Genomic DNA, 72,089 nt, shown 5'->3' on the forward strand with positions numbered 1-72,089 from the left:
AGGCTGGAAATAGAACTCAGCGTGCAATATTCTGACCCAACATTAAAAATCATACCATAATTTTAAGGGTTTCAAGGGATTTTAAGGGTTTCAAGCAATCACAATAGAAGGAGCACCAAACAGGAATGTGCTTATAAGAGAAACACTGACACAGAGAGACAGGGAGAGGTGTGAGCTGCTACACAGAGCGCTGAAATGAAGACAGAGAGGAGGTAATGCAGATGGACGGATAGAAAAATGGAAAGTTCTTGGTCTAAAACGGAGCTTTCCTTATATTGTTGTGTGCTGACTAGTACCTGGACTAGTTAATGTTGTGGAGCAGCCCAAGTTTCTGCCACCTCCGACCGGTAGTCCAGATGTGAAGTTGACATGTAGGTTTGATGACCAACTCCAGGGATTTCATGCCACTGATGCCGAGTAACCAAAATATGTGAATCAAGCAGTTCTCATCAAGACGAAACTGTTAGTCAACCATTCTTCTGTCTTATGTCTGTATAGGCTGGAAGTCCAGTTTTGGTTGCAACATAGAGAGAACGTATCCTCCGCAGTCTCCTGTTAGACTTGTTGCTGTGATTTAGCAACTTCAGAGTCATCTGTGTTGAAAGTGGAGATATCGCCACAGTGTCAAGACGATATCTGTAGTTGTTTAACTGCTCTTCAGTATTTTTTCAGAGGATGGCTTTCTGTTGGTCTCAGGGTCTGAAAGAGACACAGTTATTGGGCTTAAAGATTAAATCCAACAGTTGAAATGTTGACCACTTACTGCAGCCCAAGCCACACCCAATAGGTGCTTCCATGCTACATTCATTTACATTTGGCACAAAAATCAAAGGAATTCCAGTTTAATCAGTTATTTCCTCCATTTAATAATGAATGATAAATAATTGTATTATTCATTTTTGGAAAGCCCAATTAGTCACCTTTACCATAAGACATAACTTGTAAGGGTGGTATGAAGAAGGAGTGAGCAACACAGCTAAACGAGTGGGGAATGTCTCCAAAAATATGCTAAAATTGCCTGCAATATTCTCCTGCTGGTTTTCACTCTTGATTTGAGTTGCTTCATGGATTAGATTGAAGGGGGGGGTTAAAGGCCACGATCTTCAACATTTCCCTGATTCAACACACCTGACTCAAATTAAGTCATAGTGCAGAACTTCATGGCTGCTGGGTGAATTCGAGTCAGATGTATCAAAGCAGGGATATATTGAAAACCTGGAGGACTGCAACCCTCGAGGACAGACTTTGGTCACCTCTGGATTAGGTGATTGAACTCTACCACAATATAAGAAAAAGTACAACCCATGTTGGCCATTTTTGCACTTTTTTCCTGTTACACTAGGGGCCTCAAGAGTCTGGGAAAGAGCCATACACAGCCATAAAAACGTGTTACCTCCTCCTGCTGGTCACCAACCTGGTTACATTTGGCTGTTGGATGTTGCTCACTCTAACAGCTACAGCAAGCCTAAGCTGATCATCATCCCATTCCTTTCTGCTCCCATATTTTGGAAGTACTCTGTAACTATCATGACTCTGCAAGGGAAAGCATTGTCGTCCTGAAGGATGGAGTTTGCTCCCAGATTCTGGAAATACGGGATGGACATTTGCTCCAGAATCTCATTCCAGACGCAAGTCACACATCTGAGACTGACACACATAGGGGGACCTGAAGCTTATAATTACAGTGAATACCAACAGAAGAATAATATATGGGATTTTGGGACATATTTGTGGGCATAACCCACACACATAACTGTGTTTCTTGTTTCACTAAACATGATCATCAGAATACTCCGGTGTATCGCCAGCAGCACACATGGTTACATTTTTTACACTTTTTATTAATGCAATATGTTGCACAGTAAAACAGCCACCTTTCTTTTTCACTCGCTGCCACCTGCTGACCCACAGCCTTACTGACACCCCCCTCCCTTTCCCCCTCCCAAGCAAAATCATCAACAAGACACAAATTTCCCTTCTTTTAATTCTAAAGCTATATTCCAACATAATATACAGTGACTAGTTCAATGCTGAAGCTTCAAGCATCTGCGCAGGATGATTTACCACAAAGACATGAGAAGACTGTTAGCTTTGTCTTGCTAGCTTAAAACTGCCAAAAATAACAGTTACATAGCATGCTATTTGGCTTAAATAACATTAAAATTTTTACTGTAGCATGCTGGGTTTTCTGTTATTTGTTGCAGAATCCAAAAATGCTACAGATGCATTGCAATGATACATACAAGTAAAAATATAATATAAAATGGCAATTATTCAAGTTTTAAGTAACATTTCTTTTAATGGTTCCACAAAAACATAATTAAAGCTAACATTTTTAAGGTATGCTAGCAGAGTTAACAGCACACCCAATTTCTTTTTACACCTTTTACGGTGTACCTCCTTTGGTATGCATTCTCTTGTTTGTGTAAGATCAGCACATATATCATAGTGCTGTACAGGTGTTTGGTTGCCTAGCAACTCTTATAGCCTTTTTCCATTAGTGTCAGCTTGTCTCAACTTAACTCGCCTTGTAAGGTTTTCCACCAGGCTTTTGTACCTGTCTACCGGTACTTTTTTGTAACTCCTCAGCCCAGGTTCTAAACGAGCTGAGCTGGGTTGTGTGTGACGTCGCCAGACAGCATGCCATTATTGGTCAGAGGCGTGGCCAATCAGAGGTCAGGGTCAGGGAGTGTCATCGCTGGAAAAGCGACTCCAACTCGCAAGTTGTTTACATTACGTGACAAGCAATGCCGCAACAAAAGTCTGTTCCGCGGTCCAACACCGAGGTGGAGACATTTCTTCGCTTGGTTGCTGAGGAAAGGATACAGAGGGGACTAGATGGAGTGACACGAAATGAAAAAAATATATCAAGAGCTTTCCGACTCAATGGCTGTGTGTACCAAAGGAGTTTTCAGCAATGTCGACAGAAGCTGAAAAAACTCAAAAGTGACAGATTGGCAGGTCATAGACCACAATGAGTGGATTAAACAGACGAGACTGGAAGTGGTTCCAACAAATGGATACAATTTAGGGTCAGCGACCGGCGAGCCATGGACCAAGTAACAGATTGCTTCTAGGTCCTGTGTTGTTATAGAGCTTGTTGTGCACAACACTGACATCACAGCCATGTCATACAAACCCCGCCCATTTTAGACCTGGTACTAAATTGTAATGGAAAAGAAACAAGACCAAACTGAGACGAGTTGAGGTGAGTTAAGTAGAGACAAGCTGATTCTAATAGAAAAGAGGCATTAGATATTCTTTTTTGCAATGCAGCCACTATATAATGATAGTAAAACCTTAATGCCAAAAGTCAGTTAAGATAGTAACAAGATGATATTAAAACATTTGTCATGTAAACTGTTCAGTGCCTTATAATTTAATACTTATTTTCAGCTATGGCTGGATAGTCACTGTACAAGGCAGGGCTTCAGGAAATGGTCAGCAAATTTGTGAGTCAGATAGGTTTATGAAACAAAAGGCATAACCCCCCCTCCTCCCTCCCACCCTCCCAAATGGAGTGAGGTAAGGTGTAATTCCTCACCCGTCCTGAGGTCTTAGGTTGGTTATTGCAGAAGGCGATGCAAGATTGGTCTTAGACATTACTGCGCAGTAACCCCCCTTGTGGGTGCTCGGGGGTACTGCACTCCGAGGAGTTCTTGGCTTTGTCCTTGTTGTTGTTGGGCTCATTATCTTTGATGATGTCATACTGACGACAAAACAAGGCGATCACCCCTAAGATAGGAAAAAATTAAAAAAACATCAAAACAATCCAACCTTAAATCAGAATAAGTTGTTCTGATATCTGACTTTCACTTCAGGGAATATGGAGCAGAAAGGTTTCATAGTTTGTTAAGACAGCTTCATTTAATGTGCTAATATATATTCTCTTCTGCATTCATGACCTGTAGCATCCGCAGAAAAAAGAAGTTAAGATGGTAAAGATTTTACCACGTGGTGTTGCAACTCATAACATTTAAAGTATGCTCTGGTACTCGAGATGAAGATTTTCAAAAGTTACTTTGTTGGATTTATGTAGAAAATCATCATTTTGATCATAAAAAAGTCATTATTGGGGGCTGCTAGAAACTGCAGGGAGGCCTATTTATATGCATAATATAAATATTATGCAGAATGTAGTATTGGATTATTTTGATAAAGACTGCATGGAAGCTCCTTGAAAAGATGACGTCTTAAAATCTGAGCGAATTGTTCTAAAACCACTGTGAACTTTTCTACCTTAATGCTGACATCACAGAAATGGAGATTAGCTTTGCCAAGAGCGGTCATACAACCGAACATCTTCATAAAACCTGGCTTTTGGAATTACTGATTAGAACAGGCTGAATGCTGTTTTAGTTTAAGGTTCTGACCACACAGTCTCCGAATCTTCCCATAAAGATTGTATCATTGATCACTGACTATAAAACAATCCATGACCTTACTGGTTGCTGGTCCTACCAGTTTCGTCTGAGGCCAGAGAAGTCAATGCTGCCTCTCATCATTAGTATAACACTTTTTATTTGAGTTTGTAGCTCTAAATTGTTGTGTTTGACAAAGCTTTTGCATGGCAGCTCGTGCCAGTGTGATTATCATCATCTAATGACGGAAAAGCAGTTCTCCATGAAGAGCTGTTTGAAGGATCGGACACAATTAGTGTCCAGCTTTGGCTTCAGATTATAAAATGTTTAATGACATCAGTCAAATCCATTCCAACTTTTCTTTATGGAACAATGTTCTGAAGCAATTTATTATCTTACTCTGGCATTTATTAGCTGACAGGAATCCTCTTCTCACTTTCCTAATACTATTGTTCCAAATAATGATGACAATCACCTGTTGCTGCCGCCTTTTTGACATTAGAACAGCTTTAGTTTTCCTAAATGATTCATAGACCAACTTTTTCTGCAAGACTGAAAAGTAAAAATGGATGTATATTTGCAAATTAATTTAAGTTTAAGATGGGAAGACAAGAAATAGCTTGAGGTTACGTATGGACAAAATATATTGTGGTTTTTTTTTAATGCTACCAATATCAATCCATGTAGAGCTGCTTGTTTCTCCTCATCACATGTGCATCTTCAGTTTTATTGTCAGCATTAACATTGCATCCATCTACTGATAAGGTTTCTATGCATTCATCAGCAAACAATCTAGTGGATAATGATAGTTTGACCATGTGTGCTTCAGACTTGAGGAGTGCAGGATGAGCAAATGTAACTCACATTACACCAGCAAAACTCTTGAAGTATGTGGTTTCAAAGCATAAACTGTTCCCTTGATTGTGTTTAATTGACACAGAAAAACAATTTGTTGCAATGCCAGATGGGGGTGGCGGGGGGGCAGATATCTTACAGCTAAACGTGTCAATAAAACCTATAGAACTAAAGTGGGACAAAAACATGAACGATGTAATACGAGTGGATGGAGGCGCGGATTGGAATTTTAGGTTGCGACAGCTGCACGAAGCCCGCCTTGAGCCAAAGAGATTAAAAACACAACAAAAGAGTCATAGATGTGAGTGCAGATAAGAGAGCAAGCTTAGAGAAATGAGAAAGGGAATAATTCATGACTGTGGAGGAGCATGCTACAGGTTGAATCCAAGCCTAAAAAAAGAAGGGCTTCAGCATTTCTGCTTCTATCAGCCCTTGCTCATCAGATCATTGCAATACCAAAGGGTGAGATAGAATATCTCCCTGTGATATCCCCCAGCATGCCCCACAGGCCCAATTAAAAGCTGAAAAACACAATTCACCTCTTTCTCTTAAAGCTTCTTCCCCCCCACCTCCTTGTTCTGCTTGTTTCTTTTTCCTCTTTCACGCACTGCTCTGTCTTTAACTCTCGTTGAATCTCCCTCTGTTCCTCAGCCTCTTGGTCCTCTAACTGGTAATTGGCAGGGGAGAACCACTGTAATCTCTCTGTACTGTATATACCATATACAGTATTTGAGCCATATCTGTATCTCATTATGCTTTGTAAAGTAGGTTAGGAAGGAATATTTATAACTGCATGAATCTCTAAAACAGTGCTGAGATGGACTGAAGCTTCCAGCTTACATAATACAGAGACATATTGTGTAAGGACCCAAAAAACAGCGTTTCTAGTCTGATGATGGGAAAGCAGCCTTGAAATGGGCCAATCACTGCTTATGAGAGGTATTAATGGATCTCCTTTTAATCTCCTTTTTTTGGGGAAAACAAATCAAAGAAAAAAGGGTTCCCATCCCCTCTATGGAAACGTCAATCAACAAGCTGAAGAGTAAGACAACGTGACTGAGGGTATGTTTTGTTCTTATGTGATATGCATCAGAATTACTGCAATGAACATCATTTTACCATCAACCTTATTGATCCACAATGTTTTCGATTATTCCCCCTCTATAAGTAAAAGATTCCATTTATTCCGGTAAATGTCGCTGCACCACATCTGTAGAGATATGTATGTTTCTAAACCAATGTAACATAAAGATTTTAGTACCTTAGCGTTGTGATCTTTGAGTCATTGATTCAGATATTGAATTAAGTGTTGATTCAGGAAACTTTGCTATTCTTATGTTCCGAGTGATGGTTGATACTTTTTTAGTTGTAGGTCACTTGCTTGAGGTGTTTCTTAAGGCTCCATTTTGGAGCCCATTCTTCTTCAGTGCTTATTTTCAACCTTGTCTAACAGAAAAATGTCAAACAGTCATAAAAATGGTGGATGATGCTGAGACAGTAAAACACAAAGGTTTAGTTGAGTTTTAGCCAGTTGTTTTCAGTACCTCGAGGGATAAAAACACGAAGGGTTGAGAGCAGGCTCCAGAGTGGATTCTTTATAGGTAAGACATATATTGTATAAAAATGTGAATTAAAATCTTTTGGGGATGATGACAGCTGTCATGTTATCTTGCACTTGAGAAAGAACATGATAACAATGATGGTGGGTCTCATGCTCTGTGCTGCTGAATATTTGTAAGGTTTTTTGGTCTTTTAATACTTATACGTAATATTCTCAATTCCACTGTTTACAGTGGGGATGGGGAGCTGCTGATCTTGACTTGGGACATTGTGGGTTGATGGAGGGAATACTTTGAAGACCTCCTTAATCCAATCAACACGTCTTCTGATGAGGAGGCAGAGGTGGGGGACTCAGGGTTTGTTTGCCTGTCTCTGGGGCTGAAGTGGTTAAAATGCTCCTTGATGGCAAGGCCCAAGGGGTGGATGAGATCCACCCAGAGCTTCTAAGGACTGTGGATGCTGTGGGGCTGTCCTGATGGACATGCTTCAGAATTGAGTGGAAATCAGGGACAGTGCCCCTGGACTGGAAGATTGTGGTCCCCTCCATTGAAGAAGGGGGTATGGAGGGTGTGCTCAAACTACATAGTCCTCCGGGATTATGGAGTGCCAGATCCACTTATATGGGCTTTCTGGCCCATATAAGCTCCATTGTCAGAGCTTTGTCAGCATTGCCAGCAGTACATGGGATTCGTTTCCAGTGAGAGCTATACTGAAAGGCTGCCCTCTATCATGATTCCGTTTGTAATTTTTATGGGCAGAATTCTTAGGTGCAGCCGAGGTTTTGAGGGGATCCGGTTTAGCCGCCTCAGAATTGGGTTCTTTGCAGAAGGTGGTTCTGTTGGCTTCATCTCGTTGTGATCTCCAGCTCTCACTCGAACAATTTGCAGCCAAGTGGGAAGAGGCTGGGATGAGGTTCAGCACTTCCAAATTCGACACCATGGTCCACAGCCGGAAAAGGGTGGATTGTCCTCTCCAGGCTGGGAATGAGGTCCTGTCCCAAGTGGAGTAGTTCAAGTATCTCAGGGTCTTGTTCACCAGTGAGGGAAGGATCGAGTGTGAGATTGACAGGCAGATCTTGGCTTCTCTGCTTAGGCTGCTGCCCACATGACCCAACCCCAGACAAGTGGCAGTGGCAGCATAGATGGATGAATGGATGGATGGATGGATGGATGGATGGATGGATGGATGGATGGTTTCTTAATCTAAAACTTGATTTTATTGCAACATTTATGCACTTTATAAATGCACACAAAACTCAAACACATGGTTTCCATCTTCTGTAGTTGTGTTGTGCATCCCAGTCTGATGAGAAAGTAGCTCAGGTGTGTAGTTAAGAAGTTTCCCCTACACTACACAGATCTGATGTGCACACTACACCATTTATAGTCCATTTTTGGTTTTTCCATCTGCACAGATATAGTTTTAATTCAGCTCATGTGTAAATGCACTTCTTTTAAATGCAAAATTTTGGGTTTTACATGGAAACATTTTTGCGTGAACTGGGTCTTTTTTGCACCAAAGAGGTCTGGGGAATTCTGACTTGCTTTTATTTTTTTTATTTTTTTTTTACAAAGATCACCTTAGATTTCTGACTACTGGAAGATTGAAGCTTTAGAATTAGATATCAGAAATGTTGGAGCTGTGTGTCTGACAACATGAGAAACTAAAACAAATCTATAGTATTTACAGACACTATGAACTTCATTGGGCTAATTATCTTCTTATATCATTGTCATACACTCATTTTTTAAAATGATTTTTACAGACATTAGTTGCAATAGATATTTTAAACAACAGAGTAAGGATCTCTTGGTATTAGAACATACTTTAGTATCTGAATGACTGTGATTCTCATGTAAGAAGTTGTTATATGAAGATATTTTGGCCAGTTCCATTCCGTCATGGTCCTGGATGTCATCTCCACAAATGTACATTGATTATCCTTACATCCTGATCACAAAACTGCATAAAACAAAGAGCAATGAATCCACATCCAGGGCCTTGTCTCCTAATAGAAAGTCAGTCAAAGAGCTCATTTGCCCCAGAGACAGTTGCTTCCTATGAGACCTGCTGTGATAAATGTGCAATGCTAAAAAGGATTATTACCTGCCCACATGACGAGCACCACAACAATGATGATGAGTTCTCCAGCCCTCAGCTGGGCAGCTTGACCAACTTCCTCCATCGTCACCTCGTCTGGAAAGACAATACACACAAACACACATGTAGAGTCAACAAAGTGCTGTCGAGGACACTGCAACTCATTGGCCTGGGGAGCGAATGTGAAATTGCTGTTTCTCTGAAACTCTGCAGGGAAAGATAAAAGAATCAAACAGGGTGACATGAGGGCAGAGAGGCAGGCTGGTGTAAATTCTCCTCTCTGGTCAGTGTAATTAAAGCTAAGTGAGAGCACAGGTCTGCAGAGACTGTGTGGAGCTGGATCCATACCCAATCGCTCACTGGGCTTCTCTCGCTGACAGCTGCAGCGTAACACCAATCACAGGCTTAAAGATTCCAACACAATCTGGACTGCAGCCCCTCGCCCTCTGCTGCCATCAGGGGCATTGTGCTACCTCCCCTCGGTGCAAGCCTCACGGGTATCTAGCTGGTTTCTGCATGGCTTTGCATATTGTAAAGCTAAAACAGAATGAAGGCATCACTGTCACTGCTTTGTCTGCGTTTGGATATAACAGTGAACGTGCCCAGAGAAAAGTTCACTCACTGTTGGAAATGAGTTGGTCTGGAAACAACCTTTTCTTAATTGGGGGTTCCAAGATAAACTGAGGGGTTGCTAGATCATAAAAAAAATATGTATAGCCAACATTTATCAAATAAATTTGAGATTCTTATCAGGGCCAAGCCAACACAGCTGACTGGTCAGAGAGAGGCATAACTTCTCTGCAGAAGTGGCTGTTCTTAAAAGATATGATCAGTTTTGGGGGGTATTTTAGAAGGGGTGGCTTATTAAAAGGTCAGTCATCCTGCATGCACAAAGAATCTGGAAGTCTAAAAGTCAAGAAAGCAAGCATAAGATGGACATCTGTGATCTACAATCCTTTTGGTGACACTGTGATTATACCATCATCAATTCAGTTCAATTTTCAATTCAACTTTATTTATATAGTGTCAAATCATGGCAATGCCATCTCAACAAGCTTTACAGACAGAAAAAAAAACATCATGAAAGCCGATTCATAATAGCCTATATAAGGAAACCAACAGATTGAGTAGAAAGCTCCAACTCAATCTCCGATCCTGAGCAAAGACACTGGCGACAGTGGAAAGGAAAAAACTCTGTTTTAACAGGAAGGAAACCTCTGGCAGAACCCGGGTTAAGGACAGGCAGCCATCTGCCTCTGCTGTGCGGGGGGAAGAGGACAGAAAGACAACAGACAACAGGAACTGCTACTCCCGGCCAGGGAGACCTGCTGAGACATCATCAAAAGCTGTCATTCATCAACAGCTGATATAACCAACTATTTGTCTCAGGTACTTCAGTATTCACAAATTCCACAGTGAAGAGAAGATAGAAGTCTTTTGTTAACCTTGTATAAAGTAGTTGAGATCTCCAAGCATGGAGGCAACTGGACTCAGACAGTGGAACTGTGGGCTGTTGTCAGATTCGTTAGTATTTTCCAGGGAACTGGCATCACTTCAAGTTTGTATAGGCCAACCTGTGAAGAGTTGTTTCTTTAACAACTCATCAATACGCAACATTAGACTGACCAAAAGCATCCTCATGTCCTTTCTGTTGATTATCAATTCTTATCACAAGGAAAACCCTTCATGATGCCCTTCTGTGGAAGGGATAAATATAAACACTCATTTATTTCACTCTCCATTGCACCGCATCACCAGCAGCAATATGCTATTTTTATTTGCAAGCTCTGGATGGACTAAATGAGTGTGGACTTTTAAATGTGCTCATATGGATGTAAATGCTGATTTTTTAAATGGTTGAAGTGTCTTTTTTAATGACTGTTGATATGGCAGTGCAGTCAAGTGTTATCTTGTTTTCTCATCTGAACCAAGCATCTTGGGCTCTGGAGCAAACATGAAAGAAAAAATAGGCCATCCAACTTTTTTTTTTTTTAATCTATTAAATCAAAACCAGACTCTGATGGTGTAGGGTTACATCAGTGCTCTTTGCAAAGCTCATTTACACTTCTGTGACAGCAGCATTAATGCAGAAAAGTCCTTGAGACCTTTCAGCAACATATGCTGCCTTCAGGACCACATCTTTTCCGGTGGCATTCATGTACCTTCAGCAGGACAAAGCAAAACCACAGTCTGCACACATTACAAAGGCCATATCTCGGAAAAGATATTATTCCCTCACCAGAGTTTATGGAAATGTGAAACCAATGCAACTGCTCATTTTGCTTTAAAAGAAAGTGAAACTGCAGCTGTACTTGGAAGAACAACAAGGTGTGTAGAATCCTTTATACTGCATGTAAATGAGTGCAACTGTTTCATTGAAGCAGTCTGCTGCTGCACAGAGGCTCAGCAGACTGTCAGAGACCAATTAAATGTTTAACCAGCTCCAACGTTAAGGAGGCTTGTAAAAATGTATTGCTGCAACTGACTGATTTACAAAACATCCAATTTTTCAGTTGTTATACCCAACATAAAGACCTCAGCGGATGTTTTTAGCACTCTATGAAAACTTCAATGCTTCAGGACCCCTGCAACGTTGTTTTTGTTTTGTTTTTTTTAAATGCCGTGAGCGGGACTGTATTGCAGATACGAATACAGAGTCGTGTCAGGCTGATTAATACCCGCTTAGAGGGGGGAGGAGAGCAGTAATGGCCTGAGATTTAATCAGGAAAGCTAATGAATGCTTCCACCAACACACAGAAAAATCATCCATCTAAGTCGGAGCCCCTCAACATCAAGACAAATCGCCTTTTTAAACGTCTGTGTCACATGACCAAGCAAACACAACAACACGCAGGAGCAGCATTGGAAACTTGACACTAATGAAGGTTTTTTTCTTCAAAAATGTAAAAAGCAATCAACCAAATGCAATCGACTACTAGCTAAAGCCAATATCATGACTGCCATTTTTCCAATCTCAGTGGCCTCAGCAACTTTGCAAAGCCTTGGATTTTTGTGTTTGAAGTGATGTGAATGATGAATTTCCCTTTGGGGATTAATAAGATATTTTTCATTTCATTTATTCATTTATTTCATTTCATTCATTCATTTCATGTGCAACTCTTTTTGGATGTTTTTTGGTAAAAATGCTGATGATATGCAAGTTACACGGTTTTCTTTTGGAAAGGAGACTGCTGAAATTGTGTAATAGTCAAGTCAGGCGGCTAGTATTTACTTCATTAACTACAAAACTATATGTTACAAGTATGGCACTAATTTTTTTAAATCTGGGGTTAGGGAATCTGCTGATACAAGGTACCAATCCGATACCTGTGTTATTCTATTAAGAGTTGTAATATAAGTATCATTGTATTTATTTAAAACTTTAATGTATCATATTGTTCTTACTGTCATTCAATGGCCTAGCGTAGGTTAAAGTCATTCATTCATTATCCTAACTGCTTAATCCAATTCAGGGTCGCAGGGAAGCTGGAGCCTATCCGAGCAGTCTTTGGGCAAAAGGCAAGGTACACCCTGGACAGCTTGCCAGTCCACCACAGGGCCACACAATGCACGCTCACACTTCCACTCACTCCTAGAGTAACCAATTAACCTAACCTGTCTTTGGACAGTAGGAAGAAGCTGGATTAACTGGGGAGAACATGTTAACTCCACACAGAAAGGCCACTGACCAGCCAAGGATTGAACCAGCAACCTTCTTGCTGTGAGGCCACAGTGCTAACCACTGGAGTGCTAACCATCTACTTTTGTAAATTAGTATTTAAGAGGACATTTTGGTTTAATGTTTCTCACTACAGTGAAAAACAGCCATTTTATAGGTTATACCTTTTGGTTAAAGTTAAAAATGTTTACAGATGTTAAGAAATGTTATAGTTTAAGTCAAAAAAGTAAAACTCCAAATCTATTTAATTAATGTATTGGTCTTTTAACGCTACGTGTGCTGCATGGAACCCGAAGCGTAGAAGAATAAAGAACTGTGTGGCAAGACCATGTTCCAATACCCACACTGCCCCCTAGGGCACTCTAGGAGTACGCACCTGGTAGAAGTGCACATAAGGACTTTAGTATGCAGGTTACAAACGTGGGAAAACAGCATAATTGAGGCAGTGATGGTTACAACATCAAATGTCATTTCTGTGACATTTGTGCTTTGTGTTCTTACGCTATTTCACAGCTTAAAATGATGATTAAACTGCATCTAGGCCCCTAAAGGTGCCAGAGCTTCTCTTACTTTTAGTTTTTTTTTTTTTTATGTTTTCAGTCAAAGTAAAACATGAACATATGTTACCTTAAAATATGGACCAAACAGAAACAATGGAAATGACTGTCACTTTGTCAGTTTATATCCCACAATTTACATCTGTAAGCTAGTGTGGGATCAGTGGCGGATTTGCACATGCGCGATTCATTTTGACTGTGTACATGGAGTTGTGCAAGTGTCCTCTCTGCTCCTCTGACTGACTGCACCTGCAGCCGGAGCCGCCGATGGTGAGCAGTTTAGGATGGGGAGGGGCTCCCGCTACTCGTTTGTGACAGTAATTGCAGAACAATGCATGCTTTCAAGTCACTTTTCAAAACACCAGAAAAGTCTCTAATAACTCCAGTAAAAGTCGCTTGATTTGTTGCTAGTCGCTTTTAACAAAAAAAGTCGCCAAGGGGGTTTGGAAAGTCGCCAGATTTAGCAAGAAAGTCGCCAAGTTGGCAACAGTGAGGATCAGCGAGTATTTTTATGCTAATATCAGTATCTAACATGTTCTTACTAACAAAATAAGCAATTTCCGGCCAGATCTGATCTTAATTTGTCAGATATAATCATGAACTAGTTCCATCCAGAAATTTTTTGTACTAATATTATATCTTCATGGTTGGGAATAGCTAACAAGCTACCATCAGATGAAAGAGTTAATCTTTAATAAAACTATGCTTTTATTGATCCTTAAAATTTGCACTGACACCAAGGTATCAGTTTGGGATCATCTAAATTCTATCTCCATTAGTTCATGTCAGTAATGCCTTAAATTAAAGAAACTATAAAAAGCAACAGATTTTCCCTTAATACAACCTGATCTGACACTTACTTTAAATATTTGGCTGAAAATAATTATTTCAATCTACTAACTCAGGCTTAAACTTAGTCATGACAAAACTTAAAGCTGTAGTTGTCTTCCTATTTATATCAGAAATAGGACATTTCTTCTTCTTACTTGTCTCATTGGGAGTTAATAATTGGAAGTTCATTTCAATTAGTAAGGCAAAGGTAAAAGATGTGTAGCAACATTGCAGAACACACCCAAAGAAGAAGTATTTACTTGCTGACATTTAATTATGTCCATTGGTTCAACTGTTTGTTAACACAAACAGATAATCAGCCAATGAGATGGCAGCATTTCAACATATTTACACATGGTGAAGGTGACTTGCCAAAGTTCAAACTAAGCATAGGAATGAGGAAGAATGGGGATCTAGGTGACTGAACATGGCATAATTGTTGGTTTCAGACAGCAGAGTCTGAGCATTTCAGAAACTGCTCATCTACTGGTGGAGTGACCTAGAGGTGGGCCGGACCCATGTTTAAGTCTCTAAACTGCCAATTGTTGGCCTTAATTCTCCTGACTCTTCCTGGGGTGCTGGAAAAGACTGCGCCTTATGTAACTAGTGATGGTTAAATGCAAAGGACTAATTTAGTTGTGTTTTGTGAACACTCTAGGATCTACATCTCTAGGATTTACAGAGAATGGTCAGTAAAGTTAAGCTATCCAGTGAGTGGCATTTGTCTGGAATAAAATGCTGTGTTCAGACTGAGCTTAGAGGTGGAAAACGACTGTAACTGGACATAACATGATCAACCTTGAAGCACATGGGCAACACCAGCAGAAGAGCATGAGGCACTTAGAGCCTTTTAGGACTAGTTGAGCATGGTTTAAACAGACACACCGCCGTCCCACCCCTTTATGGCCCCCATGTAGCATCTTCTGACGGCTACTTCCAGCAATGCACCATGTCAGAAAGCTCAAACCATCTCCAATTGTTTTGCACATGAGAATGACTTCACTGTACTCTGTACGTGGTGGAGATTCTCGTGCAGCTGTGTGATGCTGTCATGTCGGTATGAACCATAGACTGTATATAAAGAGATGGACAGAGTCTCCGTGACGTCACCCATTGGTTTTTGAAGAGCTGAAATGAAGCTCGGTGGGCGGTTCCTACCGTCGCCATGTTGGCAGCATCATGCGCGTCGTTTCACCCAGAAAATACAAATATGGGCAAAGAGATGGAGCTGAGAGGGGGGCCGTGAGCGTCATGGTGGATGATTGACATCGAGCGAACTCCGAGCTTTCTGTAGCTAAAAGCTAATCCCGAGATAACGGGAGCTAACCAGCTAACGGAGGTAAGCGGGCTAAAGCTAAGTCACGTTGTTAAGCGGCTAAAAACCGCGGTTGTTCTATGTTCTTCTTACTTGAAGCCGGATATCGGTACGAGTCAATCAAAAGAACCCGCCCCTAAATATGCCAAACTTTGAGATTAAATTACTTTTAAGCGAGTCAGAAAAAAATTCACTCCCCCCACAGTTGTCATGAAGATAAACCTGACCTATTAAACCGAAAATGGATTTTTGAACCATGTGTGTAAACATGTTTATTTCGTCCGTGAAGTTGGCCTTTTTAACATGGGAGTCTACGGGGATTTGCTCTGTTTTGCAGCCCCTAGTGGATGAAGGGGAAACTGCAGTTTTATGCACTTCCGCATAAGCCTCACTTTTTACCGCCGGAGGTTGCCACTTGGTATGAACCAAAACCTCTGATGTTTCCAACACCTTGTTGAATCTATAAGACAGGAGGAATTAGGCTAGTTCTGAAGGAAAAAGGGGTCCAACCCTGTCCTGGTGGGTAAGTTTGCTGACACGGCCAATGTTCCAAACAGCTGCATCACAGCCCAGACACTGCAGAGGAGACATTTTTTCAGTGTATGTACAATATCCCTCATCGTTATGGTGATATTTCCAGGGAATTCACTGATCCATTAAATCCCTTGTTTCCGCTCTTATCGCCCTCCTTCTGATGAGCATTTCGCAGTGTCCCTTTGAAGTGGCTACTTTTGGCCACATAACTGGGTCGGACATGATAAAATTCGGAAGTACAGCATGCTGCTCCACATAACAGCAGCCTCATTGTGTGTAAAAGAGAATAATACACTGTATGAGAGGAGAAAAGGGTTCTCATGAAGATTTCTGTGTTTTGTATGCATTTTGTTCATGCTGGTGATGTATAACAGAATATTATAGCTCAGCTGGGTTATTGACTGTGTATAAAAACTCATCTTAAAATGTCTGTGTGGCCTTATCTGTGTGTGTGTGTATTTCTGCATATACATTTGTGTGTCTCAGCAGGAGACAAACAGAGAAGCAGTATGTTTGTTTACTTCATCTGTTTCCCCACATTGATGTATGATTGCTTCTATTTCTGGGTGATTTTATTCTTAGGTTTGTGTGCTCTTGCATGCGTTGAATTTTAATTCTTCTTACATGTGTGTTTATGGTATATGCTGTTCAAACATAAATAAAACAGCTCATACATATATGTATGACTCTGCATGTCTAAGGAATACACAAAACAAGCTTTATGTGCACAACAGATTTGTACAAAGACCCACAAGAAACACTGATCACAGTAAAGCAACAAACTGTTTTCTTTCAGTATGTAAAAATAAATAAATAAATAAAATACATATATACATTTTGTGGTCATTTTGTGTTAAAATCAAACTAAGTGCTTAAAACATTCCCAAATTCATGATTTAAAACTCACCAGGACTCTTGGATGCCATCTTCTCAGACTCCTTCGGCGTTCTGAAGAGCACCGGCTGACTGGGGGGGCTGCTTCCTCCCAGGCTAATGCTCTGAACGTGGATGATGTACTCAGTGTCCTCATCCAGATCCCACAGTGCACAGGAGCGCGTGGTGGTGTTCACTTCCTGGATGAACCTCAGCATGTGCACATCCTTCTTCTACAGCAGCAGAAAGAACAAAGAAGCAGCAGAAGAAGATGCTCTCACACATCACCTTAATATCATGAACTTGCAGCCCCTGGACAATACTTTTTTCCTCCTTGTTAGCAAAAGATTTCCTGGATAAAATGTGCAATTTCCCTTTTTAGGGCTCAGTTAGTGTTAATGCATACACTTTCTGTCTTGGTTAATGGTTGGGAAAAGGCTTAAATAAAGCATCCTGGGATTATTTCTGAAATGCAATTAGGCTAAAAATAAAAAGGAGAGCGGTTCTCTGGCCATGTATGCTAGACTAGAAATGTGCATCATTACCCTGCTTGCTCAGGCCTGTTTGCTACTTTAATGTTCCTTTGGGTCACTTTTATTTACGTTGTAATTAAAGTAATTTCTCAAACTACTAAAACTTCACGTGGACAAACTGTACAGTTAAAAAGAAACAAATACTAAATTTTGCAACTAATCTTGATATGAAATGCCACGATTGACCAATCAAAAAGAGACCTCTATGTGGTCACTCTCCATGAAGTTACGTGTCTGAACCAAATCAAATCAATCAATCAGATACTCTTTAAGTATTTTAGCTAGCAACAAAATAGTGTCAACAAAAAAGAACAACAACGTGTGTTCAGTGACAGGCTTCTTCAGGTCTGCTGTAAGACTGAAAGATACAGAACATCATTCCTGCCAGCAGTCATCAGCCTCCAGAACAGGACCTCCTCAAATTAATTATTATCTATAGTGCAATATTGAATTTACCTTTGGGAATTAATAATGTATTTTTCATTTAATTTCACTTCATTTCATTTTTCATTCAAGAAGCAACACAAAGTGATTTATATAATAAAAACAATTCATACATATTTAAAAATAAGACAAGCTGCCTTCCACACACCAAAAGTATATGATGTAACAATTGAAGTGTCTCTTTCACACAGTCACACTCGTTCAAAGCTCCCCGTCCCTCCCTATTCTACGCAAGCATGAACACTAAAGCCCAGTTTCGGCCATTTAACTGAATGAAGGTATAACTATATGAATAGAAATAAACATCTGATGCTGCAGTGAGGAAACAATATCTTTGGGATCTGGCCAAACCGGAATTCTCCCCACCCATGACCAGAGAGAGTGCCCACCCAGACCAGACCAGGTTAGGGTCCACATCACAGCCGTAAGGCCGCAGTGCAGGACCCCGAATGTGATCACAGCAGCAACAACCTTGTAGACTGAGCAGGCAAAGCTTCTGGTGTTGAAGATTTTAATGACTCAAACGTGGAAGTTAAAAATGTTTTTAAAAAGTCCCAAAAACCCAAAAATTAGAGCAGATAAGTGAGACAATATCAGATAAGTGTGACGATATTTAAAATACACAGAAAGGAGTTCATAACAACAATGTTCTAAAAATAAAACAAAAAATTAAATGATGAGAGAGACACGAACAAATAAATATGAAATAAAAGACAAAAAACAAAATAAATCTTAAGAAATCTGTTCAAAGCAAAGCTAAAAATATATTTTAGCAAACATCAACATGTTAAATGCCAGCAATTCTTCTAAAGGTTAACTAGAGATCAAAAGCTAACTCGCTGTGTCTCTTCCTTATGTTTCAAAATTCACTGTTCCGGTTCAAAAAATTGTTCAAAATCATTTTAAATATGTCATTTGCAGAAAGAAACAACCCAGGACCAGGTAGAGGTCCTGCAGCCGACTCCATCTGTTTTCTCTGAGAGAAATCCAGAGTTATATGAAGCATTTATTTATTGTTTACAGAGAAGAAGTGATTTAGTTGGAATGAGATTATCTTTACTTTGGTGCTGTATTATTTATGTTGTCATCAAAACATAGACATAAAAAACAATTCTAAATTTTATTATTCAGGAAAATGAACAAGAATTAATAACTTATAATTGTAATATTATGATTATTTGTCTGACAATAATTAGACCAAAGAACTCTAAAATGGTGACTTTTCACATGCAGCTTGCTCAAACCTGTTGGGTGATGGCAAATCCGATGACAGGCTCTCCCTCCAAGATTTCCCAGGTCACCACAGCGGAGTTGACCTCAAGCTCTCTAATGGTCACATTGAGCGGAGCTGACAGCAGAGTGTCTGACGCACACACACATGTACAGCCAAAGGAAACAAATTAAAAAAGATCATTAATATTCTAGTCTTACAACTTGTAGTAGATACAACAGATGTACAATGGAGGGCTGAACACATTTCCTCCTTCAACATCACTCTCTCTCTCTTTCTCTTTGAGCTCTGTGTTCTCATGTTCTCACAACCCGACTTGCCTGAAATTGTCTCTTCAACCTCCCACAAATTAATTCTCCTTTCATTAATACCAGGGCTAATTAACCACACACAAGTCTCTTTGAGTTTCCCCCTGAGAACGTCATCTTTTGTTTGTTTCCCTCTTATTTTTCATCTTCACCACCTTCTCTCTTTTCCCGCACATAACTCATTAAAGTGTGACTCTGGAGGTTACATTTCTGCTGCTGCCAGCTGATCTTAACATTTGTGCTGTAAATAAACAAATACAGAAAAAGTCACATCAAAGAACGTAACACAATGTGGATCTAGACATTAACGATGAAGGATCAAATCACTGTCTTGCTTAGCATATTTCATTTCTTGTCCGCAAAGTGCAGAGCTGAGTGTGTGCGCTTTTGTGTTTGTGTGTGAGACATGCAGAGAGTAAAGCTTGTGTGTGAGCTGAGACCAACTCAAGGTCTTCTACGATCAGTCGGAGTTGTATTTCCCATGAGTCTGACTTGACAAAGTAATGTCAGAGTCAGACCTTGACATTGTGCTTGAACACACACAAACACACAAGACCATCAGTAAAATACCCATTTATATGTGCTATAAATACTCTAGACGGACAAGCTAATCCATCTAGAGTTCATCAAGTTTACTTTCACTTTCTGAAGTCACCCTTAATGCACCTAGATCTCCATAGAAATTAACATAATTAACAAGAAATTGCTAAATGAAGGGCTAAGCTAGCATCTAAATGTCAGTTAGCACCTAGCTAATTAGCAAAAAGCAGGTATGATTAACCTAGATGTTGTAAAAATAAAACTAAAGTAACAAAAGAATAAAAATGAGTCTTAATGCTATTATTTATTTACCTGGTGGCTAAAAATACCCAGAAAATATCTAGATTGTTCTTCAATTTCTTTTGAATGCTCATATAGGAAACTAGTAGCTAGCAAGATGGCCACTTTGAATAATGAGGTAAATGGCTTTACTGGTGTGTTAAGAGCTTGCCCCCGTGTTTCTTAAACTAGCTACAGGTATTTTGTCCTTCCTGAAAAAAGTCTCTATCTGAATTTAAGTCAGCAAATACTTAAGAGCTTCCCATTAGATAATTACTTCTTGGATTATTACATTTCAGCTGGCAACAACTTCATTCATTCATTCATTATCCTAAATGCTTAGTCCGATTAAGGGTCGTGGGGGAGCTGGAGACTATCCCAGCAGTCTTTGAGTGAAAGGCAGGGTTGGAAACAACTTATTTAAAGGTGTCCTATTTTGATATTTCAAGTTTTCTGAGCTTTCTACAGTGTTACAGTGTTGAATCCTCATCAGACAAGTGAACGGCACTGTTTTTTTATCACCTAAACGCATGTTTGAGTTTGAGTTTGAGTTCAAGCACTCTCTCCGTTTGGTTTCCATGGCGATGAAAAACTCGTCATTTTAGAGAGTTTTTTTCTACTTCAAAATCCTTGTGACGTCCCGGGGGATAAGGTTTGGTGATTGGTTACCTTCTACTGGTTAACAAGGGCATGTACAAATACATCAGGCGGGTGGAAAACGTCGGATAAAGTTATTTCCAACGATGGCTGGTGAGTTTACCAAAGAGAGACATCCTGCTGCATTCGTTGCTGTGGGTTGCTGTTTTCCACTTCATTTTCAGGGTCTGATTCAGGTTCCAACATGTAGGGATGTATCCTATGTGTTGACATTGTATATATATATATTTTTTTATTGAGTTCATATTAGCCTAATCCTTCTGTTTATGAGATGTTACAATGATGGCGAAAGCAGTTGCGGTGCGCGCTCCCGATGTAGTGCAGTGGCAGGAGGCGGGGCTTAATGTGGAAGAGTCTCAATCCACTCGTTTTGCCCACAGGCTGATCTGACAGCCTACGGAGAGGGTCGGTCTGAAGTAAATAAAGCGATTTGTGACAATAACTCGATCAATCCCAGCCCTTCTGGTCTCAGAAATAAAAATAAATTAGCCTGAAATGCACATAATAGTTCCACTTTAACCCAAACTGATTCAATGACTAGCATCTCATTTCTAAAGATGGGTACACAAATAAGGATTATTGGACTACTTTTGTGCCAATTTTCTTCCTTCCAGACCAAGGATTGCAAACACCAGATTACCTTATGAGTCTTAAATATCCAGTAAAATTATTAAGCAGTCTGAGGTGTGTTAAGAGTGAATTTGTCCTGACAGTCTGCTCCGAAACGTGTCGAGATCAACAATCACAAGTATTAAACTTGTTAGAACCAAAACCCTTCACATGTGTGGCGAAAGCTGACGACTCCCGACATGTGGCTTTGTGGATTGTGACATGGAATGCAATACAGCCAATAAAGAGAGCGAACTGATTGGGAAAGAAGGACACTGATGAAAACAAAAACAAGCTTAAAGTCCAAGTTCCTGTTGTTGCCATGTACTTTCCCAAAGTCTTTTCTTTTGTTTTAGTTTGTTATCAATAGTCCCAAGACAGCCACCATTCCCTCATCTTGTATGTATCTTCCAATCTGGGAGTCATGTTTTCTGGTTGTTGCTATGTTTCTTCTTCACTATTATTTCACATTTGATCATGTGAGATTTCTGACTCGGAGGACTAGAGTTTACATCGGTTGTGGGGTTTTTATCTGTGGTGTGCTGTTCTGAGAATATTGGACCTCATACAATACGATCAGAACTCTACAATTCCTATTTTATTATCTACATGTGTGGGGTCTCAAACAGATTCTTTTTCAGATTTAAAAAAATCCTCGTATGTTTTTAAACAACCATGAAGGAAGACACATTCTGTGGAAAAGGGTTTGGGTTTTTATTACTGATGGTTTAGACCAATGCTGTCATCAGGTGTGGTGGAAGCAGAACACAAACAGAGGACAGGGACACAGGAAGCAGGTGAATGAAGGGAACATATTTAATCCAGGCAACAACTTCAGCAAAAAATGTTAGCAAAAACTAGAAGAACAGACAGTACGAGGAAACAACAATCTGGCAAAGATGAACAGAAACCAAAGGATATTTCTACTGAGGACAACTAACAAGGAGCAGGTGAAACAAATCAAACCAGGTGTGCTAATGAACAGGAAGTCAAACATAATGTCGTGAACTACAAATAAAAACAGGGAAATGAGACCCAGAAACAACAGAGAAGAGAAACTACAGAACAGCACGGCGAATGAACAAGGGGATAAACTCAAACCAGCACCTTCGCAAAAGAAAAGCCTACAAAACCCAGACCAACAGATCATGACAAGTGTATGATTAAAAACTGGAAGGACACTGGGGGACAAACTTCTTTAGGAAGAAATGTGGTTGGAATAAAGTCTGGAATGATTCTAATCTTTAATCCCTTAAAAAATTTAGTTAAATTTAATTGTTTACAGTATAACTATGTCTATGTTTAATAGTGAAAAGAAGAACATTTCCACATGCACAGCAATGAGATGGGACCTCAAACAGCTGTGTAGCCATAAGAAAACCATTAATCAATCAGTATGATTGGGGGGGAAAAGGCTTTACTTTGATAGGTAGCATAAACATTGGACTCTGGAGCAATGGAAAAAGGACATGTGGTCTGATGAGTCCAGATTTACCCTGTTTCAGAGCGCATGGAGCATCAGGGTAGGAGAAGAGGCCAATGAAGTGATGCAGACATCATGTCTAGTGTCTACTGTACAAGCATGTGGGTGCAGTCTATGATCTGGGGTTACTGCAGGTTAGTCAGGTTGGTTCAGCAACATTATCTCTCCAAAGAATGAGGTCAGCTGACAGGTGAATATACTGAATAAGCAGGTTATTCCATTTTCTCTGATGGCATGAGCATACTCCAAGATGTCTGTGCCAGGATTTATTGGGCGTAAACTGTGACATAGTGCTGGGCTAACAAAAGAAACATTAAAATTGTTAAAACTAATTATTTAAAATAGCAGAAAAAATGAATAATCCCTTAATCATAGCAGGATTTGGTTTTATGCTGGTAATAATCTCCAAGAAGAACAAGAGTCTGCATTTGGTGACTGAACTACAACGTTGAAATGATTCCTATAGTGCACTATTTAGTGTTTTATTAGATCCATAAAATGCGTCAGCATTCAAACACTAATGAATGCATGGCACCGGAAGTCATGGCCCCTGATGTCCATCGTGGATAAACTACTTTAAATCCCCTGGAAGTAATTTCTTTGGAAATGTGTGCATGCGTTTGCTATCTGGTGACACTGCTGACTTTCTGTGTGAACCTGCAGCTTACCAGCAGAAACTACTGTCTGTCACTTTTTGGGGAAATTAGATTGTCTGCCCTGCAAATATTGAACTCACAGACTTGTTCAGAGAGTCAAATAATGATATTACAAGAAAAATGCACTTTCTTTTCCTGTCTGTTCAATGCTAACAGAGTCACTGTAATACAGAACAAAAAAAACAACCAGTGTTTTCCTTTCTTTGGGTGAAAATACCAGCAAGCAGTTTAGTCCTGACTACTTTATATATCACACAAGCAGTGGAATATATCCATTAAGGACCAGTGAAAGCTGTATATCATGCTAAAAATCATGCTAGCGGTATTAAGTTTTGTTTTAATACTAAACAATTTAAGACCTTTGTTTCTACATTTTCTAACAGTAAATGCAATTTAAAAAAAACTGAACAAAACAAGCAAACATTTTATTTGCTGTGAGTTGAAAGCTGATAAAAAGGATGTTTTTCACAAAGATTTCAACACATTTAATGCTCCAGATGAAAACTTTGCAGGGTTCTGGGACATTAAAGGAGGAGCAGTACATCAATAATATTGTAAACCATTTAGCAGGAGTGAGCAATTACAGCTTCAGTGTTAGACAGAAAGACAGGCAGATAAAGAGACAGACAGACAGACAATCATGCGGGGGTGTTTCTCCAGTCCATGAAGCTGCAGTATCCCGCCGAATAATGAAATGTGCTCAACATCTGGATGCCATTTCAGTGCATTCAGTGATCAGACTTAATGTTTACGAAGCATCTCGCCTGTACTGCTCCACATTTCAACCATCAAAGGCAAGTTTGTGGGGAAAAAAAAAAATCTTTATTTTAAACTTTTTTTTTTTTTTTTAAATAAAAAAAATGAACAAAATTTGTATTTATTTGACATATGGCTGAATAATCACCTTTTCAAATACTAAGAAGTTGCTAAAAGAATTTGTAGATACTTAGAGAGTTAACCAATTTTCAACCCCAAAATCAACCAAATTAGATATCTTATTAGATTTAAGCATGATTTACAGATAACATTTTGCATATCAGAATAATATTCTGTGTAACAGAAAATAAGAATTGAGCTGCTTAACATATGTTTCTTTTTTCTTTATTTTGATGCTGAATAAACCATTATTGACTTGTAAAGGCTCCATTTGCTCAACTACAGTCTGATCCATTGCTTTGACTCTCTGTTTTGAGTGGCTCTTTCTTCATTGTTTATCTTCCAGCACTCTCTCTCACACACAGAAACAGTATCGGAGTCTTTTGCTTCCAAACGAGCCAAATTACAGCTGCAGAATTATAGAATTCCATCTTAAAACCACCTTCATCTCCAGCCTGAAAAAAGCCAAACAAAACAATTTCTGCTGGCTGAGAGAGTCCATATGATCTTATCAACAAGAGTTGGGCTTTTCAAAGCACTATCGCTCGTCTCTCAGCTTATCATCGGGGAGCAATGTAACAGAGATCTTATGAATGAACCAAAGCTCTTTTAAATATCACCCATTAAGGCTTTAAGCTGGAATCACTCTTTTTTTTTATTTTTAAAGAACATTTTAGGACACTTCTGGACACCTCATTGTTAAAAGTAAAGACTTAGCCTTGTTAGTGACAATATTGTTGTCTAAAAATGCTATAAATAGTAAAATAAATAATTTTTTAGCTTGATGAAGTGATAGTTGTTGGGCTAAATGTAAAATAAGTGACACGTACATATATAAGAGGCTGTAACATGCAGATCCTCACAGACAGGTGAGTACATCAAGCTTCAGCTCATCCAGAGTATAGTGGAGTTTAATTTTCAGAAATTTAGTATGCATTGTGTGTATTCCTCCACACTGCAAAAGTAATTACTTGCCTGTGCATGTGGCATTGCATGTGTCAAAATGTCATCAAATGTAAATAATTGCTCCCACAGCTGAAGTCCAGTCCTGATGCAGTATCAGATTATTGTGTGTCAGCCATTTTTTTTGCCATTAAAAAGCTTATTTACCAGCAAGTGATGCAGATAAAAGCACAAATGCACAACACATCCATGTGTCACGTCTTTTTTTCTTCCCCTCCAAAACTGAAATGCACTGCATACATGACATCACATCAGACAGAGCTCAACACAGGTAAACACAAGCACAGCAGCATGTGTCAGATCAGCCTCCTCTTCACCTCCTCTCTCCGCTGTTTACCTGCCAGCATCCCTCATCAACCTGTGGTACAACTCACCGGCACAAACGGAGGACAGGAAGCCCAGCAGGAGCAGCAGAACCGCCGCAGACGAGCCTGGTTTAGCCATCCTCCTGCTTCTTCTGGCGAGGCTTTACATCCTCTGCGGCCCATTTATGTCATCGCATCTAAGGCGAGGAGACGAGCATCCTGGTCGGGATGCTGGGGGGAGTGGACTTGTTGTGCCGGAGACGAAGCTCTCTCTAACTTAAAGACTGCAGCGCAACAACAGCCAAAGGAGGAGAAGGAGGAGAGATGGTGGTGGTGGGGGGGGGGCGTTGAGATGAGCGCGGAGGGGGAGCGGGAAGGGAGAGGTGGAGGGTTGAGCTGTTGCTGGGTGATGGCTGAGCCGGAGCAAAGGTCTTCCGACCACCTAGAGCTTTGTGAGTGCGGCTGCTGGTGGCAGAGCCACGGCGTGGAGAGGATCTTACTACGTGGAGCGCGGAGCGCAGCGTAACAGGAGTGCGCAAGTGCTGCAGAGTGCAACGTGCCGCCACTGTTTCTGACTGACTCTCTGTCTTTCTCTCTCTCTCTCTCTCTGAAACACACATACACACTGAGAAAACACCTGCAGCAGTGTATCTATACCAAGCTGTTTATTGGAAAAAGGAAAGAAAAGAAACTGGAGACGTCTGTCAACTATCTGATCCCAGCAACCCCTCACTCATCTTTGCAAGCATTTGATGAATGCAGGATAATCCCAAACACCTCCTAACTCCAATTCTGATATTCTAAGTTTAGTTCATTTTTTTTTACAAATTTACATGAAGTCCATCTGGTGACATTAGGAGAAAACATAGTTTATTGTGGCCACTAATTCATGTTAAAGATGATGTTACCACCATGTGTCATGTTGTGTTTTTGATTGAATCAAAACACTAAAATATCAAAGAACACCTCATAAGACTGTGAAAGGGATTAAAAAGTTTCTTTATTGTTCTGAGCAAACAATAATGTCCTAAAGTGATCCTGAGGAGGTCTCTGGTGAACATTAGTGTCTGCACTGAAAAGGTGCAACACTGGTCACTGTAACCCGCTACGGTGACGCTCATTTAAAGACTGGTTTCTCGTATATTCATAAGAGACAATGGTATATTTGCATTTTTGCCACTTGAGTGGACATTGACAAGACATTTTATACGTTTTTATGTGATGCTTTTTGAATAATTTGTAGTGTGTTAGGCTCAGTTCATAGGGTGTCGACAAATGATAATAATTTGTGCATTATGGTTTATTTTATTTGAGTAACTGACGCAAGAGAAGTGTGATCTAATATCTATCATCAATTTTTTGCCCTTGTTTTAAAAAACAGAAATAAGTTCCCCAGAAACACAGGAAAAGTGACATGTAGACTACTTGTAACGAAGCAGTTGCCCGTTACCCTAAGTGTTTTAAGTAATAAAAGAAAAATAATAAAAATATAAAGTAAGGGCTGCTGGTGGAGGCGAGGGCTGCTGGTGACCATTGGTGATGCCCCTGATCATAATACTTACCTCTCCAAACAAATAAAGACGTTTGAATTGGAGTCTTTTGAGTGGATATCACTGATTCCAGCCGCTCAGAGGCAAGCAGTCTTCACAAGTGGTATCAGAAATGGGATCCATGCCACAGTGACCAGTATGATGACCAGAGTGGGAAAGAAGTCAGGCCAAGAGGATGAGTTTGATACAATGGAAGAGACAACTGACCAGGGAGTCATGGCTGCATCCACCCCAGAAGAGAGATTGGAAGAATTGACAGACCTGGTAAAATCTCTGCTGAAGACACAGGCAGCGAGAGATCAGAAACTGGACAAGGAGTTGTCTCGCCAGGAGTAAAGATGGAAAGGCATGCAACATCAGTTCCAGCAAATTCAGAAGCAAGTCAGCACCATACAGGAGGATATACCAGCTCCGTCAGGGGTCCGGTTCCACAGGGGGACAACAGATGATTATGATGATGAGTTGGATGGCAGAACCAGCCAGGTAGGCCGTGGTTTCAGGCCACAGAATGAGCCCAGACTGCTCCCCTTAACTGTCGAGGATGACATTGAACATTTTCTCACCACCTTTGAGAGAATGGCCCAAGTTTGTCGGTGGTCCAGAGACGAATGGGCTATTCGTCTGATACCATTGCTGACAGGTAAAGCCACACTGCTTATGTTTTAATGGATGTTGCGGACACTGAAGATTATGAGAAAATGAAAGAGGCAATTCTAGCTAAATATGAAATAACTGCTGATACCTACCGTCGCCGCTTCCGGTCATTGAGAATTTAACAAGGAGAGACACCACGTGAGCTTTATGTAAGATTGAAAGAGTTGTTTATTAGATGGATCCAGCCTGAAAAAATGACTGTTAAAGAAATATCTGAGCAGATAATCCTGGAGCAGTTCTTGAGGATGGTCCATCCAGAGTTGGAGATTTGGATTCGTGAACATGATCCAAAGACAGCAGAAGAAGCGGCTCACCTTGCAGAAGTCTTCACATCAGCCAGGAGGGGGAATAAGAGTGCCCACTTTGGCCGGGAGTCCCATTATGCCCAACCAAGTAAGTCCATTGGGGGTGATCAGGGTGCTGGTCCTTCACGGGGTAGAAATTTTTCTAGCAGTAGGCAGCTCACTTCCCATCCCTCTTCATGTGTTAAAGGGTCTTCTAAGTCATCAATGCAGGATGTGAGATGTTATCACTGTAATGGCTTCGACCACACCAAGCAGTTTTGCCCAGTTCTTAAATCCAAGCCCTCACTTTTGTGTTCAGTCCCCAGGCCCATCACGGTAGAAACTGTGGAAAAGAGAGGTTGTACTGTACCAGTTCTAGTGAATGGTCAGCGGGGGGAAGCTTTGCTTGATTCAGGATGTTTTCAGACTTTAGTGAATGCTAGTCTGATTTCTGGGGAAAAGCTGAGTCAGGGAAAAACCAGAACAAGCTGTGTCCATGGACATGAACACAATTACCCCACTGCTGAAGTGTATGTAACTGTGGGGGGTCACAATTATCTCTTATCTGTGGCTATGGTGCCAACTTTACCATATCCAGTAATATTGGGTCATGACATTCCCACTCTTTTTGACCTTATCCATGAATGTGAGCGTGTTCAGTCTGACATATGTGAAGCAGAACCTGTACATCCTTGTTGCGTGGCTACAAGAGCTCAGAGTGCAAAGGACATGTTAAATGAACTGCCTTTCTTTGGGGAAGACTTTGAAGTACAGCCAAGGAAGGCTTGTAAGTCTAAGGCAGAGAGAAGGCGGGATAAATTTAAAGGCCCTGGGAACAAGGGGGTGGCTGAGATCCCAAAACCAACTAACCTGTTTGAGTTTGACATTCCAGCAGATGTAGGGGCATTGCAGCGAGATGACCCCAATCTGAAGCCATGGTTTGATAAGGTAACTGAGAATGAAGGAGTTCAACAAGGCCAGGTAAGCTGCCTTGAAGACAGTGTTTATGCCATTAAAGGAGACATTTTGTATCAGAGAAAGGGCAGAGATGAAGCCCTAGTTCTTCCCCTAAAGTTTAGGCATAAAGTCATGGAGCTAGGTCATTCAGTTCCATGGGCAGGACACCTGGCTTTTCACAAGACTTTAAGCAGGATTAGTAAACGATTTGTGTGGCCAGGGATGTATACTGACATTTCTAAATTCTGTAGTTCCTGTGAAAAATGTCAGTTGATGTCAGGAAAGGGGGTAGCACGTACTCGGTTGGAACCAATGCCAATCATTGAGACTCCATTTGAAAGGATAGGGATGGATGTCGTGGGTCCCTTAGAAAAGAGTTCATCAGGGAACCGTTTCATTTTGGTTATATGTGATTATGGTACCCGATACCCTGAAGCCTTTCCACTAAGGTCAGTTAAGGCCAAGAACATTGCTAACTGTCTCCTGCAGCTGTTCTCTCAAGTAGGAATAGCCAGAGAAATCCTTACAGACTGTGGGACAAATTTTTTGTCTAAGTTGTTGCAGCAAGTTTACAAGTTGTTGGGGATTAAGGGGATTAAGACCACACCTTATCACCCCCAAACGGACGGACTGGTGGAGAGATACAATCAGACTCTGAAGAATATGCTGCGCAAGTTTGTCTCCAGCACAGGTGCAGACTGGGACCAGTGGTTGCCCTACCTCTTATTTGCCTACCGGGAGGTTCCACAGGCATCTACTGGCTTTTCTCCCTTTGAACTGCTTTATGGGCGCCAGGTCCAGGGCCCTCTGGATCTTCTTAAGGACTACTGGGAGGATCCCAAGCCCGAAGGGGAGAATGTGGTGGCATATGTAGTTCAGATGAGGGAGAGGCTGGAGGAGATGACTGCGTTTGCACAGGACAACATGAGAGCAGCCCAACAACATCAAAAGTCCTGGTATGACCAGAAGGCAAGAGAGCAAGTGTTCACACCGGGCCAGAAGGTGGTGTTGTTGCTTCCCACCAGTAATAACAAGCTGCTGACGAAATTGCAGGGGCCCTACGAAATCACCAGACAAGTGAGTAAAGTCACATATGAACTGTATATGCCTGACAAACTTAAGAAGCATCAACAGTTTCATGTGAACTTATTGAATGAGCTTCAGAGTCGCGATGAGCCTGTTCACCAGCAGATGTTTGTTCGAGCAGTTCAGGATGAGGAAGTACCCGAGAAATTCTTCCCAATCTGCACAGCAGGTCCTGTGCCAGTTGACCTCTCACATTTGTCCCCCATGAAACAGGAAGCCATTAAACCCCTCTTGGAACCAGAACTCTTCCAGGAGAGCCCAGGGTTCACATCTCTTGTGCAACACAAAATACGGATCAAGGAAGACGCTCCAGTTCGACAGAGGAGCTACCGGATACCAGAGCGGTTGGTACCAGTGCTCCAGAAAGAAATTCAACTGATGTTGGAAATGGGGATTATTGAAGTGTCACGCAGCAAGTGGTGTAGCCCAATTGTTCTGGTGCCAAAGAAGGACGGCTCCCTAAGGTTTTGTATAGACTTCAGATATTTGAATGCCATTTCCAACTTTGACCCCTATCCAATGCCCAGGGTGGATGACCTGTTGGAGAAAGTGGGCAGAGCCAACTACATCACCACATTGGACCTGAGCAAAGGATACTGGCAGGTGGCCTTAGCACCAGAGGCAAAAGAACTGACAGCCTGGTACATACCATTTGGTATGTACCAGTTTAAAGTCATGCCTTTTGGCCTCCAGGGGGCACCAGCGACGTTTCAACGATTGATGGATTTTGTTCTGAGAGATGTGTCAGACTTCTCTGCAGCCTATCTGGATGATGTGGTGGTGTATAGCCAGTCCTGGGAAGAGCATGTGGTTCATCTCCAGGAAGTTCTGCAGCACATCAAGGCAGCAGGGCTAACCATCAATCTGTACAAGTGTGCTGTGGCTCAGAAGGAAGTGGAGTATTTGGGCTTTGTCATTGGCTTTGGAAAGATCAAGCCTCAGGTGGGAAAAATGGAGGCAATCCAGTCTTTTCCTGTTCCCACTACTAAAAAGAAGATGAGAGGCTTCATTGGACTGGTGGGTTGGTACAGGAAGTTCATCCCACAGTTTTCAGACAGAGCAGCGGTGTTGAATGACCTCACGAAAGGCTCAGCCCCGAACAGGGTCATCTGGTCAGAGGAGTGTGACAGAGCATTTAAAGACCTCAAGGAAGCAGTTTGCTCGCAACCAGTTCTTCACAGCCCTGATTTCAACGCACCATTCATTCTGCAGACGGATGCTTCTGGAGTGGGTCTGGGAGCAGTCCTCCTCCAAGAGCTGGATGGGGAGAGGAGACCTGTGGTGTTCCTGAGAAGGAAACTATTGGACCGAGAGAAGAGGTACTCAACAATTGAAAAGGAGTGCTTGGCTTTGAAGTGGGCCATTGAATGTCTTCGATACTATCTACTGGGACGGCACTTTTTCCTGGAAATGGACCATCGGGCTCTTCAGTGGTTGGAGCGCATGAGAGACGCCAACACGTGCATCGCTGGATGGTACCTCTCCTTGCAGCCATATGACTTCACGGTCCAGTACAGACCAGAGAAGTCAAATGTGGTGGCAGACTGTTTGTCACGAATGTCAGAGGACTGAGGTACTGTGCTCTTTGGGAGAGGGGGAAGGAAATGTAACGAAGCAGTTGCCAGTTACCTTCAGTGTTTTAAGTAATAAAAGAAAAATAATAAAAATATAAAGTAAGGGCTGCTGGTGGAGGCGAGGGCTGCTGGTGACCATTGGTGATGCCCCTGGTCATAATACTTACCTCTCCAAACAAATAAAGACGTTTGAATTGGAGTCTTTTGAGTGGATATCACTGATTCCAGCTGCTCGGAGGCAAGCATTCTTCACACTACTATATTTAGTTTACCTCAAATATTCATCAGTATATTTGCTCATTGTCACATGATTTCCACTCTTTGGTTCCAGAGAGGAAGATTTATGAAATGACTAAACACAGACTAGTGAAAGACAGGCTCATAGACATATATACAGATAACTTGATTATGTACATGTTCAGGCTAATGTTAACACAGCTGATGGCTATTTGCACCAGTGTAGCATGGGTAACTTTAGCTGAGCTGCTGGGCGATGTAGCTACATATGCAGGGATGTTTGTAAAAGCAGCATCACAGGGGATGTTGATACTCGGTATACCCACATTTACCCTGAACTACACCCCTGATATATTGTATCTTAATTGTAAATTCAAGGGCACTTCTGAAATATGGGATGATGTTGGTTGGTTGTGGTTGGTCGGGTGTGGGGGGAGCTGATTGGTGGTTCGCCCAGGGCACAAAACTAGCCAGGACCGCCTCTGGGGCCACTCACTGAAGAATAAACACATATAGTGTAAATTTTGACATGTGCACTTGAATGTAATTACCAAGTTAACCCTCAGTGATAAACAGGACAAGAAAATAATACTAGTCAATATGTATAGAATATTTGTATTTTATAAATATGACCATATTATTTGATAAAGATTTAGATAAAATAAATAAAGTAAATAAAAAGTCAAATAATATTCAAGACAAAGCAAAGAGTCTCTGTCTGTGGGAGTACAATTTAGCATGTTACAAAAAGTGTGGCATCGATTTCGTCATTTATGTTGCGTCAGAGGGTTAAATACTGAATGGTGATCACAAAATGCAGGTATACAGACCCCCCAGGCCTCTGCTCTACCGCTGCAGGTAGGCAGAAGAAGCAAACGCATGCAGCTGAACTGAAAGAAAAAAAAACCTTGACACTGTATCTTCCATGAGAAATACAAGGAAACATGACAATTAACTAGTGGTCAGGATTTACTAATAGCTCAATTGTCCACATGTTGTGGAAATGCACTGCATGTCTGTGTCTGCTGTGCACATAAACACAACGAATGAGCTGGAAATCCGACTGCTAATATCTGCATTAAACACCAAAGTGTGGAAGAAGTTCTACTGAGTGGATTTCTTTGCTCTGAAACTCTGGTTTGTTTTAGAAGACGTGATGCAGTTCAAAGAATTCAACTCTGGTCTATATACTCTGGTATATATACTGGACACCTTGGTCAGGAGTGTCCAGCTCTGGTCCTCAAAGGCCACAATCCTGCAGGTTTTTCATGTATCCCTGCTCCATCACACCTGACTCAAATGAATCAGTCATTGTGCAGAACTTCATTGGCTTTTGGATCCATATAATAACAGCCAGGTGTGTTGGAGAAGGAATACATTGAAAACCTGCAGGACATCGGCCCTCGAGGGCCAAATTTGGTCACCCCTGCTTCTAGTGAACCACATCCAGGAAGCAACTACAATGCAAAGGGGCATTGTGGGCTCAACGCATGGCTTTCAGGTAAACGCAACAGAAGTACTGTCTGACATGGAGGAACAGAAGTTGTGCTATTTCAACTGACAGATGAACACATTTTTTTTTCTTTTTTTGTTACTACAAATAAGAGAAACCATGTTATCCTTTTGCACATGGAAAGTAGTTTTAAGTAGTCACACATGCAAAAAAGATGCATTCATTTTGAAGCTCAACCTGACTCATGATCAAATTCTGTTGTTATGGACCTAAAGAGTTCCACCGCTACTAAACATATCGTTTCATACCTGCCATTCTGTTATTTTTGCTATTTTTGAAGATGCAACAAAAGAAAATGAAGTAAATAATGTTTAATATGCAGTCCTTTGCTGAGATCTCTGTTACATGTTGACACAGCATGGTTCATCCCTAGAGTTAGTTTCATGTTTAAATGTCTCATCAATCAGTATTTAATTACTTAAAGGTGGAGTATGTAAGATTTTCAATATTTTCAAAATAAATTAACTAAAAAATAACTACAAACATAATTAGAAAGTTTTTGAACATGTAGGTTCCAGTCTGTCCTTATTTGATGCGTTATTAAATTACAAGTTTAATTAATGACAAATGACAAAAAGCACTTGTTTTTTACTGGTAGGCAAACATTTAAGAAAGGTCTTTGTCATTAATTAGGGTCCTCGCCATACGAAGTATGGCAGGGCAAGATTGTTGTTGAAATGTTTATTTTTATTCTCCTCCTCAGCACAACTCATTCAATTTTGACCCCCTTAGCCCCCGTGAAAAGTTACGAAACTTGGCACACACCTCAAGCCCGGCGAAAACAGCGATATTCTAGGGTTTGCATGCACGCCAATGCAAAAATGCCTCGACAGCGCCCCCTAGAAACGCCAAAAATGGCCTCTAGAATGGGGTCAAAAAAGTTTAGTGTGACGTAGGACGACGAAATTTGGTACACATGTCTACCACCTCAAGACGAGTAGAAAAGTCAATGAAACACCTGTTGTCATGGTAACAGGGTGTCCGCCATCTTGGCGTTTACGACCGTATTTTTGCCCGTTTTTGTCAATTTGGGCGCATCGTATTTGAACAAACTAGTCTGAGGCGATTCATGCTATTGGCTCCACATTCGCCATGGAGCTTCGTGACAAGATGGGGACAAAAGGTTATTCAAATCTTTCTGGTAGGAGAAAGTGTGTTACCGTGGCAACCCATGGAAAAAAGCGTTCTCGCCATGAAACACGGTTCACTCATATCTTCGCAGAAATACATCCGATTGGAACCAAAATTAAAATCATTCATATTTGGTAGGTCCTTAATGCATTGTAATATGTATTGTGGGGGGGGGGGGGGGGGGGGGGCCCTAGGGGCCCAATCTTCTACTTTGACCTAGGGCTACGAAATTCAGCACATATGTGTATCAACCCTAGACAAGCAAAAAACTCAATTAAGCACCTGTTACCATGGCAACGGGGTGTCTGCCATCTTGGCGTTTACGCCCATTTAGCACTGTATGTGCATTGTTTTTAAACTAACTAGTGTGGGATTTCTACCATTGATTTCACATCCAATCGGAAGCTTTGTGACAAGTTCGGGTGGAGGGTTAGGCATGAGGCGAGGACCCGATGGATGTCACTTGCGGCTTTAATTAAACTTGTAATTTAATAACACATCAAATATGGACAGACTGGAACCTACATTTTTTTTTTTTTTTAAAACTATCTAATTAATTATTAATTATCATAACTAATTATGATTGCAGTTATTTTTTAGTTAATTTGTTTTGAAAATATTGAAAATCTTACATACTCCACCTTTAAAGACAAAAGACAGATACCTCTGAAAATGATCATGATGACAAAATTGTGAAAAATGACTAAAATGTAAAAAAAAGAAAAAAAAAACTTCAGACTTTCAGAAAGCTTGTAGAACTAAGCACAACTTTACAAGAAACTGACTTTTTGGAAGCAAAATATTGACCCTTTTTTCACGGTGGTGTGAAGGGGATGAATTCAGCCGTCTCACAGCCTGAGGAAAGAAAGTGCTTCTAAGTTCGCACAGCAGCTGATGCTTCCATATCTCTTCCCCGACAGCAGCAGGATGAACAGGCTGTATCCTCATTGCTGATGTTTAGTACATTGAAGATCTGGGCAGTTTAAATCACTGGCGGCTGAGCCGTCCTACCTTTCCCAGTTTGTGATATTTCCTGATAAGAAGTTCTCTATTAACCCAAAGTACCCACGGTTTCTTTTCGAGCCGTCTAAGCCCACCATATAATCTGGAAAAGAGCAAGTACTTTAAAAAGTATACAGCAGGTGAAAGGATGAAGCATCTGTTTATCACAAACTTAGATAAACAAGGCAGAACCACACATTACAAGCCAACAGTGGTGTGCAATGCTACAAGATTTGGTATTGATCCGATACAGAGTAAAGTGCTGGGTCATCTATATTCTATCATCTAAGCGTATAACTGCCTTGTCACAGTGGTGAACTGAAACCATCAAACATCACATTTACAGCAGGGCTGCTACGAGGAACACAGTCCTGCATGTTTTCAATGTGTCCCTGCTCCAGCACACCTGACTCATATTAAATGGACCCATCAGCCAATGAAGTTCTGCACAATGACTCATTAATCTGAGTCAGGTGTTGGAGCAGGGAGACACTGAAAACCTGCAGGACTGTGTAGGACCAAACTGAGTGGTAGGGCTGGTTGATACTGCAAATTTTGGCAACAATAAAATACCAAGTAAAACCAGGTCTTGCAGATATCAATACTTTTTGCTAGAAATTTTTACAATCATCTAATGATTTTTCTTTAATTATTGACCATGATTATGATAAAGATAAAACAATCACAAAGATTTTTGTCAATTGAAACATTTTTTTAAACAAACTGAATGGCAGAGCTCAGCCATTTAAATTCAAGCTTTTTTTTTTTTTGCTTGTAAATTATATAAGATAAAATAAAAAATATAACAAAAAAAAAAAGAAAAGACTTCCTTTTATCACACGCAAATGTCTGTGAATGAAGTCAGGAGAGCAAACCAGCTAAACTAAAGCCTAACTTCCTGGTTGCCCCTTGTTTTACATTCTTTAGCTTTTTTTTCCCACAACCATCTGCTAGGAAAATATTGATCTCATCTGTTACGTGCATCACTTGCACTTGTGAAAACACTTGTCATCCCTGTTATCACCCCAGGTGTTTCCAAGTAGCCAAAGTGGAGATCTGCCTACCCTTGGTTTTATTGGCTGCTTCCAATTCAGGTGCTCCAATCAGCACTAGAGCTCATCCTTTAAAAGAGGAGCACATGGAGGCCGTCACTCCCTTCTGTTTTCCTTCTTTGTTTGTCCATGGCATGGTGGAACAGGTATGTGAGAAGGCATAAGGATCAGGGTGCCCTTTACAAGGTTGTTGCTACCCCTTGTATATGTTTTGGTTAAGCTCTGTTTATTAGATAAGTTAGGTAGGAGTTTATTTGGTTTGGTTTATGTAGTCTGAGTTAGGCCTTGTTTTGTTTTTTCTTTTTTGGCAGAGCCTAATGTCACATCCTCCCCCACAGGTTCCATAATCCTGCCTCATCCAAATCTTGTCAAAATAAATGTTACAATCCTCTATATGTGTCTTGTCTCCATCTGAGTTGTCAGATTGCACCCCCTCCCAGGGGACGTAACATCACTTGGGTATCAAATGATACCAATGCTAGCCTTGCAGTATCTGTACGATACTACTGGTATACTATTGACATTTGGAGCTACCCGCCCAGCCCTGCTGAGTAGCCTTGATGTAGTGGATGGCTGCAGGATGAACAATTTGATTAATCACTTGGTCATCGCCTCAAACATTCTGGTCTGTACTCCTGGAGGTGCGTGAGCTGCTGGCTGGTGCCTGTTGGCATGCTCGGTTACCTGACATTGCAGGATGGTACAACATCAAAACAAAAGGGTGGGAGGAGGATCAAAATGAAACTCCTTGGCTGTGTGATGGATGCAGCAGTATGTTTCCTACAGAGGAGAAGAACTGAAACTTAAGTATTGATGTTATTACACTAAGATTGGTTAGTATTAATACCAACATCAGTACTGATATTGATATTGTCCACTATCAGCCTATGGGTAACCAGTATTTATTCATTCACTATCCTAACCACTTAATCCGATGAAGGGTAGCACGGAAGCTGGAGCCTATCCCAGCAGTCTTTGGGCGAAAGGCAGGGTACACCCTGGACAGCTCGCCAGTCCATAACCAGTATTGTTGTAACCTGTAACCAGTATTGTTGTTGATCATTTTCAAACCTAAAACCCAGCTGGATCTACGAGTATGAGAGCTTGAGTGGTCCAAACATTTTTGTTTTGGTCACAAGGGTACGCTGAAGTCGACCAAAATAGAGGCTTCAGTGATCCTGAATTTGCAAATCACATGAATCCATCACCTTTGCAGGTTTTCATTTCCTTCTTTACCGAAATTAAAGTGGCCCTGTTAGGCACATTTCAATCTAATTTATTTTAATATACAAGTCCAGAAGGGCAAGAAATAATCAAGCATTTTTCACAAACCCCTTTGTTTATTTTGTACTGATACTCTTAGATCAGTCTCTGCCAGAAACAAGCGAACAGAGAAAGCTCCGCCCTATGTCCTCCTGCGTCTGATTGGTCAACTGCTAGAAGTAGTTATACTGAGCAGTGAGGGTGGGTGTGGCTTTATTCTCGTGAACGTGCATAACCTAGAGACGATCACTGAGCCCCTCCCCCGGGACGTCACTAAAATTTTGAAGTAGAAAAAAACTTTCTAAAACCAATAGTTTCTGTTGCCATGGAAACCAAACGTAGCGAGTGCTTTAAAACTCAAACATGCGTTTAGGTGACATAAAAACACATGTTCTTTTGTCTATTCAACATTATAACACTGTAGAATACTCAGAAAATGAGAAATAGCATAAGAAAGCCCCTTTAAGAAGAACTCGAATGAGAGAACGAACTAAAGCTTCCTTAGCTAATACAGAAATCTCTAAAGGAGTAAATATTCTCATTCACCTGCATCATGTTTCTTATGGGAGTGCTGAACTTTCTCCATTACATGCACTGACTCAGCACAGAAATACTCAATACGTTAAAGAGGATTTCCTCTTAAACTGTCACAGTTCAGATAATTTATTTCTCATAATATCACACTCCACATCGAAAACTTTTACCACAGAATGTCATTCTCAATAACGTACCAGCAGTGCTTGCGAATACCCACTGATCTCATCAGGGTTATTTTCTCTGTTTGGTGTAAATTGTTATCATTAGCGTTACATCACAGGATGGGTTTCCATCTTGCCAACATTCACTGTTAAATGTGACACAAAATGACAAAAAATGAATACTATTTAAGATGATTTGTTGTGCATTCAACATCCTTTTTCATGAGAACAGGCTGCACAACTCGCTCCAGAGTTTTTCTGCAGCTTCTGTTCTCACGAAGGTCTGTAAGATATGTCAGACTTTGCTAATGATGCAACATCAAACACTGTAACACATTCAGCACAATGTATGGAAGCTACAAAGGGAATTTTTGAGCATTGTTTCCATTTAAACCCAAATCTTTTGGTGTATAGTTCAAACAAAAGGATGAATCTTATAAATCCTGAATGATGATTTCCAATTAAAGAGAGTTAAATATGAATTAAAGCAACTGCAAAACCTGCACCCAGTTCATGAAATGAAATATATGCATCATAGTTTGTCCAACTAAGAAAAGTGGACGTTATATTGTCTATATATTGAGTAAGACTTAAGTGAAACATAAAGCAACAAGTTAATAAAGAGAATATAGGTGTTGCAGAGCACATGTGAACCACTGTTTGTCCTCCTTTGTTGCAGAAGGATTTTTGTTGCTCACATGTGTCCAGGGATTCAGGGACACGAGTTATCTGTAGATTACACAGATCAATACATGATTAACATTCCTAACAGAAGCCTCTGAATGTCTCTTTCATTCCAATGAGAGAAGACCAAGGTGTGACTTTCTTCCCCTCCTCCACTTTGCTGTCTTTGAAGGTTACAAGAACGATTTTAGACGACAATAATCATACCTCTTTGCTCCGCCGCTGACACTTTTATCACTCGCCTTGGGTTCACATGAACAAAGTCTCCCTCAGGGGCTGCAGGTCTCTGCATTAAAAAAAAGGAGACCTTGACATTTCATCTGTTGTTACTCTCATGACTTATTTCCATGGGACATGTTGCAGAAACATTGATATCTCTTAGAGGTGAACATAACTTGTATTAACATGTATGCTGATTAGAGGAGCTGAGCTTTGGTAAGATAAGGAAGATTCATAATCTATGTGAACCGCTGCTAATCATCAGTCATTCCTGGTGGCCCAGCGTGACAGGTACACTGAATTCTGCCTGCTTATTTGTGCATCCTTTACATTGGCATGGTTGCTGGGCAATAAATCCACTAGAGGGCAGCGCAAAGTTCATCTCTGAGTTCCAGCATCTGTTTTAGATAACAGCAAGCAGGTTGACAAAAATCTGCAGAAAAGCCTTTGGATTCCTTGTTGAGTTTGATGCCCTCTATAGAAACTGTCATAGCACAGTTGTGTGCGCATATCCGGTCAAAGTTGTTGTTTTTATTTGTTTTGATCTATGTTGCAGGATCTGATATAAATAAAAGAAGTATATTCTGTAACAGTTTCAGTTGTGCATCCATGTATTGCTAGTTATTAGTTACTGCATCTTTATCCAAATGTTTGAACTCATTTCCATTAAATAAGTTAAAATAAGGTGTTTCCATCAAATGTAAATAACAGAACAAAACACACGAGTGTCATAGCTTGGTTATTCAAGGACTTTATTACTAGCAGATTGTGATAAAGACCTGGATTTACTGAAGGTTTGCATGTACTAAAACATATGTAAACTCACTGCACATGGCCAAATAAATGTTCAAACTGATTTACTAACAGTGCACACTGACATATGCATCTTTCAAAGGCACAAATTAGCATGTTTCCATGCAGTTAGCATGCCTGCCACAATGAATATGCAATATAAGGTGTTCACTTGCTATTTTGCATGTGTTCGGAGGAGAAAATGTATATATATTAATTTAGCAATGTGATCTATCAAACCTGAGAGCAGTTTTGTTAATGGAAACTAAGCCTATGTCTAATATATTTCAAAAGTCCCTGCAAACAGTCTGTGTGTGTAATTGTGCATGCGGCTGCAGTTATTTTTAAAAGGGAACATCGAAACAAAGGAAAGCGACACAGAAAATGCGTTTTTCACCCTTGTGTGAATGTTTATGGCATGAACCAGGAAAAAATCATCAAAATATATGGTTTGTCCAGCATTTTGGAGACGTTAGAGGAACTCAGGGTGGATTTGAAGAGTAAAAATCACAGATAATGCGTGTCACAGCTGGGATCCCCCAGATGTGCTGTCCTTAACACCGTGTGTCACTATACGGTCATGGTTATCATGTTGCCATGTGTGGTGAGGAAGGCTTCACCTTCCCACACCAATCTGCATCCACCAGGTGTAAGCCATTAGGGCTGATCACCTGTTGGGCAGGTGTGCCTACTCCTCAGTCTGTCTGCTGGATCCATCCTGCTGCATCTCAGCAGCAAGTGTGGTCAGTTCTATCGACAATCTGTAAGTACGATCCATTTGTGAGCGATTGGCATTTTGGTCTGTTGGTTACTCACGCTCTTCCCCTGCAGCGTGGGAGTCTGCTAGCTGTGGCTGCCTTTGGGCTGCTGGGTGAGCTGAGCCATCTAATCCTCACAGCATCTGTTTGGCTGCAAATCTTTGTTTCTGTGGCGTAGGCTGCACCTCGCTCCCAGGTAGGATATTTATTGCCATAGTTGGTTGGTTTATTGCACCCAATTAATTGACATGTTCTTTATAAGGCATACTGAGATTCAGCGGCTGCGGTTCCTGTCTGACATCTAACTATTCCTGTTCTTCCTTGATCTTGGGTGTGGCTGGGACTTTGGTTACAGAGAGGCAACCTGCCTTTTTAAACATTTTGTATGGCTTGTTTTGATGTATCATATATTTAATTTAATTTACTTTGATTTGCCATTTGTATGTTTAGCTTTTTTTTGAGTTGGCAGGTTGCTGTCACTTAATCTCCAGGCCCACCCCTGTGCTCATCTCCAGGCTGTGAAATGGTTGGCTTTTATAGGCGTTTTTAACTTTTAGAGATTTTTTTTCTTTGCATTTTATTGTGAAACCCACAATTGCTTTCCAGGGCTGTATTGAACTTGTGGCTTTGTTGCCAAATTATTAGGGTGAAATTCCCTAGTTGGTGTTGGACTGAGTCCTCCCCTCTACACTTGCTACACGTGCACTCTGCAGTTATTAACTGAGGCTAAACAGCAGTTCGCTTTTTCTCTTTTTATTTCTCTCCAGTTGCTGTTTCTTAGAATAATAGGAGCAAATGATTGCGCCCTTAAACGCAATCTCTGATCAGTGCGTCATCCTTTTACTTTTCAAAAATAGTCTATTTTCCAAGTTGTGAGCAGGTGAGGTTTTAGATGTCTGGCTTGTAAGTGGGTCAGTTTAGTCCTTCATAACAAAATATTAGACCTGTATTAGAAACAAGAGACTCAGTCATACTCATGTTTTTTCTTTCTTTTTTTAAGGTGACGGTGCATACACCTTATGCCTCCATGTGCCTTTTTTTTTTTTTTTTTGTTCGCCTTTTAATGTCTTCACTGTCTTTTTACTTTATCCCCTATCTGCATCGTTTTATTGACAGCATTAACTTTTTTTTCATAAACTTGCTTCCATGTAGTGTTTGTTTGTGTGAAAGTCCGATCTCTTTACTTTAGGGTATGCTTTCTCACACCATTCTGCAAATGCACAAAACACTCATTTAAATAGGGAGTCTCAAACACGTTTGCACCTGCCACCCATCTAGGCAATCACTGAAGGAACTCGCCTGCAAGCCGTGATTCAGCCCTACACGCAAAATACTAGTTGGCGCACGCAAGTTGCTTCCAGTACTTGCAAATTGAAATCTTAGTAAATCTGTCCGAAAGTGAATTGGCTCGCCAGTGATCTGTTGATAATGAAAAGGGTAAATACAGGAGCAGTAAAACCAAAGTATAAAAAAAACTGCCTGCTACTGAACTGGAAAAGACTTGGCAATAAATGTACATTTTCTAGGTATTAATCACAATGTTCTAGAAATTGAGTGTTTCATCCATCCTCTGCCACTTATCCAAGGATGGACTGAGGGAGCAGCAGCTTGAGCTGAAAAGCACAGACTTCCCTCTTCCTGGCCATCCCAAGGTGTTCCCAGACCAACTAAAACAGTCCCTCCTTCATCCTGGGTCTCCCGTTCTCCTCATGGCGCGACAAACCTGGAACAACTCACTAAGGAGGCATCCAGGATGCATCCCAACATAATGCCGGAGCTTCTCTGGCTCCTATCAATGTGAAGAAGTGGCTCTACTCCAAACCCATCTTGGACGACCAAACTTCTCAACATATCTCTAATGGACACCCAGTGGGGGAAAGTTGGGATTCCTTCACAATGCATGTCTTAATGTTCAAAGATGATTTTCTTTTCAGAAATCTGTTTTTTTGTGTGATTGTTCACATTACCATTTCAATGTCACCTTCATCACACTACAGTGTAAACAGTACATTGCCATGTAGTGACATACATGCGCAGAGGAAAACATGTCGCACTGAGCATGATGTTTATGGAATTAAATGTGGCTGCTTCATGTGTGTGTTAATTTGAAAGGACTTGCACGGTGATAACATTCAAATTGAAGCTCAATTGATGAAGGAAATTATTTGATATTGCCATATTGATATTTCCTGTCCACCACTTAAGAATTCTGTTTGTCTTACTTCTGTGATGTTGGATGAGATGTGGCATTTTGACACAGATTGGATATGTAATATAGGGCCACAAATGAAAGTGGCATGTGTCGGATTTAAAAAGGAAAAAAAATTAATTTCATTTAAATTATACGAGTCACACTTGGGCAAAAAAAGCCTGAACTGAGTTGCAGTGTGAGTGGATTTCAGCTCTTATTTACCATCTCCTCCTTTCACTGAAAGTCGCTCAGTCATGACCATCAGAGAAAGAAGAAGAATGATGTTCAGCTTTGGTTTTCTTTTCACCACGACAAACTAATAATAGAAAAACCTAACTAGTATTAAACAACCATATTTTTCCAGCTGTTACTAAAATCTCCAATCATCTATAGTCTGTTGCGAGGACAGCAGCCAAAGCAGGGAAGCCCAGACTTCCCTCTCCCCAGCCACATTTTGCCAACTCTGCGGGGGGATCTCATGGCGTTTCCAGGAGAGCCGAGATATAAGCCCTCCAGCGTGTCCTGGGTCTTCCCCAGGGTCTCCTCCCGCAGGGACGTGCCTGGAACACCTCACCAGGGAGGTGTCCAGGAGGCATACTGACCAGATGCCTGAGCCACCTAAACTGGCTCCTCTGGATGCGGAGCAGCAGCGGCTCTATCTGAGCTCCTCCCGGATGACTGAGCTTCTCATCCTGTCTCTAAGGGCTGTTCTGTGACTGAAATCTACCCTGTGCAACACTAGTGTACTACAATTAAAGCAAAGAAAAAAAGATTTGATTTGTGTTGTCTGGCATGGACACACAATACCTACAAATATTGTCTTTTGTAAAATGAGTGAGGACATAAGTGATTAGCAATTTTAATCAGTATTGTTGAACAGGAAAGCATGCCATTGCCCATATATGGTTGTTTTTACAGTGTGTTTAGTCTCACAACAGCTGTTATTAATCCTCTAAAGCAGTGTTCTCCATCTCTGGTTCTCTGCCACTAGTCTTGTTTATTCTAGTTCCCATAACTGAAACTGTGTCTGCAAGATTTTTTTTTCTACTAGTGTGAACACACTTTTCCTCTGGCATGTGTTAAGCTGCTCATTTAATTGGCTGCTTTCAGTCCAAGAGGGGCAAAGAAACAATCTACTTGTCAGGACTGGTTCTTTCTAGTGTTTTATATAGAGCACACCAGTTGTCTGATCTCGCCTACAGTAAGCAGATTAAAAGGAGAACATCTGTATTAGTGTTTATTTCTGAGTTTGTTCATGTCTTGTAGCAGAAACAGGAAAGGTTATATTAAAAAGGCTAGCAGTTTTAGTTTAAGAATGAACTTTTACTTATGATCATGTTTGGAACCAACGTTCACAGGAAGAAAGTTCACTCACCAGCCCCTTTTATTACACCTGTTCAATTATTAACATAGTTATTCAGTCAAATGGCAGCAATTCAATACATTTTTTCATGTTGATCTGATGAAGATGAGCAAAATGAGCAACTGAATGAAAAAGAAATATGATTTCAGGGACTTTGAACATGGCAAGGTAGTTGGTTTGAGTACATCAGACACTTCTGATCACACAACCATCTCTAAGATTTAGAGCAGGGGTGTCTAAAGTCTGTTGTCCAGGGCCGGTTCATTGTCGTCGATTCATTAAAAACCTGTTCCGCAGGTTTGCAATGAATCCTTTTTCTGACACACCTGGCTCACATTAATGGATCCAACAGCCAATGAAGTTCTGCACAGTCACTGATTTATTTGAGTCATTTGTAAAATTCTCCTCACATATAAAGCTCTCCATGACCAAGCTCCATTGTACATAAAAGATCTTATAGTTCCATATATTCCAAATAGAGCACTTCGCTCTCAGACTGCAGGTTTACTGGTGGTTCCCAGAGTCTCAAAGAGTACTATGGGAGGAAGAGCCTTTAGCTATCGGGCTCCTCTCTTATGGAACCAGCTCCCACCGTGGGTTCAGGAGTCAGACTCCCTCCACACCTTAAGATAAATCTGAAAACCTTCCTTTTCCATGATTCTTATAGTTAAGATATGAGCATCTCCTGAGTTGGAGTCTGCATGTACTTATGAAGCAATGGCGATGTTACCTGATGCACTGAGATGTACCTCGCTCGATTTTTCTAATATATTAATTTATAAATATATGCCAAAATTGCCATCTCTAATTCATTTCTCCTTTTTTCCACAGGTCTTCCTGAATACGTGCAGCTGTACATGTTGTTCTGTCTTTCCTGTCGTCTCCACCCCAACCAGTCGAGGCAGATGGCTGCCCTCCCTGAGCCGGGTTCTGCCGGAGGTTTTCTTCCTGTTAAAGGCGAGTTTTTTCCTTCCCACTGTCGCCGCGTGCATGTTCAGGATGGGGGATTGGATCGCAGTCATGACTCGATGCAATCAGCTGGTTTCTATTATGGGATATGTATGAATTGGCTCGAAATGATGTGTATGTTGATCCGTGTATGTAAAGTGCCCTGTGACAACATTGTTGTGAAGTGGCGCTATACAAATAAAGTTGAATTGAATTTGTAGGGATACATGGAAAACCTGCAGGATTTTAGTCATTGAGGACCAGAGCTGGACACCCCTGGTTTAGGGAATGGTCTGACAAAGAGACAACTATCCAGTGAGCAGCATTTCTCTTAATCAAAGTGTTTTGTTAAAGGGCTCATTGGAAAATGAGGAGAGTAGTTGGAGAAGATTAAAAAAAACATTGATAATTTAATTACATAACCACCAGTCACAATCCACATATACAGAATGCCATCTTTTGACACACAACAAATCCAACCAGAAGACTGAGTACTACACCTACATGTAAGAACAAGAAACTGAGGTTACAGTTTTACAGACTCTCCAGAAATTGGAAAAATGTTCCCTGGTCTGATGAGTCTTCATTTCAGCTGCAGCATTCAGGTGGTAGGATCAGAGTTTGTTGTAAACAACATGAGATATGGATCCATCCTGCCTTGCGGCAACAGTTCAGACTGCTGGTTGAGGTGTAATGTTGTGGAGGATATTTTTTGGAACACTTTGGGTGCCTTAGGACCAATCCAATCCAATCCAGTTTATTTATAAAGCACCGTTAAAAACAACAAAGTTGACCAAAGTGCTGTACAGAAGAAACAATAAAACATACATATTTACATCATAATGGGGCATCAGCACATTGTTAATAGTAAAACAACCCTTTAAATTAGTCAAACGCCAAAAAGAAAAAATGAGTCTTCAGACAAGACTTAAAAACAAGAAGCGATTCAGCCTGTCTAATGTACAGGGGCAGCTTATCCCACAACTTGGGACCAACTGAGTATCATTTAAACACCCCAGCCTACCTGAGTATTGTTACTGACCATGTCCATCCCTGTATGACCATCTTCAGATGGCTATTACCAGCAATCACTGAGTAATGTTTCCAATACCTTGTTGAACCATTGCCACTAAAACTTAATGCAGTTCTGAAGACAAACATGGGTCCAACACGGTAACAGCAAAGTTTAGTGGCTTGTGAGTGTATACAACTTTAGGCCAAAACCATCTTCAGGTTAAAACAAAACACAAGTTGTGTGCGGTTTGTACAAAAAAGGCTTAACTTGAATAAAGGTGGATACAAGGAGAAAACATGTTCACCACCAATTGTTGTATGAAATTATTATTTCACATCAAGATTTCAGTATTAAAGTTTATACTCACCAAGTGTTGAATGAGAGATATATGCCCTGAAAGGTGTGGAGCAAGTAGACTTGAAAGGTACTTGATGGGGTACAAAACAGGTCTGAAGGGTCTTTAATCCATCTGAAGCTGCAGGGGAATCAGCAAGTCTGCAGCTGCCTTGAAGCAGCATTATCTCTCCCTTTTTCTTGCCTTCTCACACAGCTAACCTCCACGGTGCCCCTGGAGCTGTTTAATTACATTGTCTGTTTGTGTGCGTGTGTGTGTGAGAGTGTGTTGAGATGAATGTTATTTATGGTGGAGTCTTGCAAATGAAGATGAAGGAGGATCACATGTGAAATGGGCTGAGAAATTACAGTAGAAATTGGACAGAAAAAGATGACTGATTAAAAAAAACACGAGTAATAGAGGAGATAGACAGAAAAGGAGAGAAGTCTAGCAGAGGGAATGTTGGTGGATGAGGTGAAAGGAAAGGGAAGAAGTGTCAAGAGTGTGATATAGAGGTAATAAAATGAGTTTCAGCTCATTACCTTACTCAAGTCTCTCCTATGCCAAGCTGAACCTGTTCAACTTGGCATACAGGCACCTCTGCAGTGTCACATTTGCCCTTGCACGTGAAGAACGCCCACACATGCTACCATTCAAAACAGAAAAAAAAAAAAAAAGACAGAAAACGCATGCCAAAGAGATGCTGACACACTCAGATCTCTTGTTCATGAGTGTTTGGTCCTTTTCTCCTTGGCTATGCATTAAATTTTAAGGCTCATGGGACTAAAGTAATTTGCCTCCTTCATCTGGTCTGTCATTACAGCCAGTAACTAGACATATGTCACAACAGGGACACAGCAAGCTGATGATTGTAATACACCACCTAATAAAGAATAGAAAAACATAAACAGTTTTTTTTTTAAAGAGAAAAGCATGTCATCAAAATTATGCTGTTTTGAGCTAAAATGAGGTTGTTAACACAAAACAAGGACGTGAAAGGCACATTTAAAGTTTATTGTCTTTAGCAGCAAACGCTGCAGTTATGTTTTAAAAAAAAGTGATTTTAAAAAATGAAAAACAAAAGCTACAGTGAAAGTTAAATGTATATCAGTCTATTTATTTGTTTGTGAAAGGGAACAAACCACCACATGGCTGCTAAAGATGTCATGGTGGCCGGGTTATGTTAAAACATAAAATAAAAAAAGAAAGTATAAACAGGTAAAAACGTCCTACGAGCCACCTTGGTCCTTTTAAAAATTCAGGAGGGGCAGAGTCAACCACACTAAACCTTAATAGTAAAAACTGCTTTATTAAAAAAACAAATAAAAAGATTAAAAGGTTAAAATATTAAAACCCAATCCTCCAACCCAGTCCTCTAAAATGGCCACAACAATAAACAATTCCATTTAAAAACCATGCATTTGACCCCGTCACAAAGACAAGCTAGCGGTGGTGGGACACATCTATGGGTCAACAGAACCGTCCACACTGTACAGAAATAATAAAGCTGGTCAAATCTTCTGTTAATCTATTTAACCTAAATGTTTTTCATGTTTTCTGCAGAAACCGCTTTCCTCCTTGTCATAAATCATGTTTCCCAGCAGATCTACTCAACTTCCTCCATGCTGCCGCTGAGTGATGATTTCATTTTCTTTTCTGTGGTTATGCACAGCGTTGACGTGGTAAGAGAGATGGTGATGACTTTGGGCAAACCCACCCTTATTGTAAACAAAAAAAAAAAGTTAAAAATACTCATTACTTTATACTTTTTAATTTAAATATTCAAATAATACACAAAGTCAAAGTATTTAATTTTGTAGCCTTGCTAAAGTGAGGTAAACTAAATAAAACGCACTCTTTGGCACCAAACTTACAAAGTGAATCCTGGTATTTTAAAAAAAAAAAAAAAAAAAAAAAAGGCTGGGAAGGATCCATCATCAGTATTTTCTGCTCCATGCCAGATGGAGTGTGAGTTTGTCGTGTGGATATAGAGGTGCCTTCCAAATGAGACAGGGCTTGATGCTCCACTAAAACATATATAATCAATGAACCAGCACTCTGAAGCATGCAGAGCTTGTAACAAGCTAATGATTCTAGGGTAAATGTAAAATTTAGCTCCCAGTCCACAAGGTCCCTACAGCAAGCTACTTTCTAGAAACAAAGGCAGGTTTTTAATCTTGCTTGTAACAGAGTTAATCTGTGATGATTCCACTTGCAATCCTTTGTATTTCTATAATTTAAGCCTTATGTGTAATTTGATTCATTATTATGAGTCTACCATTTTCAGTCAACAGATTTTATTTATTTACATTTATTGTGATGGGTACTTTAAGTTCAGATTTATTTTGAAGCACTTGAACGCTACCTGTCGAGCCCCTGCAGACTTGAGACGGACGCCCCCTCCGTCTAGCCTTGGTCTGATATCGTGAGGACTCGTGGTAAGTTGACTTGCACTGATCTCTACAGTGATCTTTTTTATCGTCGTGTTTTAAATACTTATTTTCCGTCTGTATGTATTCTGTTAAGGTAACTGCTGACGTAATGTGATTGTGCTTTGTAAAAGGCTATGTTACTCAGTAGCAACTTCTTAGCTTTGTGTGGCTAATGCTAGTAACTTGGCTGAGTAAAACAAGTGAGTTTTCTTTTTCAGTTTTGTTGATGCTGTGCCTATGGGAGCTGATGTGCCTGTTTTTTATGTTTTAAACCAGAACCAGATGTGGTTAAAAAAAAAAAAAAGAAGCCGTGGATTCCGAGACTGGGTACCTTCGTCGTCATTTCACACAACGCAGAAAAGAATAACCTAGCCGCTACAATGGTGCAATGACCGGCTCTTCTTCCCGGAGTTTCTGCGGAGTCCGCGCGGGACACACGACTCCTCCCACCAGCCCTGCTGCAGCAGCGCGCGCCCACACTACCCTGGCTGTCGTGAGTCACAGTGACGGACTGAAAGTCAGGATTTGGACTGGGTTTTGAGTTAAAAAAAAAAAAAAAAAAAAAAAGAAATTGTCCGCCAGTTTGGACTTTTAAAGTGTGACTTTTTTTCTCTCTCTCTTATCACATACTATAGATGTGCCTAATGTGTCTGGTATTGAGAGGGGCTTGAAACTGTGGTTTAATCAGTTTCCTCCTTTTGAGTGGGTTTAATGAGGAAAGACATATTGCCTCTACCCCTTACCACCCAAAAGTTGATGACACTGTCTATGATGCTGCATGTGCCGCTACTGGTGTTAAGACTAGGGCTGCAACGATTATTCTGGTAACTCGAGTCACCAGAGTACAAAAATTGATCGAGGCGTCGTTTAATTAATATCATGTGGCGATATATTTTAAGTTATGCATCATCGCGGCATTCTCAGACCACTGCGCTGTTCAGAGGGACTACATCATTGTTTCAGTAAACATATAAAATATTTAAACATTTATAAAATATATAAGAACAGAACCTGTCGCCTACGGTGTGTCTGTACAGTAAAACTGTTTCACCCGGACTGATGACGGACATGTCAAAGAGCAGCAGCAAGAGGTTTGCTTTCTGTGAAGATTCTCGTTGCTTTGTTCTCTAATGGCAGAGAATGAAGAAGAGGGGAGGAAAAGACCGAAAAAGTTGCCAGTGTGGGACCATTTCACTCAAAAGGGCAGAAAACATAGTGCAGTATGTGTGCTGTAAAGCAGGTCTCAATGTTGCAGCACCTGAAAAGAAATGCCCCTCCCACACACACACACAATTCCCCGCTCCAAGCGGAGATTCAGCTTCGCAATTAATAACAGCAGCGCTTGTTAAATGTAGTGTTATAACATGGCAAGGTGTAAGCTGCTAACGCATGTTAACATCCCTCATCTCTCTCCTGCACACACGCAGAGTCAAAGCGCATGTTTTAAGGCAGCGTGTGACGGCAGGCGTAGGCCTCTGTTCCTGCAGCAAACTTTTATTCCGTATTAAACAGACACACTTTTAACAGGCTGTCGTCAACCAAGACATAGGCTAGATAATTTGGATATGTTTACAAGTCAGTCCTTCTTTCTATGTGAATTCTTCTTTTAAATCTTTTACAGACAGACAGAAATTCGCGATAGGTTGTGAATTGTTTCACCACACATTGAGCGCATGCACAAACACATCGGCACATTTTAAAATATGCTTTTAAAACATTTTATAAGTATCATTTTAAAACATTTTCCCCACGCATTAGGTAGTAACAACACATGCAACAGCTTCACAAATATACATTTATAGATTTACTTTGAGTTTCTAGTATTTGTTTTACAAATGATAATAAACTCGATAGTTGCAGCTCTAGTTAGGACGGATGGTCAGCCTGTACTGTCTGAAAGGGACATTGACCATGTCTCTGTGGATGTTCTTAGTGATTTAGTGAAGCAAATTGGAACCAGTATTAGCAAGAACATTGTTTCATGTCTGAAGTCTATCCCATCTAACAACAGTTGCATAAGTCAGTCAACCACAGCTGATCCCTCTAAGGTTAACCTAATAGTTAGCCATGACAGTTATGAACCACAGCTAGTTAGGGGTGATAACACTGACAGGGTTTCAGTCTCTGAGTGGGTGGAAGCTATGATGCTCTATCTAAACAAGAGGGGGGTGGAACCATGTCACCAGCTTGAGGAGGTGTTGGGCAAGCTTAGGGGGAGGGCGTGTGATGTTGTCACTATTGGGCTTTGCAGCCACCCCACTCTTGGTCTGAGATTTGGCCCCCAGCCTGTCTTTGACATACTAAAACAGCACTTCAGTGACTCTGTAGCTGCTTTTATGCCACTTGCTGACTTTTATGACGTAAAACCCAGCCCCGCTGAAACTGCTGTGGACTATTGGATTCGGCTTAACAAAGCCATTGATGTTGCAGCAGAAGGACTTAAGAGACAAGGGAAAAACCCTCGACAACCCATCTCATGAGGTGGCGGCCATGTTTTTCACTCACTGCCCTGAAACAGAGCTGTCACTTGTCTTCAGCTGCAAGCCATTGGAGGAATGGACCGTTGCTGACACTCAGTTGCAGCTGGATGAACATCAGTGTGGGAAACGACTTCAACAGCGTCAACCAACATCCCCTGCTGATGGCCTGAAGCGTGCCCCGGCTGCAAGGGTGCTGCACAGTAATGTGCAGTCTGCTGAGAACCTGCCTGTCCTTCCAACAAATGCGGCCAGCAGAACTGTTGCTCCTGACAGCCAATCACTTGAACATCTTATTACTCTCCTTGAGCGGTTATTGCAGCGGGAAACCTCCCATCGGTCCAGGCCTCCAAGACCAGGTGGTGTCAGCCGCAACAGGACTCGGGGACCCTGTGCCATTTGTGGGGGGGACAATCATGACACCATGTCCCACTGCCGGAGGGAATGTCTTTGTTTCCGCTGCCGTGCTGCTGGACATCAGGCCACAACATGCCAGGTGGCCCCTCGCTTAGATTCGTCTTCTGCTCAGTGGAGCAGTTCCACCCAGCAGGGAAACTAGCAGGCCTGCATGATCAGGGGACTAGTGTTGGGCCAAATGACAGATCCCCACAAAATCTTGATGACATTGACCTTGACTGTTTATTCAAAGTTCTGTGCTTTGTCAAAAGATAACTGTCATTTTTCAGAATATTCAGAGATTGTCTCCAACAGACTTTTCCATACTGACGTGTTAGTCCAAGAAACTGTAAAAATGAGAGCCATGCTTGATAGTGGTTCCGTGGCTTGTTCTTTGAGCTCTTCTGTGCTTCCCCTCGGAGAGCAGGCTAATGTACTTACCCCTGGCTCTACCTCTCCCACATCAGTTGTCCTGATTGGATGTGGTGGATCGAGAACTAACCCTGTTAGAGTGTGTGAGCTTCAGATGAAGGTGCTTGACTGTTCGTTCTTGGTTCCCACACTCATTGTGGAACATCAAAGTGACTATCTTATTCTGGGCAGCAATGTCATAAAGCACCTCATTTGGGCGCTCAAGCACTCTGGGGACTTTTGGGAGAAAGTGTCTGTTTCAGATCAGGCTCCTGTGGGGGAGGAATGTTTGCTACAGCTGTTGGCTAATGTGGAGACATGGAAAGGCACAGAATGTCCAGATACAATAGGCACTGTTGAACTAAAACATGCAGTGACTTTGGAGCCTGTACGGGAACATCTGGTTTGGGGTCGCCTGCCTGCCAGTGCATGTCTCTCTGCTGGCAGCACAGTAGTTGTAGAGCCTAGTGAGTCTAAAACAGTGCCACGAACAGTCATTGTGGGCCAAATTGTAACGCCATTATGGGGTGATGGGTAGGTCCCAGTGAGGACAATTAACCCTTCCACTAAACCAGTGACTCTCAGACGCAACTCTAAGATTGCAGATGTGTCTCCATGTGTGGCAATGGAGGACTTTGACACTGACTACTTGTATGCAAATGACCAGCAGGACAGTTTTCAATGTGCGGTTACTAGGACTGTTGACCAGGCTGACACGAGAAGTGAGAGAAGCTTGACTGTTGACTCTGAGGGTGGTGCACAAAGACCAGGGGTCGGCAACCCGCGGCTCTGGAGCCGCATGCGGCTCTTTAGCGCTGCCCTAGTGGCTCCGTGGAGCTTTTTCAAAAATGTTTAAAAAATGGAAAAAGATGGGGGAGGGATATATATTTTTGTTTTGATATAGTTCTGTAGGAGGACAAATATGACACAAACATTCTTAATGTTTTCCAGCGCTGTAAAAATGTGTAGAATAAATATTAAATTTTAACATTTCTGTCAAGGAAGATTTGTGTCATAGCCTGCGACACATGTAGCCAATCTATCAGCACGACGGGATACCAGACAGGTGACTGTTGTAAACAAACCGGTGGCTGTGTGATGGGCCGTGGATCCCAAAGAGAAAAAGCGGAAAATAACCGAGGAGAACAAAGGATTCAACGTTTCTTGGACTGCATTTGTATTCATTGCCAATGCGGAACGATTGCCTGAATGTTTGCTCTGTAGCGAGAAGTTGTCAAATAACAAAAAGAGTAATGTGGAAAGACATTTCCAGGGAAAGCATGTGCGATTGCATTACTTCTGGAGAAATTCGAGAAGCGCAAAAATAGATTTAAGTGGATTGCATCTCCAAACTCCACTACTGCTGCAAGTTTTGTTGTAACCCGGGACATAATAAAGCGTGGAAAACCGTTCACAGATGGTAACTACATGAAGGAGTCAGTCATCAGCATATCAGAACACGTATTTCCAGACTTCAAAAGCAAAACTGAGATAATACAGAAAATCAAAGACATGCCCCTCTCCGCTAAGACAGTGAAGGAAAGGACCATTTAAATGGCGGCAACATCACCGATCAGCAAATCAAGGACATTAATTCAGCACAAGTTACATCTTACATGCCCGATGTTGAGAAGCTGACCAGCGATGTCCGACAACAGAAGTCACATTAAACTGGTAAGAACATCATCCTTCATAGACACAGACTGAGTAACAAAGTGGATGTTTTTATAAAATGATTTCTGATTTTTGTCAGTGTATATATCTGGAATGACACTTAGTAATGGTGCTCAGGTCGGAGGATAGCTGCGTTGGTTGCGTGTCTAAAGAGAAGAGGATGCTGCTGCGTTTTACCCTTGCACTGACTTGCTTGACAGAAATCAAACTGTATTCATTTGATTTGATATACTTTACCTTTTTTTAAACGGCTGCTGGTTTATTTTTTTATAAATGCAGGCTGCGTTTTATTGCGCTGTTTGTTACCCAAATAAGGAGTGCGTTATGCACATTCCATTTTGTTTTTTTCAAATTCTTAAAAATAAAAATGACATAAAAAAATCAGATTTCTTTATTGCATTGTTTTAATTTGATCAATGCAACGAAACAATTCATTAATATTGTAATGAAGTTAAACGTGGCGGCATCGTACAACAGAGTAGTCTCGTGGTGTGTCATTCTCTACAGGATGCACTGCAGGGAAAATAAACATTTTATCATTAAGGCTCATTATGTATTTGTAGCCAACTTAGTCATTTTGATAGTAGGCTAATATAGCTAATATAGATACATAAAGCATGTGTTGCCTTCATGATAAGGCTTATATAAGGTTTTTAATTTTTTGCGGCTCCAGACATATGTTTTTTTGTTTTCTTTTTGTCCAATATGGCTCTTTTAACATTTTGGGTTGCCGACCCCTGACATAGACCTTGTAGTTCAGTGCTAGGTGACTAGGGGTTGCAGGACATTGATGTTGTCTCAAGTAACCTGTCCCCATTCTGGTGGTTGAAGCTGATTGACCTGCTAGCTAGATATGAGTCCTTCTTTTCCTGCCACAGTCTGGATTGTGGGAAAGCTAAGGACTTTGTCCACCACATTCAGCTGAGTGACAGCAAGCCCTTCAGGCTACCGTATCGTAGGATGTTCCCTTCCCACTATGAGAAGCTCAGGGTGGCATTAACTGAAATGGAGGAATGTGACATTATCAGGAAGTCAACCAGTGAGTATGCTTCGCCACTTGTGCTTGTTTGGAAGAAAAACGGGGATTTGAGACTCTGCACTGACTTTCGCTGGCTGAATGCGCTCACCATCAAAGATGCGCACCCCCTACCTCACCAAGCAGATGCCTTGGCTGCTCTTGGAGGAAATGCTTTCTTCTCGACCATGGACTTGACTTCAGGATACTATAACGTTGAGGTGCATGAGGAGGACAAAAAGTTCTAAAGTTGGGCTTTATGAATATAACAGGTTGCCACAGGGACTGTGTAATAGCCCAGCCACCTTCATGAGAATGATGGCAATCTTCACTGACCAAAACTTTCTCAGCCTCCTCTGTTACCTGGATGACATCCTTGTATTTGCCCCCAGTGAACAGCTGGCACTCCAGCGGCTGGAAATGGTATGGGAGGTTGAAGACACACAATCTGAAACTAGCCCCGAAAAAAGTGTCATTTCATGAGACCATCTGTGAAGTTTCTTGGGCACATTGTGAGTAAAGAGGGCATTTCCACTGATCCGGAGAAGGTCAAAGCCATTGTTGCCCTGGAGGAGAAGGATTTGATGGAGGGTTCCAACATACCATGTCCTACCAAGATCAGATCTTTCCTTGGTATGATGGGGTTTTGCCAACAGTTCTTTGAGGGCTACTCCTCCATCAGTAAACCTCCGTTTGCGCTGACGTCTGGAGTAAAGAGACCGCGCCAGGCTCGGGAAAAGAAAACCCACCTTGTGTCTAGGAAACTCTCTTCTGCTGACTGGACCCCAGACTGCAGTGCAGCATTCAGGAAGCTGAAGCAGGCTCTGTTGGAAAATGCCACCCTTGCCCATCCTGACTTCACCAGGCCCTTCCTGCTATCAGTTGATGCCTCCTCCAGTGGTCTCGGAGCTGTACTGTCTCAGCTGACTGACAATGAGGATATTGCACGCGTCCTGTTGCATTTGCCAGCAAGTCCCTCAATTATGCACAGTCACGCTATCCTGCTCACAGGTTGGAATTTCTGGCTCTCAAGTGGGCTGTTTGTGATAAATTCAGTCATAGGCTGAAGGGTCATCCATTTACCGTGTGGACTGACAACAACCCCTTGACTTTCATTCTCAGTAAGCTAAAGCTTCATGCCTGTGAACAGAGATGGGTGGCAAAACTGGCCCCATATGACTTTGAGATTAAGTACATCCCTGGCCCTAGGAATGTAGTAGCAGACGCCCTCAGTAGTGAGCCATTTGTGAAACCAAGCCTGCTTTAGCGCATCACAAAAGTCCCATATGGTGCACTACTAGAGGAAGCCAAGGCCCTTGACCTGAGTCGGCTGCAGGTGCGCAATTCTCTGAATGCTGGGCCAGAGGGTACAGTAACAGTGCCCCAGGATTGTTCTGTTTCAGCGCATGTAGTGTCTGCTGTTCTGGGGCAGTCTTGGATCAGAAAAGCCTACCTCTTAATGCCATGTCACTTGCCTCAGTTCATTCAGTTCATTCAACTGCCCAAGCCATCTGATTCTTGCCCTCTGCCTAAAGATGAACTAGTGGCCAAGCAGCATGCTGATCCCTGCTTAAGTCGAGTTCTTCATTTTGTGGGACGGCAGAGACGGTCATCGAGGCGGGAGCGTTCACATGAGCCTGCGGATGCGCTGCGACTCCTCAGGCACTGGGAGAAACTTACCATTAAGGCAGGCGTGCTTTACCATACCTCCAGGGATGCTGTGACAGGGAGAAAAACATTCCAGTACGTTGTACCTTCTGCTGAAAAAGGGAGAGTTCTCAAAGGTGTTCATGACGAGGCGGGTCATCAAGGACAGAGGACACTACCTGGTGAGACAGTGATTCTATTGGCATGCGATGGAAGGAGATATGAAGGACTATGTTCGGCGCTGTCATCGGTGTGTATTTAGCAAGTCACCTGAACCTGAAGCTAGAGCTCCACTAGAGAGTGTTAAGACCTCCAGACCCCTCGAGCTCCTATGCATTGACTTTTGGTCAGCTGAAGACTCATCTAATAAGTCCCTGGATAAATTTGTGGTGACTGACCACTTTACCAAGTTGGCCCAGGCCAATCTCTGTTCCAACCAGTCAGCTAAGGTCATTGCCCAACAGCTCTGGAATAATTTGTTCTGCGTCCTGAGCGGGTGCACTCAGACCAGGGAGTCAACTTTGAGAGCTGTTTGATTGAGGAGATGCTCCAGGTTACTGGAGTGGACAAATCACACACAATGTCTTACCATCCCATGGGCAATGGTGCTGTTGAGAGGTTCAATCGGATTCTTGGAAACATGATCAGGGCTCTTCCACCCAAAGCAAAGCACCGATGTCCTCAGTTGTTAAAGTCTCTCACCTTCTCTTACAACACCACAGTCCTTGAGACCACAGGCTTTGCTCTGTTCCAGCTGATGTTTGGCAGAACTCCCAGGTTACCTGTAGACCTGATGATCCAGTCTGTGCTTCTGGATGATCAGGTGGTGGATTATGAGGATTATGTGCGTCTCCTAAGGAAAGACTTGGCTGACGCCATCAGGATTGCTCAGGTCTCGTCCAGGAAGCAACAGGAGAGGCAAACTGACCTTTACAACCGGAAGCAGAGAAGTTCACCAGTAGATGTTGGAGACAGGGTGCTTTGGCAAACAAAGGTGAATGGGGGAAGAGGAGGCTAGCAGATCACTGGGAGAACCATCTGTACACTGTTGTGGAGAAGCATGACAACACTCACTCTGTGACATTGGCCAAGAAAAAGTGGTACACAGGAATCTCATTATGCCTGTAAACGTCCTACCTATTCCTGCCAGCCCAGAAAGCGCCTCTGTCAGTGACCTGACCGACAGTAATTTGGATGGATCCGGACTGGATGAGGAAGCCGTTGGCCCTTCTCTGTTACCTGAGAGTGGTCCTGAGGATTGAACTGCATCATGGATCTCCAAACTTCCAGCTACTGTGGAGAAGTCAACTCTAGAGCTGCTGATGACTTGATGGGGGCTGGGGGAGCAGTAGACCAGTCCAATCTCTGTAGCCCACCTGCCATGGACTGTTCTGAAGAGCTGATTTGCCCTTCTCCACCCACTCTTCAACCTCAAGTTGATGCGTTGCCTTCTGTTGCTGGTTCTGATGTTATCAGTGACAGACCACCGGGTGTGAGAACAAGGCGTGGGAGAGTTATCAGACCCGTTGTTAGACTCATTCAGAACATGCACGAGAAAGTTCTTGCTGGTCGCTGATTTTTTTTTTTTTGCATGGACAGTTCGGTACAAGTTAGTGTTGTTCCTTGGGCCGCTAGGAGGATTTTTTAAAAATTTTCTCCTGTGTGAATAATAAGGCCTGGCAATACAGGTGACATGTGTATTCAGGTGGTTAATAGTAGTACTGTATGTCATGCAGTGATTTGAGTGACTTAACATGTAAATGGGCATGTTTTCCAATGGGTGTTGGAAGGCTTTGCAACCCTTCCCTATCCTAATTCTTCAGGAATGGTCATGTGATTGGAATACTTGATATCAGTAATTGAGTAGTACTGTACAACAAGGGTGTTTTTTTTCCTATTTCTTTTTGGCCCCGTCCTCCTTATGGTTCAGTGTTCCTGGTACCTGGTATGTTTCTGCTTCCTGGTGCTCTCCCAGTCCGGCTATGATTTTTTTTTTTTATTCTGTCTTGTTAGTTTTGGTAGCAGGGGCAAGTGGAGATCAGTAGGGGGGATTGTAACAGAGTTAATTTGTGACGATTCCACTTGCCATCCTTTGTATTTCTATCATTTAAGCCTTATGTGTAATTTGATTTATTATTAAGAGTCTACCATTTTCAGTCAACAGATTTTATTTATTTACATTTATTGTGACGGGTACTTTAAGTTCAGATTTATTTTGAAGCACTTGAACGCCACCCGTTGAGCCCCTGCAGACTTGAGACGGACGCCCCCTCCGTCTAGCCTTGGTCTGATATCGTGAGGACTCGTGGTAAGTTGGCTTGCACTGATTTCGACAGTGATTTTTTAATAATCGTGTTTTAAATATTTATTTTCCGTCTGTATGTATTCTGTTAAGGTAACTGCTGACGTAATGTGATTGTGGTTTGTAAAAGGCTATGTTACTCAGTAGCAACTTCTTAGCTTTGTGTGGCTAATACTAGTAACTTGGCTGCGTAAAACAAGTGAGTTTTCTTTTTCCGTCGTGTTGATGCCGTGACTGTGGGAGCTGATGAGCCTGTTTTTTATGTTTTGAACCAGGTATCTATCCAGTATTTTAATACAAATGTTTCTTTATGCGTCTAGCTCAGTCTGATATCAGGAGGACTCGTGTTGTGTTGATGCCGTGATTGTGGGAGGTGATGAGCCTGTTTTTTATGTTTTGAACCAGAACCAGATGTGGTAATAAAGAATCTGTGGATTCTGAGACTGGGTACCTTGGTTGTCATTTCACACAACTCAGAAAAAAATAACCTAGCCGCTACACTTGAGGTCACTGCTGGCAATGTCTCAACAGAATAGATGGATGAATGGCTGAGCGAAAGACTCCAGTAAGTTAAAAACAAAACAAAATATTTGGCCAAGTTTCTTTCAGTCAGATTTTTACCACACATTGCTGAGTTTTAGTTTGAGGTCTTGTAAGGCACTAACTTCAGTGTAATGTATATGAATTTACGGGAAACTGCATCTTTTTTCATGGTAGATTATTAATTGCACGTTTTCTTTTAAAGCCTGCATCATGTAATAACAGCAGCTTATTTTCTAAAGTGGTTCAAATTGAAGTGTTGGCATCAAGTAAAGAGGTTGTCCTCCTCAGGAGAGAAAGAAAGAGTGGAAAGACGGACAGACAGGGCAAAAGAGTGCACAAGCAAAGGAGAGAAAAAAATGTAGATAGCCAAAATTCTGACGTCAGTGTCTTTTCTTAGCATCCTACAACGTCTTTCCCCCTGCAAGGACAGATGCCCTGTGCTGAGGGTGCAACCCCTTCTGTTACGTAACGGGGAGGAGATGCTGGCTCAGGTGCTGTGGCATTTCAGCTGTGTGTGTGTTACACTGAAAACACGTGTGTCTGTTTGCGGCACAGAGAAGTAAAAGTCACTTTGAACTAAGGTATGTGTTTGTCAAATGAAATGTTATCTCACTGTTATCTAACATTATCCCATGGTCGGTGAGATATCTAATGACAACCGCCTGCATTAATTTCGAATATAGGCACACGTAGTTGAGTGAGTTCAATCACTGTAATATCCCTACGGGCGTTACCATAGCAATGAGTTAAATAACTGATTCAGATCCGCTGGTTTTTAAGACGAATGATTGAAATGCGTTGTGGCTTGGATTTTGTGGTAAATTTCAATATTTTTGGCCGGTATAAAACATTTGATGAATGGAAAGACGAGGAGTGGTGAGCGTCCCTCCGTTACAGGGCGTCCCCGTAGCAACGCATTAATTCAGCTGTCTTTTAACAGGTGAATGAGAGAAACGCGCTGTAGCTTGACAACAGTTGTTTGACATAAAAGTACATGGAGGCCAACATTAAATGGCCAACAATGAATAGTTGCTATACTTTAGCATATTTAGCAAGTGTTGTAAAAAAGAAATACAAAGTTATAGAATGTTTACTGTGTGGGACCATGGTATAAGCAGATTAAACAACGAGGAGACGTGCATTAGACATGCACTGCGCAGCAGAGTTGTGTTCTGGACTCTGCGATGTGTATTATAACCGTCTTATCAAGGGTCCAAGTTGTTTAATTTTAACTTAGTTCATAAATGCCGCATCTATGTCAATTAATGACAGATTAAGCCAAACTGTCAGGATTTATCCCTCACATCGCGGAGATGTGGATGGTTTAGTATTTTATTCTATAGCAATCTGTCATTTATCACAACATCTCAACAGCATTGGTGGATGAAAGAAGCAACCATATAGCTTCATTACCCACAAGGAAAGAATTTACTGACACACTTGACTTAAAAGCTACAACAGACTTTACTCATCAGTCCCTGTATTATATCGATATATCCAGATATCAAATGGCTTTTTTAGTGACAGATACAAAACTCTCCGATCTTGCCAGCAACTGATTCCAGAAAGCTGTACTCTCCCATAAGGGAGTGTCGTGGGCACAAATAAAGATGATGAGAACCCCTGACAGATGTAGGATGAACCATTAAACCTAAAGGAAAACCACAAGAAGAGCAGCAGACTGAAAGACCTGTATCCTTACGTGATTAAAATGTAGCTGGTTGGTGAATATACACAAACTACAACCTTCCTGTCTTAGATTTAAATGCTTTTTCACCTCTAATCTCATCACATCTCTCACATTATGAAAATGCAGCTTTCCTGAAGCCAGCTTCTGCATCATGAAGAGCAGCCGAAGAGAAGATGAGGAGAGGCATAAAGGCTTTGATGGATAACTGCAGTACTGATCCTGACAGCGTACTTCAGTGATGTGTGTGCATCACTAGAATTTGTCTCTCAGAAACCGACCCGGCATCCGTTATCATCTGCTCTGTTTTTGATATATCAGGTTTCGAACAGTCACTCCGCTCTACCACCATCTAACACTTACTGCTCTTTTGTCTTTCCATCTCTGGACCCACCTTGTTGAAGACTTGAGCACCAAACACTGACTTGACAACGAACAGTGGTGATTAGTTAATCTGTTCAGTGTGCAGCATTGCTTCCAATCTACAACACCCCACAGATTTTGCAAAGATATCCACACACACACACACACACCACTAGGCTTATTCTTATCCTCTCTCTGCCTCTCAGCATGAGACTTTAACATTTTCCTCAAAGTTCTGTTATCAGCAAAGAAATGGAGGCACATTTACCATCCATTTTGGATCAGGTGCAGCAAATATAGCTTAAATTGATCCGTCTTATCCAACACAATCACCAAAGTCTTTATTGCATTCCCTCCTTCTATGTGCAGTTTTATGATTGCAGTTTTCACTCAGCGCATCCTTCATCAGCGCTGGAGGAAAAGCATCTGGATATGAGGCGTAATCAGCGAATCACATTTAACTTCATTTTTCAGCTCAGGACTACAAATCACTCCCATTACATCCGCAGGGTGGTTAATGTTATTTTTGGCAAGTGAAAAATTGCTGACAGAACTCTGCCTCTGTTTTCAAAGCAAGATTTTGTTACCAGACATTTTTCTCACGGCGCTTACGCACTCAGTCGCTGCAGCATCTTTCAGTTAGCAGCTGACCACTGAAAGGAAGGAAACCACTGCTCAAAAACAGCAATGTAGCAAGAAAGCGTCAACAGACACATCAGCTGACAGAGTGCTGGTGTTATCAGGAAGCTAATTAAGAAGGCATCTGGAGACAAGTTGCATTTTATTCACTGCTGCTGACAGCTTGTAATTCTTCGCCCATGGAAGTAAGAAAGGGGGTAAAATGGTCTCTGTCACGACTGTCTCTACTTTGATTTACCCATCTGGCAGTGCTCAGTCATCCAGATGGGTTTTGTTCAATTTAGTAAATGAACACAGATGTACAGAAGAGTGGCTCGTGTCAAGTCAGTTTGTTTTTGTTTCCTGTTTAATATCCTAAACTTTGAGAAAGTGTGGTTATGTTTATCGAGTTGTCTTGGATAATGTTGCAGTTATAGCATGTTTTAGCAAAGGAGTTGAAGCCATAAAGGCAGGTTAAGGGTGGATTCACATCAGGACAGTCCACTAGACTCGGTCCGATTGGGGACTCGGCTCAGTTGTAGGGGAGTGTATCCATTTAAACACGCTGCACTTTGGTCAACGTCAGCCAAACCCATTTGAATAATATATCCCCATTCCCACCAAAGGTGGAGCTGCACTAGTATTTAGTAAAAGAGAGGATATGACCGGCGTGAAGAAGAAAACTCTGTTGCGAGTTAAACATGGAGATGAAACTATGGCTGTTTTGGGTTTTTTATGTTGTCTTATGCAAGTATCCTGCAGAAATGTACTGCAACAACGGACAGAGTATGAATACCAGATGATGCAAAGGACTCTCAACGCTGTCGCTTTGTATTTACCCACAATGCAAAACTATGTCAAATGCAATAAGTGACTTTTCTTTTGTAGTTGCTTCCTGTATTTGGTTTGCTCGAAACGAGTTGAGACCTCCATTTGTAGGCATACTGAGTCCGCTACTTTGGTCCGAATCAGAATTCGTTCAGCGCGTTCACATTTCCCCAAACAAAGTGGATTTTCCGAGCAAACGGACTCTGATTTGAATCCAAAAGGCTGATGTGAACGTGCCCTAAATCAAACATTTGATGGTTAAAGCCTGACATGGGAAACAGAGAAGTCCAAAAAGAAAAGGTTGATTTGAATTTTGGACAACTTTTTCATTAAATGTTAAAGTGGAAAAAAAAAAAAAGAAACTCAAACTGGTAAGGTAGATGTTTTGTATCCAGATGTTTTGTTCAACAGGAGCAACAGGTAAACTGCTGCAATAAAGTCATTAGCAGTTTTTGTAAGGTGACTGTGGTGCAATTCTAGTTATAATATAGCCAAATAGTTTAAAAAAAAAAAAAAAAAAAAAAAAAAAAGCACTAAAAACAAAAATATAGAAAATTTTCTCTCTTTTTGTACAAAATAAGAATTCACAAATAACTTATAGATAAAAAAGAAAACATCATTGCCGGGCTGCTTGACCTACTAGCAACATTCTTAAGAGCCTAAAGTGTTTATTTACAAGAGGTCTGGGTCCAGAGACCGTTCCTGAGACATTGAAGATGTCAGTGAGATCCGTGTGGTTCCAGAGATGGTGTGAGTCTGGAGGGAAGGCAGATGTACAGCGGTGAGTCAGGGGAAAGGAGTCCCAGTCCATTCCCAGTGAGATGACAATCCAGAGTCCTCATAGACAGGAGTCACAGTGGCAGCTGATCCAAGAGTCACGGAGTTAATCCTTAAAAACAGGAAACAAGGGTAAGTTCAGTCCGTCTTCAGAAACACAATAACTCTTACAGGGTTACACTGCAAAAACTGAAATCTAAGTAGGATTAAAAATCTTAAATTGAGTACACGTATGCTTATTTTTTTGAAGGTTAGATAATTCTTGTTTTAAGAGTATTTTTACTTGTTTTGGGAAGTCTTGACAAGCCAAATTTTTTTGTTCGGTTGGCAGATAATTTATCTTATTTCAAGCAACATTTACCTCATTTTTGTGTATTTTTTTTTCTTGTTTTTTAAGGCTGAGTTTTTGCAGCGTAACACTCAGGTGCCTAAAGCGCTGGCAGCAGGCACCTCTAATCCTTCTCTGATGATCTCGATGAGATGCTGTTATGCTAAACAACCTATCAGGGTGAGACTGAAGACTAAATGTAACCCGTGAGTGTCTGTGTAGCGCTGTTTATTAAATTGCTAAAGAAATTATTAGATGGCACCCACTTGTCCCACAGGAGAATTGTATAAAAGGGGAGGGATACAAGAGCCTAAAGGTGCATTTATTCTCATCACAGAAGACTGATATGCAGACGGAGTGTGTTTCGACCGTCTCCTGCATCAGTGATCTGTGTGACTGCCTCCAGTCAGAGACCCCAAACCCTCCATGAGCCCAAAACTTTCCCATCGTGCCTCCACTCTGGATAATAACACAGCCTAATTTCCCTCCACGTCACAACTTCCCGACACCCTCTCTGACTCAGCTTCCAGCCTGTCTGTCTCCTGCAGTCATGTGAAGAAGCAACTGGAGAAATTCAACCAGAACAAAGCTGCAGGTCCAGATGGTGTCAGCCCCAGGGTTCTGAAAACTTGCTCAGAACAACTAAGTTGGACACTTAAGCACCTTTTTTTTAACACCAGTTTAAATCAGAATTAAGTTTCTGCGTTGAGGAAAAACACCCTGCCTTGTTTCAGCACCGAACAGACAACAGTTTGTGAGACTGAAAGGTTGTGTGTTTCAGAAAATGATCAGCAACCCAGGAGCACCACAAGGGACCGTACCCTCACCATTTCTCTTCACACTTCATATTTCAGTCTTCAAATACAACTCTTGAGTCCCGTCATCTTAAGAAATACCCTGATTACTGCAGTTGTGGGGTGTATCTGTAATGGACATGAAGCTGAGTACATAATGAATATTATTCATTCATTCATTCATTCATTTTCCACACTGCTTGGTTCGATTCAGGGTTGCTGGGAAGCTGTTTTATTCTATTCTACAGTCATTTGACAGACACTGTGATCCAAAGCAACTTACAACTGAGAAGTGATCAGTTAACCATATAATTCACCTAACAGGCCTGTCTTGTGGCTTTGGAAGCTTGTACGTATACCAGCAGTCATCAGGCGAGAGGTGGGATTCACCGTGGACATGCCATGAGTCCACCACAGACATTATTATTATAAGCTCAGTGGTTTCTTTAAAACGTAACATGTCTGGGGATAAAGAAGAGAATAAAACATGTTTGTGGACCAAAGCAGCAAGTTTACAAGACACAGCTATGACCAGCTGCACACTGGCTGCTGGGGATCACACCCTCTGCTTCACCATGGCACCACAATTCATCAGTAAATCTTGAGCATAAAATAGCATCATCATGTGCAGTTTACATGGGTAGTAATGCCTTTTTTTTTCTGTCTAGGTGGTTTAGATTTTTATGAAGAAGCTGAAAAATTAATAAAATCACCAGGTGTGACAACTGCAAAGTTAATATTCTAGTCATGCTGAATAAAAACTGACAAAATTCTGGATTTGGCTCAAAGTAATTGATTTTCCTTGTATGTAAAGTTTGTGTGACAGTAGTCTAAAGGCCTAAAATGCAAAAGAAAACCATAAATAATGACTAATGAAAGAGAAAAGGGAAGAAGAAAACTAACATGGACTATTTGTGCAAATTTAGCTTCACTCTATATGAAATGTGCACTGTAGTTATAAAAAGATGATAGAAATATGAGACAAAAGTCTGCTGTTTTCTTAATAGGCAGATGTAAAAGTTCTTAATAGGCAGATGTAAAAGTTCTTAATAGGCAGATGTAAAAGTTCTTAATAAGCAGATGTAAAAGTTCTTAATAAGCAGATGTAAAAGTTCTTAATAGGCAGATGTAAAAGTTCTTAATAGGCAGATGTAAAAGTTCTTAATAAGCAGATGTAAAAGTTCTTAATAAGCAGATGTAAAAGTTCTTAATAGGCAGATGTAAAAGTTCTTAATAGGCAGATGTAAAAGTTCTTAATAAGCAGATGTAAAAGTTCTTAATAGGCAGATGTAAAAGTGTTGTTGGAGCGTTTTCAGGTAAACATCATACATCTTCAGATTGGAGACGATGAGAACTGACTGACATGGATTCCATGGTTGCTATGGTTCATCTGCTGATGTGATATTTAAAAACGAGTTTATTTTCATATGAAACAACTTTTCTGAAAAATTCTGTTTCATTTCAACAAGTCCTCTTTGAAGACAAGTTGTTTGCCTTGAGATTCAAGATGGAAAACGCTGATTCAAACATGGAAAATGTAAGATTTGATCTCAATTAAATTCTGTTGATCATAATTTAATACTTATAACATTTACTAATGAAGTAACCAAATATTTTCAAGAGTAGAAGTCCGTGTTTGGCTAGAGGAGAAAATTTTTAAAGTTGACAACTACATTTTTAAAATATGGGCTGCTGGTGTTACAGTTTTGTACATTTCAAGTAAAATAACCACTTAAAAGTGATTTTGTTTAGGTAAATGTTAATGTTTTCTTTACACCTGTTTTATTTAGCAAAAAACTGTTTTTCATGTAAAATGCTCTGATAAAACTTTGATTTTTATCTTTAAATGTATAAAAATGTACCAATGAATCAGAAAGACAATGTTTTATAGTATAGTAAGGTAATTTGACAAATTACCTTACTATATTATATAATGTAATAAATGTAATGTAATTTGATGTAATTTAATTGAATTTGAGTCGTCATAGCAACAATAATTTCAAAATACAACAACACTAAGAAAATGAAGGGCGAGAGTGTAGAACTAAGGTGAGTTTATAAAGATATTTAAGAAATATGCATTTCTTCTTTTTTTTTTTTTTTTAACAATACTTGCTAAAGTACAGGAACTATTTTATGTGGCATCGATGTGCCTATTATACTAAACAACCGTTGTCAAACTACAGAGTTTCTCATTCATCTGTCAAAACTGGTCGGAATCATTGATTAATGCGTTGCTATGGTGACTGACTTACAAAACAGAGTGATATAGGTGGTTTTACATTCCGGATTATGTCTGAATATATTCTTTTTTCCCCCCTACAAATTATTAATAAACAAACTCCGAGATAAAGTAGATTAGAGATAAAGTAGAAGTGTGTTTTCTGAGCACTGCCAGGAATCAGTTGGTTTGTTCAATGTATGTGTGTGTACTCTGGACTGTATAGAAACACATTAAATACACAAACTTGGTTTACAATCCAAAGCAGACCTGTGAGGATTAATTTTCATACATTTTCACACAGTATAAAGCAATAAAATATGCTAACATCAGCAATGATAAAATTAAGATTTTTTATTACATGAACTGGATGTTCATGTCTGCAGCTGGACTCACAATCTCATTTTAAGAAAGATTATTCTTTTAAATGTTGAATTCATATTAATCTGAAATGTTTAAATAAATTCAGTGAACAAATAATGAAACAGGTAATATGACAGGAAGTAAAATCTGACACTAACAGCAGAACTCTGGGTTAAAAAGGTTTACAGGTTTCATAATTCACTTAGAAGGTCACTAATTTACTTTGTCTTCTAGGACAGCGTGAAATGGACATTTGTCCCGTTAACAGTTTGTCTCTTATGTGTGAATTTATGTGCAGAACGAGCCCTGTCCGTTTGGCAACGGGAGCGACTGTCCAAGCTGTTGGGAAGTTGAGGTAATTCATGAAATTTTCTAATTTTATTGGATCATTTTGACGTCAATATGGACTAAAATTAGAGAATTTAAGATTTTTATTAAACAGAAACACGTTCCTGAGAAAAGCAGGAATGTTTTAGTTGACTGTTTACTAAGGGTGGGAAAATCAAATCGAAAGTCATGATTTTTTTTTTTTTTGCTTCACCATTTTAAAATAAATTTTTTTGTTAAAAAAAAAATAGTTTTTTTTTTTCAAACAAAAATTAATCTAATCTATTGTCATTTTTATTGTTTTTATTGATCTTTTCACTCATCTTGGGCATTAAATCAACAGAATGATGGTCTGGCTGCTGGGTTATTTTTTCCTCAGAAATAAAGAAAAATAACGAGCAAAAATATGTTTTATACCTTTTTCTTTTTTTGTTTTTAATCTACAAAAAAAATCAGCAATATCGAAGAATTGTGAGAATCGCAATTTAAATCGAGTCGGCACCCAAAAAAATCTGAACCACATCGAATCGGGACAAAAGCATATCGTCACAGTCGTGTTGTTTACAGTCCAAGTCTGCTGCACAGCTTAGAGAACGAAGTTTGATGTACATCTGCTGGAAGCAGAACGTGGTCACGGCGCTGCATTTGTACATTTTGCTGGGTGGGAAGGTAAAAGTTGAGCCTGCAGGCTCCTCTGCCTGGAAGGGACTCGGCCAGGAGGTCCATGTACTTTCTGAACAAGTGAATCTTTGAAGGCGTCATTTTTTCAGTCGACCATGTTGCTCCTCTGCTCTCTGAGACCTCCCAGCTGCAGCAACGTGTCATGGTGTGTTACAGGAAGTCTACTCCCTGTTCCTCCGCTTCGTGGAGGAGACGCAGTCCGAGGGGGTGTTGGACCCTGAACTTGCTCAGTTTCTTGATCCCCCTCCTTCTCCTCCTCCTCCTCCTCCCCCTCTTCCTCTTCTCACTTGTCCCTCTCCCATACCCTCCCCTCCCTCTCCCATTCCTGCTCCTCCCTCCCTCCATCCTTCTCCCTCACCCCTTCCCTCCCCTCCCTCCCCCCTTCCTTCCCCTCCCTCTCCCCTTCCCACCCCTCCCTCCCCCCATCCTTCTCCCTCACCCCTTGCTTCCCCTCCCTCCCCCCTTCCTTCCCCTCCTTCTCCCCTTCCCACCCCTCCCTCCCCCCATCCTTCTCCCTCCCCCCTTCCCTCCCCTCCTTCTCCCCTTCCCACCCCTCCCTCCCCCCATCCTTCTCCCTCACCCCTTCCCTCCCCTCCGTCTCCCCTTCCTGCTCCTCTCTCTCCTCCTCCTCATCCTTTTCTCTCTTGTCCCGTTCCCCTTCCTCCCCCTCTCTCCCCCTCTTCTCCTCCTCCTCTTCTCTCCTGGCCCTTCGCTCCTTCACCTTCTCCTGATTCCTCTTTTGTGTGTCTACCTCCCCTTCCTTCTCCCTCCCCTCCTCCCGTTCCTTTTCTCCCTGATCCCTCTCCTCCTCTTCTCTCTTGGCCCTCTACTCTCTCACCTTCTTCACCCGTTTCCTCTTTTGTTTGTCTTTCTTCTCCCCCTCCCCCTCCTTCTGCATCTCCTCCTCCTGCTTCTCCTCCTTCTCCTCCCCCACCTCCACCTTCCTTTCCAGATCCATCTCCGCCTCCTCTTCTCACCTGGCCCTCTACTCTGTCATCTTTTCCTGGGTCCTCTTGTGTTTATCTTCCTCCTCCTCCTGCTGCTGCCGCTCCTCCTCCACCTCCTCCCGTCCTCCCTGTGGTCCTGGATCCAGCTTACCCTGCTCCCAGCATCCAGCAGCCGGCTCACCTGGCCAGTCAGGTAGGTGCTGACAGTCAGTAAAAGGTGTGTGTGTGTGTGTGTGTGTGTGTGTGTGTGTGTGTGTGTGTGTGTGTGTGTGTGTGTGTGTGTGTGTGTGTGTGTGAAGGGAACGGATAGATGTTCATTCTGCTTCATCCATCAAGACACCGATCGACGATGAAAATTTCAGTCAAATTAAAAAACATCCATAGAAATAAATAATTAATTAGAATTTAGTTTTTAAGAGGATTAAAATCACTGCATTAATATTTCTAAAGAAATGTTCCAAAGTGTTTAACAAGAAAAAACTCAACCAGCTGCTATCAGGCCTCCCATGGTGGGATGCGACAAATAAATATGGGTTTTACTCTTTACGTTCCAGGTACATATAGTTGTGTTCATATTTATTCATACGCTTTCATTGAAGAAGGAAAAAAACAGCTGCCTGTAAAATAAGCTGAAATTGACTAAAGTAATAATAAATAAAAATTTTAAGAAAATCATGACATTATTTTCTAATTCTGGTTTAATAGAAATATTTTTTTAAAAAGCAAACACATAAGATAATTTACTACATATTAAATCACTCATACACTAATATTTAGTTGAAGAATCCTTTAATGTTTCCGCTCCAGTCAGGTGTTTTCTGTTCCTCTCAGTCAGACTTCTGCACCTGTTGACAGGGATTTTGTCCCACTGTTCAACAGAAAAGGGCTCTAATTTGTCCAGGACACATTTCTTTGTTTGTTTGTTTGTTTTTTTTTCTTCAACTCATTAAAATGAACAAACAGTGTCTTATATTTCTAAATTATATTTTTGCAAATTTTTAATTATTGTTCATTTTTTAAGTCTCTAGTTATTTGAGTGACTGTTGTAAATTCAGCCTTTTCTTTAATGAAAGGGGATGAATACATATGAGCACACCTGTACATATAGGTATAAACATGTAATACACCATCGGAAAGCTGAGATTCTTGGGATTTATCTGATGTTTGCCATTCAAGGCTACAACCACAACTGTAGATTCAGTAAACATCAGTCTCCAATGCGAGAAGCCGCACTGTAAAGTCTTTTATCCATGAAAACCTGCTTCATCCAATCAATAAATAAATAGATTACATTGAAAATGTTCCAAAATCCAACAATAATGTCAGACAAACAGATGATTTCTCTACAAAGATGATGATATGAAACAGTTTTAATGAGAAAAGAGTCGTCTAAAAGCTGATTAGATGTCATAAAAGTAAACAGGTGAACATGTCTCTTTCCCTGTAATGGTTTTTTACATGTGTGAGCTGGTGGACAGATGTTACCATAGCAACTTGTTGTTTCACATCTGTTCTGTGTGTGTTTACATCTACAGGGGAACTGTCCTCCAGTTTTCTTGCTTCCTGGTTACCAGGTCGTGGTCCCTCCTGGGTACCAGTAAGTCAAAGACAAATCCGGATCAGAGTTTAGCATCAGCAGCTGAGCTTCTGTTTGTACGTCCACGCTGCCTTCCTGTTGTAAAATATGTGTGTGTGTGTGTGTGTGTGTGCAGGATGCCGGTGTACAACCCCTACCCCGCTGCCGACCCCTACCCCGCTGCCGACCCCTACCCCGCTGCCGACCCAACCCAGAACCCCTGCTACTCATGGTAAGTTTTCTGTTGACACTTTCGCTCCAAATCTTCTCTTCGCTTTCTGCCTTTTGTCTCAACATTTCCTTTCCTTCAAAACGAGTCTCCATGACAACACACCAGCTCTGCTCTGACTGGTTTTTTTTTTTTTTTTTTAATCCTGCTTTGCAGCTGCAGGAAGAGGAAACGCCATGACGACGACGAGCGGCCGTACATCAAGAAGCCCCCCAACGCCTTCATGCTCTTCCTGAAGGAGCAGAGGGCGGCTGTGGCGGCTGAGCTTGGCGTCATCGGGAGCGCCGCTCTGAACACCATCATGGGGGAGAGAGTAAGTAAAAAAGATCCTCTAGGAACGCTGGTTTCTGATCTGAGAGACTGACGGTGTTTTGTGTCTCCACAGTGGAAGTCCTTGTCACCTGGGGAGCAGGCGAGATACTTCCTGGCGGCCGACACGGCGAGGCGCCAACACGAACAGCAGCACCCCGATTGGTCCAGCAGGGACAATTATGTACGTACGCTGACACGATGGCCTCACTGCTCTGACGCTGCCGAAACAGTGACGGCAAAGATTTAGTTCCAGATGGTATCAGAGGAAACGTCTGATGTGTCTTTGT

At 41.2% G+C, this 72,089-nt stretch overlaps 1 protein-coding gene across 2 annotated transcripts; it reads right to left on the bottom strand.

The window, feature by feature from the left end:
- Window positions 1-3,595: 3,595 nt before the first annotated feature.
- Window positions 3,596-25,688, bottom strand: fndc5b (fibronectin type III domain containing 5b; the record flags this gene model as incomplete). Of its 2 annotated transcripts, none has more annotated exons than XM_079259026.1 (5): window positions 3,596-3,735; window positions 8,883-8,972; window positions 16,700-16,898; window positions 18,887-19,005; window positions 25,619-25,688. In XM_079259026.1, 5 exons carry the CDS (start codon window positions 25,686-25,688, stop codon window positions 3,596-3,598), a joined length of 618 nt encoding a protein of 205 aa, XP_079115152.1. The 2 variants fall into 2 exon arrangements, with proteins under 2 accessions (XP_079115152.1, XP_079115151.1); XM_079259025.1 differs by having other exon boundaries at window positions 18,887-19,022; window positions 25,612-25,688.
- Between the last annotated feature and the right edge of the window lie 46,401 nt (window positions 25,689-72,089).

Source organism: Telmatherina bonti, assembly GCF_933228915.1.
Source record: "Telmatherina bonti genome assembly, chromosome: 19".
NCBI lineage: Eukaryota > Metazoa > Chordata > Actinopteri > Atheriniformes > Telmatherinidae > Telmatherina > Telmatherina bonti.